At 36.0% G+C, this 72089-nt stretch overlaps 3 protein-coding genes and 2 long non-coding RNA genes across 17 annotated transcripts; 2 read left to right on the plus strand and 3 right to left on the minus strand.

Moving 5' to 3' along the window:
- Positions 1-1718: 1718 nt before the first annotated feature.
- LOC117333457 lies at positions 1719-6423 on the minus strand. 6 transcript variants are annotated; one of them, XR_004533900.1, is made up of 3 exons: positions 6165-6423; positions 5763-5887; positions 1719-5703 (listed from the first exon to the last, which is right to left on the minus strand). It is a non-coding gene; the product is annotated as an uncharacterized LOC117333457 (long non-coding RNA). The 6 variants fall into 6 exon arrangements; XR_004533902.1 differs by having other exon boundaries at positions 5763-5837; positions 6349-6419; XR_004533901.1 differs by having other exon boundaries at positions 6349-6419.
- A 6-nt stretch (positions 6424-6429) lies between these two features.
- On the minus strand, positions 6430-46047 carry LOC117332317 (rabankyrin-5-like). Its single transcript, XM_033891203.1, has 27 exons — positions 46038-46047; positions 43981-44170; positions 43754-43875; positions 43010-43145; positions 40022-40145; positions 38594-38743; positions 38047-38212; positions 37704-37908; positions 37145-37274; positions 36281-36386; positions 33613-33710; positions 33122-33341; positions 32136-32388; positions 30646-30666; positions 25477-25645; positions 24993-25111; positions 24566-24628; positions 24286-24379; positions 23916-24116; positions 23301-23477; positions 22632-22779; positions 19961-20051; positions 19508-19632; positions 12510-12656; positions 11103-11193; positions 7292-10432; positions 6430-7032 (listed from the first exon to the last, which is right to left on the minus strand). Exons 1-26 carry the CDS (start codon positions 46045-46047, stop codon positions 10300-10302), a joined length of 3489 nt encoding a protein of 1162 aa, XP_033747094.1. The 3' UTR covers positions 6430-7032; positions 7292-10299.
- A 3220-nt stretch (positions 46048-49267) lies between these two features.
- Positions 49268-51174, plus strand: LOC117333460 (probable ATP-dependent RNA helicase ddx42). Of its 5 annotated transcripts, none has more exons than XM_033892765.1 (3): positions 49268-49912; positions 49955-49982; positions 50022-51174. In XM_033892765.1, the coding sequence occupies exons 1-3, from the start codon at positions 49476-49478 to the stop codon at positions 50475-50477; spliced, it is 921 nt and encodes a 306-aa protein (XP_033748656.1). In that variant the 5' UTR covers positions 49268-49475; the 3' UTR covers positions 50478-51174. The 5 variants fall into 5 exon arrangements, with proteins under 5 accessions (XP_033748656.1, XP_033748658.1, XP_033748654.1 ...); XM_033892767.1 differs by having other exon boundaries at positions 49268-49831; positions 49934-49982; XM_033892763.1 differs by having other exon boundaries at positions 49268-49982.
- Positions 51175-51217: 43 nt separating this feature from the next.
- LOC117333462 lies at positions 51218-52535 on the plus strand. Its single transcript, XR_004533905.1, has 2 exons — positions 51218-52118; positions 52188-52535. It is a non-coding gene; the product is annotated as an uncharacterized LOC117333462 (long non-coding RNA).
- A 16-nt stretch (positions 52536-52551) lies between these two features.
- LOC117333459 lies at positions 52552-68918 on the minus strand. Of its 4 annotated transcripts, none has more exons than XM_033892760.1 (14): positions 68878-68909; positions 66556-66750; positions 64796-64986; positions 64204-64268; positions 63022-63100; positions 62743-62793; positions 62049-62481; positions 61329-61389; positions 60435-60628; positions 59840-59965; positions 56514-56676; positions 55944-56106; positions 54804-54877; positions 52552-53705 (listed from the first exon to the last, which is right to left on the minus strand). In XM_033892760.1, exons 7-14 carry the CDS (start codon positions 62189-62191, stop codon positions 53538-53540), a joined length of 1092 nt encoding a protein of 363 aa, XP_033748651.1. In that variant the 5' UTR covers positions 62192-62481; positions 62743-62793; positions 63022-63100; positions 64204-64268; positions 64796-64986; positions 66556-66750; positions 68878-68909; the 3' UTR covers positions 52552-53537. The 4 variants fall into 4 exon arrangements, with proteins under 4 accessions (XP_033748651.1, XP_033748653.1, XP_033748650.1 ...); XM_033892762.1 differs by having other exon boundaries at positions 53507-53705; positions 64204-64265; XM_033892759.1 differs by lacking the exons at positions 59840-59965; positions 60435-60628; positions 61329-61389 and adding exons at positions 56901-57026; positions 57416-57609; positions 58311-58371 and having other exon boundaries at positions 53507-53705.
- Between the last annotated feature and the right edge of the window lie 3171 nt (positions 68919-72089).

Consider the following 72089-nt stretch of genomic DNA (forward strand, 5'->3'; position numbering starts at 1 on the left):
TCTCCTGTGTGATGACAATGGACATGTAACAATATTGTTTGGGGCTGAACTGAGGGTGTCCAACCCTAACAATCCATTAACATAATATACTGTACATGTATATATATATATATCATATAATACATACACTTAATGAATAGTATTAAGTGTGTGTATATTTTAATATCTGTGCAAGGGAAAGAAAGCATTTTCGACTGCAAAAACGTTAATAATTTTTTACTCTAAGACTTATATCAGTTCTCAGTTGCTTATAGTTTTCTATAATACGTTAGGTAAGTTGAGTGCGGTAGACATGCATAGAAGTATCTGTAGAGAGAGGACACTGTTTGGTTACGAATGACGAGCCTTATTATCCTTATATACCCTCAACATTTCGCAAATGGATGATAAACAACAGACTTCAGTGGTTTAGAGACTGTGTAGTTATACTGATAAACAACAGACTTCAGTGGTTTAGAGCATGTGTAGTTAAACTAATAAACAACATACTTCAGTGGTTGAGAGCGTTTGTATTTATAATGATAAACAACCGACTTCAGTGGTTGAGAGCGTTTGTACAAATTGTATTTATAATGATAAACAACAGACTTCAGTGGTTGAGAGGGTTTGTATCTATAATAATAAACAACAGACTTCAGTGTTTTAGAGGGTTTGTATTTATAATGATAAACAACAGACTTCAGTGGTTGCGATGGTTTGTAGTTATACTAATAAACAACAGACTTCAGTGGTTTAGAGCGTGCATAGTTATAATAATAAACAACAGACTTCAGTGGTTTAGAGGGTTTGTATTTATAATGATAAACAACATACTTCAGTGTTTTAAAGGGTGTGTATTTATAATGATAAACAACAGACTTCAGTGGTTGAGACCGTTTGTACAAATTGTATTTATAATAATAAACAACAGACTTCAGTGTTTTAGAGCGTGTGTAGTTATACTGATAAACAACAGACTTCAGTGTTTTAAAGGGTGTGTATTTATAATAATAAACAACAGACTTCAGTGTTTTAGAGACTGTGTAGTTATACTGATAAACAACAGACTTCAGTGTTTTAGAGGGTTTGTATTTATACTAATAAACAACAGACTTCAGTGTTTTAGAGGGTTTGTATTTATACTAATAAACAACAGACTTCAGTGTTTTAGAGGGTTTGTATTTATAATGATAAACAACAGACTTCAGTGTTTTAGAGGGTTTGTATTTATAATAATAAACAACAGACTTCAGTGTTTTAGAGGGTTTGTATTTATAATAAACAACAAACTTCAGTGGTTGCGATGGTTTGTATTTATACTGATAAACAACAGACTTCAGTGGTTGCGATGGTTTGTATTTATAATGATAAACAACAGACTTCAGTGTTTTAGACGGTTTGTATTTATAATGATAAACAACAGACTTCAGTGTTTTAGAGGGTTTGTATTCATAATGATAAACAACAGACTTCAGTGTTTTAGAGCGTTTGTATTTATAATGATAAACAACAGACTTCAGTGTTTAGAGGGTTTGTATTTATAATGATAAACAACCGACTTCAGTGTTTTAGAGGGTTTGTATTTATAATGATAAACAACAGACTTCAGTGGTTGAGAGGGTTTGTATCTATAATAATAAACAACAGACTTCAGTGTTTTAGAGGGTTTGTATTTATAATGATAAACAACAGACTTCAGTGTTTTAGAGGGTTTGTATTTATAATGATAAACAACAGACTTCAGTGTTTTAGAGGGTTTGTATTTATAATACTTGGCATATATTACATCAGACATACATTCTTATACACTAAATACATTACAACATAGTAAATTCGGTCAATATAGTCTGTGAGAGTAATTCGATCTGAGTTTTGGGTTGAGACAAGTCATTGCAACTGATGATCAGACTTGGTTATATATATAAACCATTAAGATATCTTCACAAATCAATATATGTTCTGGTTTTGTTTGTACATCATATGATTTAATCTCACCAAAATATCATGTGACACAGGCACCGTCCACATATACATGAATGGCCCAATACCATGTGACACAGGCACCGTCCACATATACATGAATGGCCCAATATCATGTGACACAGGCACCGTCCACATATACATGAATGGCCCAATACCATGTGACACAGGCACCGTCCACATATACATGAATGGCCCAATACCATGTGACACAGGCACCGTCCACATATACATGAATGGCCCAATACCATGTGACTCAGGCACCGTCCACATATACATGAATGGCCCAATACCATGTGACACAGGCACCGTCCACATATACATGAATGGCCCAATACCATGTGACACAGGCACCGTCCACATATACATGAATGGCCCAATATCATGTGACACAGGCACCGTCCACATATACATGAATGGCCCAATATCATGTGACACAGGCACCGTCCACATGTACATGAATGGCCCAATACCATGTGACACAGGCACCGTCCACATGTACATGAATGGCCCAATATCATGTGACACAGGCACCGTCCACATGTACATGAATGGCCCAATATCATGTGACACAGGCACCGTCCACATGTACATGAATGGCCCAATACCATGTGACACAGGCACCGTCCACATGTACATGAATGGCCCAATACCATGTGACACAGGCACCGTCCACATATACATGAATGGCCCAATACCATGTGACACAGGCACCGTCCACATATACATGAATGGCCCAATACCATGTGACACAGGCACCGTCCACATATACATGAATGGCCCAATACCATGTGACACAGGCACCGTCCACATATACATGAATGGCCCAATACCAAACGGTCTTCTGTATGTAATCAATATAAAAACCTGATCGATGGTTTAATTCCTCATGAACATTAACATCAGCACAAAATGCAAATTGTCTAATTTTACTTCAATGTTAAATGTATAGCGAATTATAATATAAATATAGCGTCACAGACAAGGTTTTTGTTTAGAGCATATATACTTTAATATTACAGCTACTACATTGTAGGAGATCCACTACAACCATGTAAGGCAAGTCAACAAAATATAACAATCATATATACATAAAACATTGCTACATTGAATAAGAAAATAAAACAAAAACAAAATAATTGAGCATTAGTTACAATACTCAACTCCAACAGTGATAAGACAGTGTTAAAATGTCCAAGAGGTTATCTCCCCTTCGTTATGGTGTTTAGATGTGTGAAGGTACAAATTACCAATCATTTATTCTAAAACTCTGTCTTTTCATTGAATAAAAAAAGCTACACTAACTAATAAGCTAGTCATCTTTTTATCTTAAAAACATTTTACGATGACTTTTGACCTGCAAAAATCAAGGAAATTTAACTTACCAACCAACTTTCATCTACAATGCTAACTTAGAAGTTTCAACATTTGGCAAGCTATGAAACAAAAACTGATATCAATGGCTATATTACATCAAAATACAACCAAAGAATCTTTAACATTTAATAACTATAATAGAGTTATCACACTGTATATATTACACCTAGTCCTCCATGTGCTATATCACTCTAACAACTTTTGATCGTGCATTGACAGTTTAACAGAAAGTGTCCCTGTCCATCAGTTATAACTTCTGAGTGCGTTACATCATTTTTTTAAGTGTCCCCCTTCCTATTACTCATCAATTTTGATTATGTAATGGCAGTTTAACAGGAAGTGTCACTACTCATTATTTATAACTTTAAATTGTGTTACATAATATTTATATATGAAAGAGTCCCTCACTAGGAAAACTTTGATCAAATAGCTTGTTAACAAACATTGTAAGCTATTTGCAAAGTAAAAAATATTATGCTATATATACTGTCATGGTGCACGTGTTGAAGGTATATGTTGTACAATGGTAAGTCTTGTACTGTATAACTTCCCACAGTAAATTTTTCAGAATAGCCATGATATCATTGTACATTCCTCAGGTAGGTATAGGACAATTGTCTTAGAGGTCTATTGTTATCATCATGTAGTGGGTAAAACATGTCAACAATAAACTCTGAGGACCAGAACATTTATTTACTAACGTTTATATACCACTATATTTTAAGTTTTTTTTCAGAAACAAACATAAATTAATCTTATTTCAAAAATGAAATAGTACTTTTCTCGTTTTGGTACTCCCACCTAGTTTTGTAGAACAGGACAAGTGCCAGGGGCAGTAATACCAGCTGTGGAATAATTTGTAACAAACACACCGTATTCCTTACACAGAACATCTATTGTGTTACAAAACTCCCAGTGTTCAATAACAGAATTTGTAAAAATTTGTTTTTCTTATTTAAAATTTGATACATGTATTTGCAAATTTTTTAAACTACCACAGCATTTATGCTTCATTAATACATGAAAAGCTTTTATCAACTGAGATTTTGTAGAAACCCTTGATCAGCTAGCAACAGTCCATAAACAAAATCATGATTTACAGATAAAGACAAATGTATCAACAAGTCACTGGTAATGGCTCAATTATCAAAAATAATTGAAAATTAATAAAAAAAAAAAATGCAATCAACTAATTAATGCCACGTTTGAAAAGTCAATTAATCAGTGAGTTTTAGAAACGAAAGAACATTTTCTTATTTCAAACTAATCAAACAAATATAATCCATTATAATGTGATATTCAACTTATAAACAAGAAAACCTTCATTATTAACTGTTAAAGCTTCTAAATGCCTGAACTCAAAATTTATTTTTTATTAAAACACATAGCTTTAAATATTCAAATTTTATCTTTAATTTTTTTTAATGAATAATCCATACATCAATCAATTGATTACCTGATGATCGATTATCAGAATGGAATCAATTAAATGATTATCGATTATCAGAATGGAATCAATTAAATGATTATCGATTATCAGAATGGAAATGTTTCTACCTGCTATACTGTATGGTACCCTGTAAAAGTCTAACATAGTAAGCTTCCAGATCAAGGTTTGTTACATCGAAATTCAAATCTTCCTTAACTAAACTAATACAAAAACTTAATGGGAGTTATGGCACCTGATTTTAGAACAACACACAATTCAATGTTACAGACAAACAAGATGTAAAATAATGATCACCGCTAACTACTGATATTACCAGTATTGTAGTAAACTGCACTAAAACTAAACTGATAATTGCAGCATACAGAATGTATTTTCAATGAAGGGTACCTCCAGTTTTAAAATATTAATTGTACAAAAAGTATCAACTGAAAAGTACGGACTGACAAATCAGACAAATGGAAAAATAAAATTCCTTTGAGTTAACAAAATAATGTTATGTGATCAGATTAATACAACATTACAATGCCATTCAACATATTAATATTACTGTTACAAAATAATATTTTTGATGACATTATTCTGTATCCATAATGCATTGCTTAAAATCTAACAACATATATACAGGTAAATTTCTGGACTGACTTGGACATTACAATACAATACAGGAACCTGTTAATAACCGGTCTCTTCGAACTGTATACAAATATGACCACATATTATAACATTCAATTTGTTCTGTATACTGTACCAACGACTTTCAGCTTCCAATAAGTGCCACATTTCAATTTTGGTAATGGAAGCACAAATGTATCCATATGGGGCATAATCATACCCAGTACCACCTGGTATTAAATTCCAAAATCATACCCAGTATTATGTTCCTAAATCATACCCAGTACTATGTTCCTAAATCATACCTGGTATAATGTTCCTAAATCATACCTGGTATTATGTTCCTAAATCATACCAATCATACCCGGTACTATGTTCCTAAATCATACCCAGTATTATGTTCCAAAATCATACCTGGTATTATGTTCCTAAATCATACCTGGTATTATGTTCCTAAATCATACCCAGTACTATGTTCCTAAATCATACCTGGTATTATGTTCCTAAATCGTACCCAGTACTATGTTCCTAAATCATACCCGGTACTATGTTCCTAAATCATACCCAGTACTATATGTTCCTAAATCATACCCCGTACTATGTTCCTAAATCATACCCCGTACTATGTTCCTAAATCATACCCCGTACTATGTTCCTAAATCATACCCGGAATTATGTTCCAAAATCATACCTGGTATTATGTTCCTAAATCATACCCGGAATTATGTTCCTAAATCATACCCGGAATTATGTTCCAAAATCATACCCAGTATTATGTTCCTAAATCATACCCAGTACTATGTTCCTAAATCATACCCGGTATTATGTTCCTAAATCATACCCAGTACTATGTTCCTAAATCATACCCGGTACTCTGTTCCTAAATCATACCCGGTACTATGTTTCTAAATCATACCCGGTACTATGTTCCTAAATCATACCAATCATACCCGGTTCTATGTTCCTAAATCATACCCAGTACTATGTTCCTAAATCATACCCGGTACTATGTTCCTAAATCATACCAATCATACCCGGTTCTATGTTCCTAAATCATACCCGGTACTCTGTTCCTAAATCATACCCGGTACTCTGTTCCTAAATCATACCCGGTTCTATGTTCCTAAATCATACCCAGTACTATGTTCCTAAATCATACCCGGTATTATGTTCCTAAATCATACCTGGTACTATGTTCCTAAATCATACCCGGTTCTATGTTCCTAAATCATACCCAGTACTATGTTCCTAAATCATACCCAGTATTATGTTCCTAAATCATACCCAGTACTATGTTCCTAAATCATACCCAGTACTATGTTCCTAAATCATACCTGGTAGTATGTTACTAAATCATACCACATACTATGTTCCTAAATCATACCCGGTGCTATGTTCCTAAATCATACCCAGTACTATGTTCCTAAATCATACCTGGTATTATGTTCCTAAATCATACCCAGTACTATGTTCCTAAATCATACCCGGTACTATGTTCCTAAATCATACCCAGTACTATGTTCCTAAATCATACCCAGTACTATGTTCCTAAATCATACCCAGTACTATGTTCCTAAATCATACCTGGTAGTATGTTCCTAAATCATACCCGATACTATGTTCCTAAATCATACCTGTTATTATGTTCCTAAATCATACCCAGTACTATGTTCCTAAATCATACCCAGTACTATGTTCCTAAATCATACCCAGTACTATGTTCCTAAATCATACCCGGTACTATGTTCCTAAATCATACCCAGTACTATGTTCCTAAATCATACCCAGTACTATGTTCCTAAATCATACCCAGTACTATGTTCCTAAATCATACCTGGTAGTATGTTACTAAATCATACCCAGTACTATGTTCCTAAATCATACCAATCATACCCGGTACTATGTTCCTAAATCATACCCAGTACTATGTTCCTAAATCATACCCGGTACTATGTTCCTAAATCATACCCAGTACTATGTTCCTAAATCATACCCGGTACTATGTTCCTAAATCATACCCAGTACTATGTTCCTAAATCATACCCAGTACTATGTTCCTAAATCATACCCCGTTCTATGTTACTAAATCATACCCTGTACCATATGTTCCTGAAAACAATATAGGGGACAGGCAATTTACCCTATCGCATATATACATGTACTGTTACAAGTAAAAACTACATAATCTTTTTTGTTTCAGCAAAACTGTATGCTGATGACAAGACACATGTATGTTGATGACAAGATATGTGTATGCAGATGACAAGACACTTGTACTGACTCAAACTAAGACACATTCACATCCTAAAGTAGACACTAGTACCGGGGATACTTGTCCAGTTGTTTAGTTCAGACAGTACCTTTTTGACGTGCACTGTTACACCTGTATGGGTATGATACAAGCTGCTAATTTAATGAGACACAACTGATGCAATGTTGTCTGCTACAATAGTTTGAAGGGACTTGTTTGAAGCACACTGGTACATCTGTCGGATGAGATATTCACACTTCTGTGGCTGTTTGACGTGAAATGTTTGACGCACACTGGTACATCTGTCGGATGAGATATACACACTTCTGTGGCTGTTTGACGTGAAATGTTTGACGCACACTGGTACATCTGTCGGATGAGATATTCACACTTCTGTGGCTGTTTGACGTGAAATGTTTGACGCACACTGGTACATCTGTCGGATGAGATATTCACACTTCTGTGGCTGTTTGACGTGAAATGTTTGACACACACTGGTACATCTGTTGGATGAGATATTCACACTTCTGTGGCTGTTTGACGTGAAATGTTTGACGCACACTGGTACATCTGTTGGATGAGATATTCACACTTCTGTGGCTGTTTGACGTGAAATGTTTGACACACACTGGTACATCTGTCGGATGAGATATTCACACTTCTGTGGCTGTTTGACGTGAAATGTTTGACACACACTGGTACATCTGTTGGATGAGATATTCACACTTCTGTGGCTGTTTGACGTGAAATGTTTGACACACACTGGTACATCTGTCGGATGAGATATTCACACTTCTGTGGCTGTTTGACGTGAAATGTTTGACACACACTGGTACATCTGTTGGATGAGATATTCACACTTCTGTGGCTGTTTGACGTGAAATGTTTGACGCACACTGGTACATCTGTCGGATGAGATATACACACTTCTGTGGCTGTTTGACGTGAAATGTTTGACGCACACTGGTACATCTGTCGGATGAGATATTCACACTTCTGTGGCTGTTTGACGTGAAATGTTTGACACACACTGGTACATCTGTTGGATGAGATATTCACACTTCTGTGGCTGTTTGACGTGAAATGTTTGACGCACACTGGTACATCTGTCGGATGAGATATACACACTTCTGTGGCTGTTTGACGTGAAATGTTTGACGCACACTGGTACATCTGTCGGATGAGATATTCACACTTCTGTGGCTGTTTGACGTGAAATGTTTGACACACACTGGTACATCTGTCGGATGAGATATTCACACTTCTGTGGCTGTTTGACGTGAAATGTTTGACGCACACTGGTACATCTGTCGGATGAGATATACACACTTCTGTGGCTGTTTGACGTGAAATGTTTGACACACACTGGTACATCTGTTGGATGAGATATTCACACTTCTGTGGCTGTTTGACGTGAAATGTTTGACGCACACTGGTACATCTGTTGGATGAGATATTCACACTTCTGTGGCTGTTTGACGTGAAATGTTTGACACACACTGGTACATCTGTTGGATGAGATATTCACACTTCTGTGGCTGTTTGACGTGAAATGTTTGACGCACACTGGTACATCTGTCGGATGAGATATACACACTTCTGTGGCTGTTTGACGTGAAATGTTTGACGCACACTGGTACATCTGTCGGATGAGATATACACACTTCTGTGGCTGTTTGACGTGAAATGTTTGACGCACACTGGTACATCTGTCGGATGAGATATTCACACTTCTGTGGCTGTTTGACGTGAAATGTTTGACGCACACTGGTACATCTGTCGGATGAGATATACACACTTCTGTGGCTGTTTGACGTGAAATGTTTGACACACACTGGTACATCTGTTGGATGAGATATACACACTTCTGTGGCTGTTTGACGTGAAATGTTTGACGCACACTGGTACATCTGTCGGATGAGATATTCACACTTCTGTGGCTGTTTGACGTGAAATGTTTGACACACACTGGTACATCTGTTGGATGAGATATACACACTTCTGTGGCTGTTTGACGTGAAATGTTTGACGCACACTGGTACATCTGTTGGATGAGATATACACACTTCTGTGGCTGTTTGACGTGAAATGTTTGACACACACTGGTACATCTGTCGGATGAGATATACACACTTCTGTGGCTGTTTGACGTGAAATGTTTGACGCACACTGGTACATCTGTCGGATGAGATATACACACTTCTGTGGCTGTTTGACGTGAAATGTTTGACGCACACTGGTACATCTGTCGGATGAGATATACACACTTCTGTGGCTGTTTGACGTGAAATGTTTGACGCACACTGGTACATCTGTCGGATGAGATATTCACACTTCTGTGGCTGTTTGACGTGAAATGTTTGACGCACACTGGTACATCTGTCGGATGAGATATACACACTTCTGTGGCTGTTTGACGTGAAATGTTTGACGCACACTGGTACATCTGTCGGATGAGATATACACACTTCTGTGGCTGTTTGACGTGAAATGTTTGACGCACACTGGTACATCTGTCGGATGAGATATTCACACTTCTGTGGCTGTTTGACGTGAAATGTTTGACGCACACTGGTACATTTGTTGCCTCCTGTTCTTGCGGTGGTACTGAAGTTTAATTCTCTTATCCAAGATAACACATATTTCATTGTTAAAATGCTCCACCAAGACTTAAGACGTCAAAACACATGTCACACACACGTACAGGTTTAGATAGGTTGTACTTGACTATAGGCATGTCTTTGGCAGAACACTTGGCACAGACTAGGCGCCCACAATGGCGACTGGAAAAATAAAAGATCATCTTAATACATGTATTCATCAGCAAAATGATGGTTTAAAGTTTTTCCTACTAAAAAAAAACTAAATGTCCCTGAAAGTATTCCTTTGATCTAACCTTACAGTTTACAAAATTACAATTTCTATTCCTGAACAGCAGGTGATTGTAACTTAGGTTACTGAATGTGAAGAAGAAGGAAAATATGAAGATGTTTTCAGTTTAAGGAGATACACTTTTACCTGGACAGGTGTATCCACACTTTTGACAGTGTGATATTTCCTTATCTATTACACTGGACAGGTGTATCCACACTTTTGACAGTGTGATATTTCCTTATCTATTACACTCGACAGGTATATCCACACTTTTGACAGTGTGATATTTCCTTATCTATTACACTGGACAGGTGTATCCACACTTTTGACAGTGTGATATTTCCTTATCTATTACACTGGACAGGTATATCCACACTTTTGACAGTGTGATATTTCCTTATCTATTACACTGGACAGGTGTATCTACACTTTTGACAATGTGATATTTCCTTATCTATTGGTAAAGCACCTTAAGACCCTTCCATTTATGAAGAGTGTCTGATTCCACCATATCTGAGAGTAGAGGAGAAGTTTTGGTCACTCCCAAGGGGGTGACAGATTCTGTTGGTCTATACTCACCAATGATGTTTTCTTGTTTTAATGCTAAATTTGACAGTACATTCTAAACACACCTCTCCTTCAGACCATGGTGGCTCCTTAGATAGCATATCTGTTGATTAAACAAGGAAAAATATCTCTAAAGCAAGATAAATATCTCTCAAAACAGGATAATTACCTCTAAAAAACAGGATAAATATCTCAAAAGCGGGAGAAATATTTCTCAAAACAGGATAAATATCTCAAAACTGGATAAATATCTCTAAAACAGGATCTCCAACACAATGACAATATCCATATCTCTAAATACAAGGATAAATATCTCAAAAGCAGGATAAATATCTCTGGCAATGCCGAAGTATCTAATATTACACAAAATACTTAAGGGAACAGATTTGACCTTCAGGGACCGTGAGTGTAAAATATTTTGTTTAAATAAGGTCAAATCTTTTAACCTTAAACTAGGTAAATAAATATGATGTTACACAATGGCAAACAAATATTCACCTTTAAAGGTTTGCTATTTAATACATCCACAAGTGACTTTCCAGTTTGGAGCAGTCTATCATATTTGTTTACCTCCCACCAATACAGAGGGTAATCCCCGTCCACATGACTAGTGTAGGTATCTTGTATGTATATAGTCCTTATATCTAATACTTTTTTGTTTTATCCCTTCCGTACAGGGGTAATCCCCGTCCACATGACTAGTGTAGGTATCTTGTATGTATATAGTCCTTATATCTAATACTTTTTTGTTTTATCCCTTCCGTACAGGGGTAATCCCCGTCCACATGAATAGAATAGGTATCTTGTATGTACAGTGTATAGAGTTCTTATATTTAATGTACAGAAGTAATCCCTATCCACAAGACTAGTGTAGGTATCGTATATTTGTATATGGTCCATAAATTCAATTTTATTTTTATGTCCCTTCAGTACCGGGGGTAATCCACATATTAGTATATAATAAGTAGTCTACATATCTATTAAATTCTGAAGAGATGTCAGTCTCTTCCTCTTCATAACGAGACAATAATCATATAAGATGATACCCCTTAATGATGGGTCATGATTACATACAACATAAATGTTATACAGTATGTATAGAATGTTTGTTAAAATCCACTATGCCCAGTGACACTCAGAACCTTGTCAATCTCTATGTATCTTTTAATTGCTCCTACATGTATTTAAACATGGCACTTCTGACTGGTTTAAAAGTTAATTAAAGGTAAATTAAATGTATAATTATGTATTGTTAGTAGTAGCTTTTAAAGTTGATATGCTTTCTACCTATCAAATATAACATGTCAGGTTCCTATCTAACTTTAAGCTACAGTTTAAATGATCTATTAAAGGTAGTTAAAATTTATCAATTATGCTTTCTAAATATCAAATACAACACGTCAGGTTTGTTTGACTTACCTAATAATTTAAAGAGGAGTTGTTTGGTTGCTACAGGAGCGTTAAATATACTAAGTCCTTGTTTGTTCATGGTACCTAAGCGAGCCCCCGACCGCACAAGACTTCGGCATAAACTTCCGTTACCATTAACATAAGCCAGGAGTAGAGCTGTAACACAAATCATTGTATATATCACACATCACGACTAATTACCACATAACATCACGACTAATTACCACATAACATCACGACTAATTACCACATACATCACGACTAATTACCACATAACCAATCATTGTATATATCACACATCACGACTAATTACCACATAACATCACGACTAATTACCACATAACCAATCATTGTATATATCACACATCACGACTAATTACCACATAACATCACGACTAATTACCACATAACATCACGACTAATTACCACATAACCAATCATTGTATATATCACACATCACGACTAATTACCACATAACATCACGACTAATTACCACATAACATCACGACTAATTACCATAGACATCACGACTAATTACCACATAACATCACGACTAATTACCACATAAATCATGACTAATTACCACATAAATCACGACTAATTACCACATAAATCACGACTAATTACCACATCACATCACGACTAATTACCATAGACATCACGACTAATTACCACATAACATCACGACTAATTACCATAGACATCACGACTAATTACCACATAACATCACGACTAATTACCACATAACATCACGACTAATTACCACATAACATCACGACTAATTACCACATAACATCACGACTAATTACCACATAACATCACGACTAACTACCACACACATCACGACTAATTACCACATAACATCACGACTAATTACCACATAAATCACGACTAATTACCACATAACATCACGACTAATTACCATAGACATCACGACTAATTACCACATAACATCACGACTAACTACCACATAACATCACGACTAATTACCACATCACATCACGACTAATTACCACATCACATCACGACTAATTACCACATAACATCACGACTAACTACCACACACATCACGACTAATTACCACATAAATCACGACTAATTACCACATAACATCACGACTAATTACCACATAACCAGTCATTGTATATCACACATACATCACGACTAATTACCACATAACATCACAACTAATTACCACATAACATCACGACTAATTACCACATAACATCACGACTAATTACCACATACATCATGACTAATTACCACATAACATCACGACTAATTACCACATACATCATGACTAATTACCACATAACATCATGACTAATTACCACATAACATCATGACTAATTACCACATAACATCATGACTAATTACCACATAACATCACGACTAATTACCACATAACATCACGGCTAATTACCACATAACATCACGACTAATTACCACATAACATCACGACTAATTACCACATAACATCACGACTAATTACCACATAACATCATGACTAATTACCACATAACATCACAAATAATAACCACATAACATCACAACTAATTACCACATAACATCACGACTAATTACCATAGACATCACGACTAATTACCACATAACATCATGACTAATTACCACATAACATCACGACTAATTACCACATAACATCATGACTAATTACCACATAACATCACAAATAATAACCACATAACATCACAACTAATTACCACATAACATCACGACTAATTACCATAGACATCACGACTAATTACCACATAACATCATGACTAATTACCACATAACATCACGACTAATTACCACATAACATCACGACTAATTACCATAGACATCACGACTAATTACCACATAACATCACGACTAACTACCACATAACCAGTCATTGTATATCACACATACATCATGACTAATTACCACATAACATCACGACTAATTACCACATAACATCATGACTAATTACCACATAACATCACCACTAATTACCACATAACATCACGACTAATTACCACATAACATCATGACTAATTACCACATAACATCACAAATAATAACCACATAACATCACAACTAATTACCACATAACATCACGACTAATTACCATAGACATCACGACTAATTACCACATAACATCATGACTAATTACCACATAACATCACGACTAATTACCACATAACATCACGACTAATTACCATAGACATCACGACTAATTACCACATAACATCACGACTAACTACCACATAACATCACGACTAATTACCACATAACATCATGACTAATTACCACATAACATCACCACTAATTACCACATAACATCACCACTAATTACCACATAACATCACCACTAATTACCACATAACCAGTCATTGTAGATCACACATAAATCACGACTAATTACCACATAACATCACGACTAATTACCACATAACATCACGACTAATTACCACATAACATCATGACTAATTACCACATAACCAGTCATTGTATGTCACACATACATCACGACTAATTACCACATAACCAGTCATTGTATGTCACACATACATCACGACTAATTACCACAAAACCAGTCTTTGTATATCACACATACCTCACGACTAATTACCACATAACCAGTCATTGTATGTCACACAAACATCACGACTATTTACCACATAATAATTACCACATAACATCACGACTAATTACCACATAACATCACGACTAATTACCACATAACATCACGACTAATTACCACATAACATCACGACTAATTACCACATAACCAGTCATTGTATGTCACACATAAATCACGACTAATTACCACATAACCAGTCATTGTATATCACACAAACATCACGACTAATTACCACATAACCAGTCATTGTATGTCACACAAATATCACGACTAATTACCACATAACCAGTCTGTTTTACCATGTAAATAAATATCATACAACACATGTAATAACACTAGTGTGATGTCATAAATAATTCTGATGTTGCAATAAATATACGACATCACACAACTACCTCTGTTGAGAAATACATACTGATTCGTAATTTGTCTATTTTATATAGAAACAAGGACATAGTCGTCGAGATCCCCTGCCCATGCAAATATTGTATTACATGAAATTAAAGTGGGCAAGATGCATAAAAACATGAGACACATGACATAGCATTTAGAACCATTACATGTATTTGAGTTCAGTCATCAAGTTCCTGTGAAAGTAATCAACATAATTAGTAATAAGTCTACCTCGCAAGTTTCATCGAAATCCGATCATTCCTTCAAAAGATATTGTGCGGAAAGCTATCAGCCAGATATCAAGCGGAAAGCTATCAGCCAATCAGATCACAGCAGCCTCATTAAATATGCATGGCATATGCCAATAATCAAACTGAAGTGAGGAGTTTAGGTAACATGTCTACCAAACACGTTTCATCAAAATCCCAGCATTCCTTCAAAAGATATTGTGCAGAAAGCAATAAGCCAATCAGATCACAGCAGCCTCATTAACGGAAGGACGGACGGCGGAAAACCAATTTGTATATTCCCCGCCCACTTCATTGGGCGGGGATAATAAGTTTAATAGGAGATTTTACTAAAATATGCTCAAAAATAAATGTACAGTGGACCCGCGATAATCCGGACGCCGATAGTCCGGAAAACTCACAGTCCGGACGGAAATGCACGGGAACGGATTTCCGTAACGTTATTTATACTCACCAGTCCGGAAATTCGAATTCCGATTCCGGAAGCCCATTTTGGGAACGGAACGTACTTTTCATTAGTAAATTTCCCTCAATAATCCGGACGATTTTTTCACCACGAGGAGAAAAAAATGTCGGGGCAAGTCACCCGTGTCGACAGCTGTACAGACTATCGCTTGACACTGTGCGTAGTCATAGCGACCGCTGCCAGGTCATAGCCCCGGGTGTTTACCTGTGTTACAATGTGTAGCTTTTGTTTTTATAACGGTACATTGCTTTTTCTCTACGACCTAAATGTTACAGAATTTATGCACAAACATACAGTACGTGATACGATAATTAATCAATCTCAAATACATGTAATAAATTTATGATTGGTATTTAACATCATTAACACTTGTATTGGGTAAACACGGATATCGGCTTTGTAATACCGTTACGTGAAACGACGACTCATTGAAAGATGCATGTTATTAATTACATACACATTTACGTATTAAGCAGTGATCACAAGAACTGGGTTGATTACACACAAATTAGTCAATAGTCGTCTGATACTTAACTAAGCGTCACATTGTTAAGTGAATACGGGTTTAATAATTATCGGACATCTTGGGTAGTTCTCGCTGGTGTCGCGTACTTTTAAATAGATAGCTTGGGGTTTCTGGTACGTAAAAATCATAAAAAAACATGGACTGACGGTAAGTTGTAAAATCCGGGTATTTTATTTAAGGTATTTAACGTTTGTAATTTCTACTTGTTTGTGAACCTCCGGGACGTGACACGTGTGTTGTTTGTAGGTCACATATGCCCGCTATAAATAAAACAACTTTCACTTTACATGTTCTTTAAAAAACATAGTTTATTTTTTACTTTCTACAAAACAAAACAAGAATCATATCAGAAACATAAGTTTATTTATTGTTAAAAAGTCTGACAATTAGACGTGTTTATGAAACGTCCCGGATTGTATATAATCAAGGGAGATAACTCTTACACGACAATTTTTTTTGACCTGGTACACGAAATTCGGCAGTCCGGAAAACTCGTAATCCGGACGGTTTGGACTGGGAACGAAGGTGTTCGGATTATCGAGGGTCCACTGTACTAGCCTTTATTTCAAATAAATTCTGTGTAAAAAGAAAATCAAAGTAAATTAAGCCCTCGAGTGCAACAATGGTGTCCATCATATGATTAGATTACTGATACATATCCAGCTTTACACCAAAGCCAGACATCCCAGGTACCTATAGACCCTCTAACACGTGACAACTCAGACATCCCAGGTACCTATAGACCCTCTAACACGTGACAACTCAGACATCCCAGGTACCTATAGACCCTCTAACACATGACAACTCAGACATCCCAGGTACCTATAGACCCTCTAACACATGACAACTCAGACATCCCAGGTACCTATAGACCCTATAACATGTGACAACTCAGACATCCCAGGTACTTATAGACCCTATAACACATGACAACTCAGACATCCCAGGTACCTATAGACCCTCTAACACATGACAACTCAGACATCCCAGGTACCTATAGACCCTATAACATGTGACAACTCAGACATCCCAGGTACTTATAGACCCTATAACACATGACAACTCAGACATCCCAGGTACCTATAGACCCTCTAACACATGACAACTCAGACATCCCAGGTACCTATAGACCCTATAACATGTGACAACTCAGACATCCCAGGTACCTATAGACCCTCTAACACATGACAACTCAGACATCCCAGGTACCTATAGACCCTATAACACATGACAACTCAGACATCCCAGGTACCTATAGACCCTATAACACATGACAACTCAGACATCCCAGGTACCTATAGACCCTCTAACATGTGACAACTCAGACATCCCAGGTACCTATAGACCCTCTAACACATGACAACTCAGACATCCCAGGTACCTATAGACCCTCTAACACGTGACAACTCAGACATCCCAGGTACCTATAGACCCTATAAGACATGACAACTCAGACATCCCAGGTACCTATAGACCCTATAACACATGACAACTCAGACATCCCAGGTACCTATAGACCATCTAACACGTGACAACTCAGACATCCCAGGTACTTATAGACCCTATAACACATGACAACTCAGACATCCCAGGTACCTATAGACCCTCTAACACATGACAACTCAGACATCCCAGGTACCTATAGACCCTCTAACACATGACAACTCAGACATCCCAGGTACCTATAGACTCTATAACACACGACAACTCAGACATCCCAGGTACCTATAGACCCTATAACACATGACAACTCAGACATCCCAGGTACCTATAGACCCTATAACACATGACAACTCAGACATCCCAGGTACCTATAGACCCTATAACACATGACAACTCAGACATCCCAGGTACCTATAGACCCTCTAACACATGACAACTCAGACATCCCAGGTACTTATAGACCCTATAACACATGACAACTCAGACATCCCAGGTACCTATAGACCCTATAACACGTGACAACTCAGACATCCCAGGTACCTATATGACCCTCTAACACATGACAACTCAGACATCCCAGGTACCTATATGACTCTCTAACACATGACAACTCAGACATCCCAGGTACCTATAGACCCTCTAACACAGGACAACTCAGACATCCCAGGTACCTATAGACCCTATAACACATGACAACTCAGACATCCCAGGTACCTATAGACCCTATAACACATGACAACTCAGACATCCCAGGTACCTATAGACCCTCTATCACATGACAACTCAGACATCCCAGGTACCTATAGACCCTATAACACATGACAACTCAGACATCCCAGGTACCTATAGACCCTCTAACACGTGACAACTCAGACATCCCAGGTACCTATAGACCCTATAACACACGACAACTCAGACATCCCAGGTACCTATAGACCCTATAACACATGACAACTCAGACATCCCCGGTACCTATAGACTCTATAACACACGACAACTCAGACATCCCAGGTACCTATAGACCCTATAACACACGACAACTCAGACATCCCAGGTACCTATAGACTCTATAACACACGACAACTCAGACATCCCAGGTACCTATAGACCCTATAACACATGACAACTCAGACATCCAAGGTACCTATAGACCCTCTAACACGTGACAACTCAGACATCCCAGGTACCTATATGACACTCTAACACATGACAACTCAGACATCCAAGGTACCTATAGACCCTCTAACACGTGACAACTCAGACATCCCAGGTACCTATAGACCCTCTAACACGTGACATACATACCTGTGTTGCCCTCGGCATCTGGTCGGTCAATGGGATAGTCGGGCATGCTTTCCTTGAAGAGTTCAAACACAGCTGAAGCAGCATCACGTCCATACTGTGCCAGTACATGGATCGCCATCTGACCTCTTAAAAGGTTACACAATGTTAAACTGTGGGCTATTTTGAAAGATTTCAGATCAAGGGGAGCAAAATATATATGAAATGATATAAATATTCTAACAGGTTGTTTAAACATAATCCTTTATAATTATCTTCCATTTTCATTTAAAACTATTTTTAAGCGTAATTTGTAGTTATGAGCTAATCATATAAATGACAATCAAATACTATTTCAGCCTTGTAATATAATAGTACCAAGTGAACCTTTATTTCCCCTACATGACATTATCCTAACCTGAATTCCTGACAGATTCAGCATTATGCTATACTCAATACAGATCTATAGAACCTTACTTAGCATTGACTGCCTCTGCGTTGACACGTGACTCAGTCAGTAGGATCCTGACGGTGTTGAGATTTCCATGTTGAACAGCTACATGTAAGGCTACAAGGTAAATAATCACAGTTTACACTGAAGTTCAGTGGGTGATTCTGTCATGACCATATTTTCTATTTCCTGAAATATTTGATCTGATATAAATGTACAGAAATCTGTCACACTCCTGTGTCACCTAGACTCCTGTGTCACCTAGACTCCTGTGTCACCTAGACTCCTGTGTCACCTAGACTCCTGTGTCACCTAGACTCCTGTGTCATCCAGACTCCTGTGTCACCAAGACTCCTGTGTCACCCAGACTCCTGTGTCATCCCGACTCCTGTGTCACCTAGACTCCTGTGTCACCTAGACTCCTGTGTCACCTAGACTCCTGTGTCACCTAGACCCCTGTGTCACCTAGACTCCTGTGTCACCAAGACTCCTGTGTCAACTAGACTCCTGTGTCACCCAGACTACTGTGTCACCTAGATTCCTGTGTCACCAAGACTCCTGTGTCACCTAGACTCCTGTGTCACCTATACTACTTTGTCACCTACACTCCTGTGTCACCTAGACTCCTGTGTCACCTTGACTCCCGTGTCACCTAGACTCCTGTGTCACCTAGACTCCTGTGTCACCTAGACTCCTGTGTCACCTATACTACTTTGTCACCTAGACTCCTGTGTCACCTAGACTCCTGTGTCACCTTGACTCCCGTGTCACCTAGACTCCTGTGTCACCTAGACTCCTGTATCACCTAGACTCCTGTATCACCTAGACTCCTGTATCACCTAGACTCCTGTATCACCTAGACTCCTGTGTCACCTAGACTCCTGTGTCACCTAGACTCCTATGTCACCAAGACTCCTGTGTCACCTAGACTCCTGTGTCACCTATACTACTTTGTCACCTAGACTCCTGTGTCATCTAGACTCCTGTGTCACTAATCCTGTGTCACCTAAACTCCTGTGTCACTACTCCTTTGTCACCTAAACTCCTGTGTCACTACTCCTGTGTCACCTAGACTCCTGTGTCACCTAGACTCCTGTGTCACCTAGATTCCTGTATCACCTAGACTCCTGTGACACCTAGACTCCTGTGTCACCTAGACTCCTGTGTCACCTATACTACTTTGTCACCTAGACTCCTGTGTCACCTAGACTCCTGTGTCACCTAGACTCCTGTGTCACCTATACTACTTTGTCACCTAGACTCCTGTGTCACCTAGGCTCCTGTGTCACATAGACTCCTGTGACACCTAGACTCCTGTGTCACCTAGACTCCTGTGTCACCTAGATTCCTATGTCACCTAGACTCCTGTGTCACCTATACTACTTTGTAGACTCCTGTGTCACCTAGACTCCTGTGTCACCTAGACTCCTGTGTCACCTATACTACTTTGTCACCTAGACTCCTGTGTCACCTAGACTCCTGTGTCATCCCGACTCCTGTGTCACCTAGACTCCTGTGTCATCTAGACTACTTTGTCACCTAGACTCCTGTGTCACTACTCCTGTGTCACTAATCCTGTGTCACCAAGACTCCTGTGTCACCTAGACTCCCGTGTCATCTAGACTCCTGTGTCACCAAGACTCCTGTGTCACACAGACTCCTGTGTCACCAAGACTCCTGTGTCACACAGACTCCTGTGTCACATAGACTCCTGTGACACCTACACTCCTGTGTCACATAGACTCCTGTGACACCTAGACCCCTGTGTCATCTGACTCCTGTTTCACATAGACTCCTGTGTCACCTAGACTCAGTGTCACTACACTCCTGTGTCACTACTCCCGTGTCACCTAGACTCCCGTGTCACCTAGACTCCTGTGTCATCTGACTCCTGTGTCACTACTCCCGTGTCACCTAGACTCCTGTGTCACCTAGACCCATGTGTCACTACTCCTGTGTCACCTAGACTCCTGTGTCACCTAGATTCCTGTGTCACCTAGACTCCTGTGTCACCTAGACCCCTGTGTCATCTGACTCCTGTGTCACTACTCCCGTGTCACCTAGACTCCTGTGTCACTACTCCCGTGTCACCTAGACTCCTGTGTCACATAGACTCCTGTGACACCTAGACTCCTGTGTCACCTAGACCCCTGTGTCACCTAGACTCCTGTGTCACCTAGACTCCTGTGTCACCTAGACTCCTGTGTCACCTCGACTCCTGTGTCACTATTCCCGTGTCACCTAGACTCCTGTGTCACCTAGACTCCTGACATGTAGAATGATGTGATACTCCTGTCAGTCCTGTGTATATCATTAGTGCCCAGTGTTAACCAGATCCTGTATTAATGTGTTGCCTTACTTATGCCGGCTACATGTAAACTGTACACTGACAGAAATTTGCACTCTTTTTTTTTTTAAATATGTTGAGAGGCAAAAAAGCCATTTGGCTGAAACATATTACAGTAGAAAACCACATATCCTATGGCCACATAATGGTATCTAGACTTGTCTGAATTCCTACCCTGTCCCCCAACAAAAATGATCAATGCTGTTATAATAGCACATAACTGCACATTTACATAACCAGATACATTCTGTGTCTCTAAAGCAGTTCTGATTCGTGGAATTCTACTGTAGATAAATAAACATGATTAAGATAACATTTCATTCTGATTTATGTTGGACAGAAGGTCTTACCATTGTTGAGATTTTCGTCGACCACATCGAAATCGATGCCGTTCTCCAAGAGAATACTGGCAATGACCGAGTGATCCTTGAGAGCTGCTAGGTGTAAGGTTGTCTCGTTCTTTTTTGTCTTGGCATTGACATCCGCCCCAGCTAGTAACTGTACAGAACACAAAACATTATAGATATCTATGTTGCTAGATTCATTGACAATATTTTTATACTTTAGAATAATTATAAAATTACATATACTATATACAATTGGTTTTATAACCATTTACCGAGGTACTGTATGAATAATTATATGCACTAATCACTTTGATGACTAAAAATTGATATCAGTATTGATCAATCAGAAGTCGTCTTAGTTTCTATTTGCTTCATTAAAACCCTTTATTTTTCCTGTTCAGGTGCAAATGAAGAATTTGAGTATTTCAAATTCAAAAACATATCGTTAGTGGTTGTTTTAACTTGCTCAAATAATCTTTTACTATCAAAATAAACATTTAATAGTACCATAATATGGTAAACAAGTCTTACCAGAAAACAGTAAGTAAAACTGACTAAGGTCTTCAGCTGCCAAATTCAAAATGCTTAAAATGCTTAAAAGTAATTATTTGCAGAAAATACCACAGACAGTGTTCACTTTGAAACAAGTGACCCGATATTTAAATGTTTTACCAAATTCCGGACAATGATTTCGGAGCCTGCAGTGACGGCTAGGTGAAGAGGGGTGAGTTGCTGTGAGTCCTGGACCCGAGAGTTCACATTGGCATGGACGCTGATTAGGAAGAGTACACTCTCAATATCAGACTTCTGTATGGCTGTGTGAAGGAAGTTCCTACCACGGTTATCGACCTAATAAACAACAACATTTACACTAAACACTAAATATTTTGATAGGGGCCAGTGATCTAATCAAGTGATTTTTTTTAATGAGCTGACCCAAGAAATGGTTGAGTGACCCAAAAAAATTACATGGCTGAGCGACCTTGCTGTGTGACATGATGGAGTGACCTTGCTGTGTGACATGGTTGAATGATCTTCATATGTGTCATGGTTGAGTGACCTTGTTATATGACATGGTTGAATGACCTTACTATGAGACATGGTTGAATGATCTTCATGTGTTGTCATGGTTGAGTGACCTTGTTGTGTGACTTTACTGTGTGACATAGTTGAGTGACCTCATTGTATGACATGGTTGAGTGATCTTGCTGTGTAACATGGTTGAGTGAACTTGCTGTGTGACATGGTTGGGTGACATCATTGTATGACATGGTTCATTGACGTTACCTGCTCTGCAGCAGTTGGTTCTCTGTTTAATATAGCCTGAGCTGCTTTGTTGTTCTTGGTTGTCATAGCAGCAGCAAAGGGAGTGAATCCTTGTTTGTCCCTGACGGTGAGATCCAGACTTGGGTGAGAGAGTAAGAGTGATATGATGACAGGGTGTTGGTTCTCTATGGCTATGTGGATAGGGGTCTTCCCTTCTGTATCCTTGATAAAATGAAATCAGAATCTTAATAAGCACATATAATACACACATATAAATTTCAGGAGCACAATCAAATTTAATTAATTACTAAAATATTATTATAATATCAATCAAAGATGGCAATATCACTGTTTTCCAGGTGAAAAAGCTACGAGTTGAGGTATGATCTACCTGAGCATTGACGTCTGCTGAGTGTTCCATGAGACACTGGACGACAACTTCCAGTCCCCATGTACAGGCCATATGTAGTGGTGTCTGCTGGTCTCTGTAAAACAGAAACACCATAGCAACTTAATTTTTGTCAGGGTTCACACAAAAAATCACCATAGCAACTACCTAAATAAAAGTCCTGAAAAAAGTAGTTGTAAATATCTAGATAATAATTTTTTTTAACATCCTATAAGAAGAACATTTGTAAACATGTATGTAATAAACAATGCCAGTAACATACCTTGCCTCATCCTCGCCTTCACCATTTGGCCCTGGTCGTCGGGTGGCATTCTTGTTACAGCCGCTGTAATTGACCAATTACCATCATTTTTTGTTATAAAACTGACAGATGGTTTTCAGATTAAGCTTATTAGTTCCCCATTTATTAGCAAGTCCAGTTTTTTACAAATACGATTTACTCATAAGATTTTCATAAAACAAGGCATGACAAGTAACATGAATCCCCTTGCAGCAAGCATTAAATCTAAATCCATCAATAGGAACAATAACTTCATATTGAATAGTTTTTAAGCTGACAAAGCCCTGCTGTGAAAATTCTTTAAATTCTTAATGTTGAAATATTGTTTAAGCTTTCAATGTTTACTTTGTATAATTTCTAAATGTACATCTATGCGACCTTAACATTGACTCTATAACAATATCTATACCTTTTGATGAGAAAACAGGCGACTGATTCATTGTTCTCATCAATCGCTCGGTGAAGTAGTGTTTGCTCACAGCTACTTGGGCCCTCCGACCAAAGGTCAAGGTCACAACCATGTTTCACCTAAATTCAAACAATAACCTTTTATTAATACTAATTGTCTTACAGAATGACACTTTACACAACCTATACATCAATATAACAAAGACAGTATACATTGTGAGGTACTTAATACATAAAGTTTGTTGTAGATATGAAATTCATGGACAATAGGACATAGACATTAAGAGTATATCTTTCAAATTAATGTGTTGTGCGAACACAGCCAGGACAATAACAGGTACAATGTATATCATCATACACAATATAAATAATTACATTCAGTTTCTCTATGAGAAAAACATGGTATTACAATGATTTCTATTTCTAAACTGTTTTTTTTTCATATAGCACCAACTTTGTCATAACAGTTGCAGTAGAAAATGTACCAGAATCTGAGCAATATCTTCTTGGCCGGTGTCTAGAGCCTGCCAAAGTGGACATGATTTTTCATGATCAAGCAAGTTCATATTCACACCCCTTTTACATAGCATGTCAACTACGACTGGTAGATGGCGCTGTATGGCATGTTGTAATGGAGTCTCTAGTGAATTGGTCCTGGAAAGTAAAAACGACACACATAGCAATGCATGATTCAAACAGATATAGAAATAAACAAAATCAAAGCTCAAAAATTTTCCAGACAAATCTATAATTTGAGTACCAATCAAATTGAGTTCAGGATATCTCATGAAGGAAATGTGCATCAATATTTCACATCTAAAAATATCTCCATTACATATGTGTCTCAAATCTTAAACCATAGTTGTCTTCAATATTGTGCAGTGACCGTGCATTCTTTTATCAGGTTTCCATCAGTTGTATCTGTACAAATCTGCTGTACAGCCAAACTGAACTAGTCGCTTTTCTGAATCATACCACTTGGATCCTAGTTGGTGAATTTGTAATGCTTCATTTGTTATGCCTATTTTATTTTTGTTAAGAATGAGACAAGGAATCTTCATTTGCTGATTAAAAAGTATAAATTACATATTATATAAATATATGATGAAACTATTCACAATTGATTTTTCTAATCAGTATAAACAGTACAGACCCGATAAAAGAATGCACTACATATGCACAGAAGGCAACATTTGTACAGCAGATTTATAAAATTTAAAAACAACAAGGATTTTTCGCATTTAGTTCGTTAAATCCACTGATGAATCAAAATTGAACTTGTTTAATTTTAGTTCACTCTGACAAGGCTTGAAGACATCAGTATCAGTCAGAGTGAGGCTAAATTACATTAATATTCAGAGTGAGGCTAAATTACATTAATATCAGAGTGAGGCTGAATAACATTAGCATTCAGAGTGAGGCTGAATCACATTAACCTTAAAGACCACACTTAGGTTCCTGATGTCATCAATTTCCAGACCTGCTGGGGTCAGTTAAGATCATTTACAACTCCCTCACCACCCATACCCCAAACAACCAAAGCATCTTTTACAAGTAATGACAGTGTTAACAAATATAACATATTCGACAATCCATGACCACATTGCACATGCTCTCGGAGCCCATGTTTAGCAGTCACTGGTAATACCTATGGACATTTCAGATATTTTTAACGTCACAACCTTTCATGTAATAAAATTCCTCAATTATCCAGCCACAAAATTTGCATTTTACTTTGGTTAACTGTGGATCTCTAAAGATTAATGTAGTTTACTATAGTTTACTGTAGCTTACATTATTATACTGTAGATAACTATAGCTAATTGTAGATTACTTGGGATAACTGTAGTTTACTGTAGTTTACTGTTAAGTAGTTAACTGTAGTTTACTGTAGTTTACTGCGGTTTACTGTAGTTTACTGTAGTTTACTGTGGTTTGCTGTGGATAACTGTAGTTTACTGTGGTTTACTGTAGTTTACTGTGGTTTACTGTAGTTTACTGTAGTTTACTGTGGTTTACTGTGGTTTACTGTGGTTTTACTGTAGTTTACTGTAGTTTACTGTGGATAACTGTAGTTTACTGTAGATAATTGTAGTTTACTGTAGATAATTGTAGTTTACTGTAGTTTACTGTAGTTTACTGCGGTTTACTGTAGTTTACCGTAGTTTACTGTAGTTTACTGTAGTTTACTGTAGATAATTGTAGTTTACTGTAGTTTACTGTGGTTTACTGTAGTTTACCGTAGATAATTGTAGTTTACTGTAGTTTACTATAGTTTACTGTAGTTTACTGTGGTTTACTGTGGTTTACTGTAGTTTACTGTAGATAATTGTAGTTTACTGTAGTTTACCGTAGTTTACTGTAGTTTACTGTAGATAATTGTAGTTTACTGTAGTTTACCGTAGTTTACTGTGGTTTACTGTATTTTACTGTAGTTTACTGTAGTTTACTGCGGTTTACTGTTGTTTACTGTGGTTTACTGTGGTTTACTGTAGTTTACTGTGGTTTACTGTAGTTTACTGTAGTTTACTGTTACAGTAGTTTACTGTAGATAGTTGTAGTTTACTGTAGTTTACTGTTACAGTAGTTTACTGTAGATAACTGTGGTTTACTGTGGTTTACTGTAGTTTACTGTGGGTTACTGTGGTTTACTGTGGTTTACTGTGGTTTACTGTAGTTTACTGTAGTTTACTGTGGTTTACTGTGGTTTACTGTAGTTTACTGTAGTTTACTGTAGTTTACTGTGGTTTACTGTAGTTTGCTGTGGATAACTGTAGTTTACAGCAGATTACTGAAGTTTGCTGTGGTTAACTGTAGTTTGCTGTAGATAACTGTAGTTTACTATGATGTTCTGTGGTTGAGTAAGATTCACATGTTTTGGTGAGCTAGATTGAAATGGAAAGAATTTGTTCATTTTTTGTTGAGGCTCTAGACTTTAGCCAACCAAAACATATCTCTAGTTAATAGGCTAGCAATTGTTTACAAGTAAATAAAGGAAAATCTCAACAAAAGGTCCACATAGCCTGCATCACATTTTAGAGGCAATAATTATTTTTCTTTGTATACATGATGACGACAATTACCGCTGTACAAGCTCTGTAGAGCTTTTGTTGTGATGCTGGTTAAAGGGAATGCTTGTCATTAAATTACAGTTAGTGGAAGGATATTCTTATTAAATAGAATGGATCTAAAAAAAGATATGCTCTCCAAACCCGGTAGTAAGAGGAAATGGATACAAAAATGACGAGAAATTATTGAGTTTATTCACATTTTAAAAGATAAGTAATGCAGATTCTATAAAAGTCCAAAATATACGACTTGGTAAAATCCAATATCTACAACTAAACGTAACTACAATGAATTATCTAAGTATGCTTAATAGATACATGTATAGTTTGATTAATGCTGTAGGTACAAAATAAAAGGTAAGTAATTAACTGTATACATGCTATAAGATATAATCAAGTATGACACTGGAACATCGGTAATAAATACATGCACCATTTCCTATAAAACTGAAAAATCAGGATTATGAAGAGGAGGATAGTAAAACGGTAAAAGGGTATTTATGTCACTAGGCTAGGGTGGGGCTGGCAGCAAAATTTCCATGTCTTCAACAACATTAATTTTGCTTATACACATCCCTTAAAAATTGTGTCTGCTTATAATTACCTGCACATGCCCTTTTATTAACGTTTCAAGTTCTAAAGTCATATAAATAAGTACAAGCCCTCTAATTTCACATAGACATAACTACAGTAGAATTCACCTTAAGATGCAGCTGAGCGTACATGGTTTCTGGAAATTGTAGGTGTCAGAGCCGTTACTCTGCCATAAAGTCACTCAAACTTATACATTTTATCACTCAATGTTTAGAAGGAATTGTACTTCAAAAGTTGTAGGGAAAGAAAGACGGACACCTATATACCTACTTGTTTGTGGAGTAAAATGGGGGCAAGTAGGACTGGTATCAATCATGGATAACAAAAGAATTGTGAACTGGTAACAACAATACAGTTATACCAAATGACAGTATTGTAGATAATAGGCACAAAAATAACTAAAACAGATAATATGTTTAAAACAGATGAGTCAAATATTCCAATTCAAAATTATGATGGTAAAAACAAAACCACAGTAACACTGTGCAGGTAGAAGAAAGGGAGTGCCATACATCAGACCACTCAGAAGTCAGGCAAATAGCTACAGATAGTGCTTGTTTATGGTTTATTTTGTTTAACGTCCTATTAACAGCCAGGGTCATTTAAGGACGTGCCAGGTTTTGGAGGTGGAGGAAAGCCAGAGTACGCTGAGAAAAACCACTGGCATACGGTCAGTACCTGGCAACTGCCCCACATAGGTTTCGAACTCCCAACCCAGAGGTGGAGGGCTAGTGATAAAGTGTCGGGACACCTTAACTACTCGGCCACCGCTGCCCCCTGTTTATAGCCGGTACAAAGATCAGGAATTAATGAGGAACAATAGCAAAAATCCTAACAAGTATTACTGATCTAATACAGTAATTACTTTTAGATGGTACATGTTATCATGTCTTGATTCAAATACCATTGTAGAATTTACTCAGCACCAAACACAACATTGCTGGTGTAGGAGTCAATCATAAATCAATTTCTACAACATTAACACTGCCACATGTGAGATAACATTAACACTGCCACATGTGAGATAACATTAACACTGCCACATGTGATATCGCTGTTGTGTTTGACCAGAGTCACTACAACATTAACACTGCCACATGTGAGATCACTGTTGTGTTTGACCAGAGTCACTACAACATTAACACTGCCACATGTGAGATAACATTAACACTGCCACATGTGAGATAACATTAACACTGCCACATGTGAGATCGCTGTTGTGTTTGACCAGAGTCACTACAACATTAACACTGCCACATGTGAGATAACATTAACACTGCCACATGTGAGATAACATTAACACTGCCACATGTGAGATAACATTAACACTGCCACATGTGAGATCACTGTTGTGTTTGACCAGAGTCACTACAACATTAACACTGCCACATGTGAGATCGCTGTTGTGTTTGACCAGAGTCACTACAACATTAACACTGCCACATGTGAGATCACTGTTGTGTTTGACCAGAGTCACTACAACAAAGCATGGGGACATGTGCTGTTTTCTTCATTAAATTGTATGATTTTCAGCACAGTACATGCTCTTTACACACTATGTGTGAGACTGTAGGATACCTTACTCTCATTTACTGGTACATCACCAGCTATAGGAGTTTGGACCCTTAAATATTCAAGATTTGAAGGTGCAGCAGACATTTCCAAAGGGTATCCACACCTTGATGCAGGGCAAACGTGAAGTGGTTGATTGGGGTGAATTATTAATATATCAAGAAAAAAGTTTGAAGGATGATTAAATGTTTAATTCATTCTCAAAAAATCAATTTTCTTCCAAAATGAGTAAAAAAAAGTCTGGCTTGGGTCGAGCAAATATTAAAGTTTAAATAAAGCAATAATAGAAATCATCACAATAAAATATAACTCCAATACCAATGGTAATATTGTATGTTAGGAATGGTAGAAAAAAAGAGTAAAAGTTAGTGTGGTTAAAAAGCAGGTTGATATCTGGACCACATGCTGTTAGACAGTTACCCAAAGAAATCTTCAACATATCTGCAAAAAGACACAGCAGTCATTGAAAAACATTATTGTGTTAGCCGGAAACATTTAATCTAAGCTTAAGTCAAATTAAAAACTACCAAAAACATATGCCCCCATTCCTGCTTTCATGGCGATGGAGCTTAATGCAATTTAAGATAACTGAAGAGCTAGCAAACACAGGAAAACCAAATGCAGCGAAGCAGATAGGCCATGGTGTTCTAACTTTAACAGAATATATGAAGTTTGGTGATTAGTAACAATTTGCCAAAATATTGACTAATCAACATATGATATAGGAGTACACCGATGGACTTACTGAGGACACTAACACACATTATAAAGGATTGTAACAAGTGGACAGTGGTTTTAGGTAATTCTCTTAATATTACAATTACACAAAATAATGATACTGTAAGGATATGTTAATATTTTGTTGAACCCAAATTAAGCAAATTTTCTAAAGGATAAGCAAAAGGAACAGGCAAAGCCACAGGTACAGCAAATAATAAGCAGAAATTCTAATTAGTTCGATCATAAACTAGTACAATGGTTTTTTTGCAAAGCTTGAACAAAATGACAGTTGAACAAGTATGTTTTATACTTTTATAAAAGAAAGTAAGATAAATAGATTCTTTTTGTAATAAGGATTGAATGCTTTACAACAAATACACCAAACAACAGATTAAACATCCTTACATCAGCATTGTATCATAAGATCCTGATATAGTCCATCCATTAATTAACTTTATACTAATTAATGTCCCTCTAAAAACAATTAATTTGAGTCTCTTTATCATGTATTTTATATTCTACAACAAAACACACAGCAACCAAACAAATCATTCCCGTTAACACAATAATGAAACAACAGCAAGGCAAAATTCTAGTTTCACATTCAATGAAGCTATGCATGGAAAATAAAGAAATAAAGTTTAAATGTGAAATGAATGTTTCAAAGCACTTCATATTAGGTAAGGGGATGATATCTAGCTATCAAGTTTTCTTCCAGATTACCCAACACACCCCATCCCCCCTGACCGGTATCAAGTTTCCTTGATTATCTCCCTTGGCTATCATATTTCCTTACCCAATAATCATGTTCCGTTTCCTAACTATCTCCCCTGACTAACATGTTTCTTTTCCTAATTACCTCCCCTGACTACCAATGTTTTTTTTGTCTAATTACCTCCCCTGACTGCCATGTTTTTTTTGTCTAATTACCTCCCCTGACTACCAAGTTTTTTGTCTAATTACCTCCCCTGACTGTATTTACTTTCTTTGTGTAATTACCTCCCCTGACTAGCAAGTTTTCTTTGTATAATTACCTCCCCTGACTTACCTCCCTTGGCTGCCATGTTTGTAAGGTTGATCTCCCTTGACTCCCATGTTTCTACGATTACCTCCCCTGTCTATGTTCCCATATCCCCCACTGTTTACCACCTTTCCCCGCCTACTTACTCTCTACTGTACAATCTACTCACTTCATGTTGAGGTCAGCCTGGTGCTCTATAAGAAACATAGCACTGGTTGTATCCTGTTTCTCTATGGCCTGGTGAAGAAGTGTGAATCCATCAGAATTTTTCTCATTGATGTTAGCACCCGCTCCAAGAAGTCGGTCAGCCTCAGAGTGCAGTCCACTCCACAGGGCAAGTCCAAGGACTGTCTGGCCATCAGAGTCCTTCAGGTTAAAATTTGGAAGGATAAGGACATTGTCCTCGCTGTGGGCTGCCTCCACTGTAAACATAATTGTCACATCAATGGATGGAAAATAAAAATAGTCCGCAGGGACATTGGATTTCCTTTTCTAAGAAAATCTACCAAAGTGTTGACAAAACCATGATGTCAATGTTGACAAGATCTCATTGTAAATATTTCAGTGTACATTTTGACAAGATCTCAGAGTACAAGAGTTCAGTGTACATTTTGACAAGATCTCATTGTACAAGAGTTCAGTGTACATTTTGACAAGATCTCATTGTACAAGAGTTCAGTGTACATTTTGACAAGATCTCATTGTACAAGAGTTCAGTGTACATTTTGACAAGATCTCATTGTACAAGAGTTCAGTGTACATTTTGACAAGATCTCATTGTACAAGAGTTCAGTGTACATTTTGTCAAGATCTCAGAGTACAAGATTTCAGTGTACATTTTGACAAGATCTCATTGTACAAGAGTTCAGTGTACATTTTGACAACATCTCATTGTACAAGAGTTCAGTGTACATTTTGACAACATCTCATTGTACAAGAGTTCAGTGTACATTTTGACAACATCTCATTCCACACATTGAGAAATCTCATATGTTAATACTTTGTTGCAAATGGTACATATTTGAAAATAGATCTTCACATATGCATATACACAAGATCTTTTGAAGGTGATCATGCAGAAATTGAAATATTGTTTTGATTTTTGACAGTGTTTTACCGATGTAATGTTTTCATAATGAAGGTTCAGCCTATTACCTTTATGTTGTAAGAAGATCTCCACGATTTCGCTGTGTTTGTTGACGAGGGCCAGATGTAGCGGAGTTTGTAATGTTACGGGAGTCTCGTCCTGGCCTAGCATCAGATCACTCATTGTTGACTTCCTTGTCTGGCCGTTAGGGTTACCTCCCTTGCTCAGTAACACCTCTACAAGCTTTGACAGTCCTTTCTGACATGCTAAATGTAGGGGGTTCTCACCCTGAAATCACCATAAAAGTTTGCTAAGTTATACAGAACAGGAAAAACTAAAATTAGAACTGTCGTCCAGGAGCCAACTAATACCCCCAGAACTTTATTTATAATCTGGTTGTCATAATACTTCACACACCTCTAGTTTTAATTCATGTATCAATCATGTCAAGTTAGAAGTGTGCTTGTCCAACAATAAACATAATTATCATAATCACCAAATCAAAGGTCTCATGATTCATAAAGCTGTGTGATATATACTTCTTCTCTACTGAGCTTACCTTACTATTAGAGAGATTCACTTTGGCTCCATGAGTAGCCAGGAATATACCCGCCCTTTCATTGCCGGACCTGGTGGCAAGATGTAGCATGGTGTCACCTAGAATGTATAGGTGACAATACAGATCCCAACAATAGTACGTTACTGGTAACAATAGCTCTGAATGTTGTTACACAAGTTATCTGCAATACTGGTACTAGCTGAGACGTCCCAATAATAGTATGTTACTGGTAATGTTAGCTCTGAAAGTTGATACACAAGTTATCTACAATACTGGTACTAGATGTGATGTCCGAATAATAGTACGTTACTGGTAATGTTAGCTCTGAAAGTTGATACACAAGTTATCTACAATACTGGTACTAGATGTGACTTCCGAATAATAATATGTTACTGGTAACAATAGCTCTGAAAGTTGTTACACATTAAGTTACCTACAATACTGGTACTAACTGAGACGTCCCAATAATAGTATGTTACTGGTAATGTTAGCTCTAGAATTTGTTACGCAAGTTATCTACAATACTGGTACTAGCTGAGACGTCCCAATAATAGTACATTACTGGTAATGTTAGCTCTGAAAGTTGTTACACAAGACCAGTACTAGCTTAAACAATCATCTGTTTAATTCTACATGTTAAAAGATCATTTATAGTATATTTGTAATTAACAAAACTAAAATGTATGTCACAGGTCTTTCTTTTTTTAGGGGGGGGGGGGCATTCTTATTCATGTGCTCAACAGTGGGCCCATATCACTCACCTGCTTCAAATGTGAAGTTGATCTTGGTGGTTTATGCTAAGCTGTTTACTGGTACTACTTTATTAAAATAACAGATTAGCCTAGGTTTATTCACTTAATTAATCCCTTCATCCAAGCATGCTTAAGGCTCGATGTCAGTTTCTGGGCCTAATGGTTATTGAGAAGAAGTAGTTTTAAGATTTTTGCACATTTGACTCTGTAACCTTGCAATTACGTCAAGGTCATTCACTTGAACTAACTTGGTAGTCCATTATCTCAGCATGCTACAGTTCCAATATCATGACCCTGGTCCTCTTGGTCATTCAGATGTTTAAAAGGAAATGTTTACACTGGACAGATGGATGACAGACAAACAGAGAGAGGCAGCCTTACAGCATAAGCTCACTTACCGTTCGACCAGGTGAGCAAACAAGGGCCCAATGGGCCCAAATCGCTCACCTGCAATGCAGTGATCTTTTCATATATGGATCCTGCAGTTATTTGAAAGCATGCTACAGGACCAATATAATGTCTCTCTGCACTTTGGCTTTTCACTAAAAGTCATTTAAAGATTTAAGCATACTTGATCGACGTGACCTTGAATGTGAGTCAGGGTCATTCATTTGAACAAACGTGGTAGCCCTTCACCCCAGCATGCTACAGACCCAATATTAACTCCATGGGACTCTTGGTTGTTGAGAAGTCGTTTAAAGATTTTAGCCTTTTTGACTCCTGTGACCTTGAATGAAGGTCAAGGTCATTCATTTTAACAAACTTGGTAGCCCTTTACCCCAGCATTTTACGGACCCAATATCAACTCCCCGGGACTCTTGGTTATTGAGAAGAAGTCGTTTAAAGATTTTAGCCTTTTTGACTTCTGCGACCTTGAATGAAGGTCAAGGTCATTCATTTGAACAAACTTGAGAGCCCTTCACCCCAGCAGGCCACAGGCCAAATATTAGGTCTCTGGGACTGTTGGTTATTGAGAAGAAGTCATTTAAAATTTTTAGCCTTTTTGACTCCTGTGACCGTGAATGAAGGTCAAGGTCATTCATTTGAACAAACTTGGTAGCCCTTTACCCCAGCATGCTACAGGCCAAATATTAGGTCTCTGGGACTGTTGGTTATTAAGAAGAAGTCGTTTAAAGATTTTAGCCTTTTTGACTCCTGTGACCTTTAATGAAGGTCAAGGTGATTCATTTGAACAAACTTCGTAGCCCATTACCGCAGCATGCTACAGACCCAATATCAACTCCCTGGGACTCTTGGTTATTGAGAAGAAGTCGTTTAAAGATTTTAGCCTTTTTGGCCCCTGTGACCTTGAATGAATGTCAAGGTCATTCATTTGAACAAACTTAGGAGCCCTTCACCCCAGCATGCTACAGGCCAAATATTAGGTCTCTGGGACTCTTGGTTATTGAGAAGAAGTCGTTTAAAGATTTTAGCCTTTTTGACTCCTGTGACCTTGAATGAAGGTCAAGGTCATTCATTTGAACAAATTTGGTAGCCCTTTACCCCAGCATGCTACAGACCCAATATCAACTCCCTGTACTCTTGGTTATTGAGAAGAAGTCGTTTAAAGATTTAAGTCTTTTTGACTCCTGTGACCTTGAATTAAGGTCAAGGTCATTCATTTGAACAAACTTGGGAGCCCTTCACCCTAGCATGCTGCAGGCCAAATATTAAGTCTCTGGAACTGTTGGTTATTGAGAAGAAGTCGTTTAAAGATTTTAGCCTTTTTGACTCCTGTGACCTTGAATGAAAGTCAAGGTCATTCATTTGAACAAACTTGGTAGTCCTTCACCCCACTTCAAAAGCTTCGGGCAGGTGAGCTAATAAAACTACAACATTAATACAATAATAAAATATACAGGTGTTGAACAGTATCATATATTATATCATGACATTGACCTTTATCTCAGACCTACCTGTTTCTGGTTCGACAGCGTCAGGTGAGCTGCCCTTGGCAAGGAGCTGTGCAGCAAAACTCAGTGGACCATACACTGTCTGTACATCACCATCCCTATCTTCTCCCTACAAATTCAAAGTCATCAAACATCAAAGTCAAGGTCAACACACCAAACATCAAAGTCACTGTCCACACTCCAAACATCAAAGTCAAGGTCAACACTCCGAAGATCAAAGTCAAGGTCAACACACCAAACATCAAAGTCAAGGTCAACACTCCAAACATCAAAGTCACTGTCCACATTCCAAACATCAAAGTCAAGGTCAACACTCCGAACATCAAAGTCAAGGTCAACACACCAAACATCAAAGTCAAGGTCAACACTCCAAACATCAAAGTCATGGTCAACAAACATCAAAATCAAGGTCAACACACCAAACATCAAAGTCAAGGTCAAAAAACATCAAAGTCAAGGTCAACACATAACAAACATCAAAGTCAAGGTCAACAAACATCAAAGTCAAGGTCAACACATAACAAACATCAAAGTCAAGGTCAACATATATACCAAACATCAAATTCTACAAAATGAGGAACAAAATCTTCATGTAAGGCAATGTTTCATTTTATAATGCCTCAAATTGTATCACACCATGTACTTATATACTTTTTTTCCACACATCAAAAGCATTTCAAGGAAACGTTATATTTTATCTTATTTGTATAGAGTAAATTTTGAATATTTACATACCAGTACTGGTACATATTTTAGCCACAAATTTTAGTGCTGAAGGAATTGGGCTAAATTATGCAGGCACTAATTAACTTTCTATACTTTCTGGACTTTGTCCAACATTACTGACAATAACCTGGTCACACAGACCTGCTGTAGGGCGAGCCACAATGCAGTATGGCCATCAGAGTTCTTCAGCTCAAAATGGATTTTGTTACTGTCTAGAAGTGTTTGAAACACTTCCACATTCTTGCTGAACACAGCAGTATGGAGGGCAGTACTGAAAAATCAAAGTAATGAGAGTCCTGAACACAATAAAACCAAAATATTTAATTGTAATATTACTGAACAGCGCAGAAGCATGGAGCACAGCACATGTACTGAAGAATATCAAAGTGCTGAAAGTCCTCATTTATAACACACCAAACTCACCAGCACCTTAGGCACTAAGGAAAAGTCCCAATCAAAACACTGCAAGTTCTGAAACACATCAGTCCATGTCTTCTTACTAAAACACATCAGTCCATGTCTTCTTACTAAAACACATCAGCCCATGTCATCCTAAAACTATTCTGATCAATTAGGATTTAAACCACATGCTACCCTCTAGTCCGTGACTGACTGACCTCAAAGAAGTATCCTGAAGAATTATGATTTAAACTACATGAGACCCCCTGACCTATGACCCCCTGAACTGTGACCCACTGACCTCCCAGAGGTATCCTGATGGTTGGGGTCTGCTCCATGCTCCATTAATTTCTTAGCAATATGTGCCATCCCAGTAATGACATCAGGGCTGGTCACATCAGGGTTAAAGGACGCAACCATGTGGAGTGGAGATTCTCTGTCTAGATGGGTTGTCATAGTAACATCCGCTCTGTTACTGATCAGGAAATCGGCAGAAAACTCATCACCTGCAAACAATTTATTAAATTGATTAATATTCATTACAAATTTCATGTTATTCTTGGCAACATATTAAATTAACCTGCAGAAATTTCTGTTTACACCAGTAAAACCTGGCCATGATGCTTGAATCTTCCAATAATTACCTCGTTTGATGGCCTTATGTAGGAGACATTTTCCAGTGTTGTCCCGTCGGTTCACATCTACTTGGTGTTTCATTAACGTCTCGGCTATACTCGTCTGTCTAGACTGTAGGGCCAGATCTAAGGGCAGGTCTCCCTTGTCATCAACATCATTTAATTTGATAGACAACTGTAATTAGTTCATCAAATTGTTACTGACATCATTTCATTTTATAGACCACTGTAATTAGCTCATCAGATATTAGATTAAGTGTGATATTAGCTGTGATCTGACAATCACAATTTTTTGTATTTCATTAATCTGAGTTATTTACACTATCAACAAACATCATTTGGGCTTCATATGTATAAGTCTGTGTACCATTATCATACAGTTGTGAATACAATAGTTTATCTCACTTTTTGATTGCTACATTACGTGCTCAAATGAATTACCATTGTAGAATAAATCATTTTTAACCTTTAAATAACAGTTACCTAATAGCACATTTCAACTAAAGACTTGTTTACCCTACTTATGATTCAGAAGACCATGTATGTTTGTCTGTACCTGAGCGTCATACTCTATGAGGTATAAAAACAAGGCATCCTCCCGTTTGGCACGTATCGTGGCATGGAGGGGGTAGTCAGTTTTGGCTTTGAACATCTGGTACAATAGTGGGGCTGGCATATGGACAAAGTCTTCACTGGTGAAGTCATTCTACAACACAGACATACCGGTTTAAGATTTATAACATTTATATTAATTAGGTTTAACTTATTTCATCAAAAACATTCTATCATTACCAGAGACCCGTTGTCATTCTCAGTCTAAACTGATGCCTCACTGAACAAAGACCAGAACAATAACAGTGATCAAACCTGGACAATATAACGTACAACCAATACAACATACCACCATATCACAGTAATACAACGTACCACCATATCGCAGTAATACAATGTACCACCATATCACAGTAATACAACATACCACCATATCACAGTAATAAAACATACCACCATATCACAGTAATACAATGTACCACCATATCACAGTAACACAATGTACCACCATATCACAGTAATACAATGTACTACCATATCACAGTAATACAACGTACCACCATATCACAGTAATACAACGTACCACCATATCACAGTAATACAACGCACCACCATATCACAGTAATACAAGGTACCACCATATCACAGCAATACAATGTACCACCATATCACAGTAATACAACGTACCACCATATCACAGTAATACAACGTACCACCACATCACAGTAATACAACGTACCACCATATCACAGTAATACAACGTACCACCATATCACAGTAATACAATGTACCACCACATCACAGTAATACAATGTACCACCATATCACAGCAATACAACGTACCACCATATCACAGTAATACAACGTACCACCACATCACAGTAATACAACGTATCACCATATCACAGCAATACAACATACCACCATATCACAGCAATACAGTGTTCCACCACATCACAGTAATACAATGTACCACCATATCACAGTAATACAATGTACCACCATATCACAGTAATACAATGTACCACCATATCACAGCCATACAACAGTCTCAAAATGTTTCACATTTACTGCTGTACACACTGGTAAATGTTATAATCTAAGGACATTACAGGTTACTGGTAACTACATGTACACTATAATCTACATTATCTGGACATACATGTACACTAGTCCTTACCCAGTGTAACACACCATCACTAGTCCTTACCCAGTGTAATACACACCATCACTAGTCCTTACCCAGTGTAATACACACCATCACTAGTCCTTACCCAAAGTAATACACACCATCACTAGTCCTTACCCAGTGTAATACACACCATCACTAGTCCTTACCCAGTGTAACACACCATCACTAGTCCTTACCCAGTGTAATACACACCATCACTAGTCCTTACCCAGTGTAATACACACCAACACTAGTCCTTACCCAGTGGTTTGATATCAATGTAGAACAGTGTCCTTTCAACAGATCCGCTCCAATTTCCTCTGCTGTCTGATAGAATGTGATGCAGTTCTTCATGTTAACAAAGGACATAAGGCCGTTTTCACATCTGAAAATAGTCCCATACAACCATGAACATGTATCATATAATCATACAACCATGTAACATATAATTATACAACCATGTAACATATAATTATACAACAACCATGTAACATATAATTATACAACCATGTATCATATAATTATATAACAACCATGTAACATATAATTATACAACCATGTAACATATAATTATACAACAATGTAACATATAATTATACAACCATGTAACATATAATTATACAACCATGTAACATATAATTATACAACCATGTAACATATAATTATACAACCATGTAACATATAATTATACAACAACCATGTAACATATAATTATACAACCATGTAACATATAATTATACAACCATGTAACATATAATTATACAACCATGTAACATATAATTATACAACCATGTAACATATAATTATACAACCATGTAACATATAATTATACAACCATGTAACATATAATTATACAACAACCATGTAACATATAATTATACAACCATGTAACATATAATTATACAACCATGTAACATATAATTATACAACCATGTAACATATAATTATACAACAACCATGTAACATATAATTATACAACCATGTAACATATAATTATACAACCATGTAACATATAATTATACAACCATGTAACATATAATTATACAACAACCATGTAACATATAATTATACAACCATGTAACATATAATTATACAACCATGTAACATATAATTATACAACCATGTAACATATAATTATACAACCGATGTAACATATAATTATACAACAACCATGTAACATATAATTATACAACCATGTAACATATAATTATACAACCATGTAACATATAATCATACCACCATGTAACATATAATTATACCACCATGTAACATATAATTATACAACCATGTAACATATAATTATACAACCATGTAACATATAATTATACAACCATGTAACATATAATTATACCACCATGTAACATATAATTATACAACCATGTAACATATAATTATACAACCATGTAACATATAATTATACCACCATGTAACATATAATTATACAACCATGTAACATATAATTATACAACCATGTAACATATAATTATACAACCATGTAACATATAATTATACAACCATGTAACATATAATTATACAACCATGTAACATATAATTATACAACCATGTAACATATAATTATACAACCATGTAACATATAATTATACAACCATGTAAATATAATTATACAACCATGTAACATATAATTATACAACCATGTAACATATAATTATACAACCATGTAACATATAATTATACAACCATGTAACATATAATTATACCACCATGTAACATATAATTATACAACAACCATGTAACATATAATTATACAACCATGTAACATATAATCATACAACCATGTAACATATAATTATACAACCATGTAACATATAATTATACAACCATGTAACATATAATTATACAACCATGTAACATATAATTATACAACCATGTAACATATAATTATACAACCATGTAACATATAATTATACAACCATGTAACATATAATTATACAACCATGTAACATATAATTATACAACAACCATGTAACATATAATTATACAACCATGTAACATATAATTATACAACAACCATGTAACATATAATTATACAACCATGTAACATATAATTATACAACCATGTAACATATAATTATACAACCATGTAACATATAATTATACAACCATGTAACATATAATTATACAACAACCATGTAACATATAATTATACAACCATGTAACATATAATTATACAACCATGTAACATATAATTATACCACCATGTAACATATAATTATACAACCATGTAACATATAATTATACAACAACCATGTAACATATAATTATACAACCATGTAACATATAATCATACAACCATGTAACATATAATTATACAACCATGTAACATATAATTATACCACCATGTAACATATAATCATACAACCATGTAACATATAATTATACAACCATGTAACATATAATTATACAACCATGTAACATATAATTATACAACAACCATGTAACATATAATCATACAACCATGTAACATATAATCATACAACAACCATGTAACATATAATTATACAACAACCATGTAACATATAATTATACAACCATGTAACATATAATCATACAACCATGTAACATATAATTATACAACCATGTAACATATAATTATACCACCATGTAACATATAATCATACAACCATGTAACATATAATTATACAACCATGTAACATATAATTATACAACGATGTAACATATAATTATACAACCATGTAACATATAATTATACCACCATGTAACATATAATCATACAACCATGTAACATATAATTATACCACCATGTAACATATAATCATACAACCGTGTAACATATAATTATACAACCATGTAACATATAATTATACCACCATGTAACATATAATGATACAACCATGTAACATATAATTATACAACCATGTAACATATAATTATACAACCATGTAACATATAATTATACAACAATGTAACATATAGTTATACAACAACCATGTAACATATAATTATACAACCATGTAACATATAATTATACAACCATACACTCCTTTATTGTATCCTGACTCTGAATACACACCATCACCACTACCCTACACACACCCTGAATACACTAATAAAATCATTGCTACCAGGTATTTTGATCAGTCTCACATCAATGTCACATTCTTCAAGAATGACACTTTCTTCACTATATGCACATACAAATACGTAATATGCATGTACATAAGAAATAAAGAAATTGTCCTTCCTTTGTTAGAGAAATAAACTGCTTACCTCTCCTGTAGAGTCTTTAGTTTGAACTTTGTGGCTGCCCTGAGGAGTTCTAGTAGGAATTCACTGTCAGACCTGATATCGATATCGTCTGTGTATGCCCAGCGTAACAAGGCATGGGCCACCTCATACTTAATGTCTGAAATCAGAGGAAGTTTATCTTATGTTTGTATATCAAACTGTAGGAAGTAAACTGGATTCTACTTTTTGTAACAAATGGTCAATTTGAATTCAGATACTATCTATCTCTACCTAGAATGATATTACAAATCAGACAAATATATATAAAGCTAACAGATAAAAAACATCAGTTTTATTTCTATATATATGTTTATAAGAACAGAAACACATGTCAATGGTTTGAATCATTAAACATTCATTTAAATGAACTGTAGAAACATGTTTATTTTTCAAGGCAATACCTGTTACTGTGTGAGCTATCTAATACCTGAAGCGGCAAGGTATAGCTGGGAGTTTAAAATTTGTGATATAACAGGTAGCCCACAGGCGATGTACCAGAGTGGACTATTTGCAAGCTTCGATTAAAAAATTATTATTTTTGGCAATCTAAAGAAGCAGGAAATATGTAAGAAATTACATCATTTAAATATTTATTTCCTAACCTTATTGATTCTCTGATGCAAACAGTTCTACAAAAAATTGTACTTTTACATCATATCTTCTGTTATATTTCATCTATGTTCTTGTTTTCTTATGGTTATTCTGATTTGCAAAAGACATGCATACTTGAGAAATCCAGACAGGACACTTGACTAAGGTCTGGGACTCCCCAGTAGTCACTCCTGGCTGCAAGGACGAAACGATGACCAAACACGTGTTTGGAGCCATCTAACTGTATTTGTAAATCACTGAAACACATAAAGTTGTATCATTCATGTACTTTATTTCATATGAGCTAGTTTATCAAAATCCAATTTTTCAACGTTTATGTAAAACCATTCTAACATGTTTACCTATATAATTCTTTGTCAAATAAATCAGCCACAGTCTTCAGAAGTCTGGCGACAAAGTTGTCATTACCAACTTGCCCGGCACTTGCTGTGGCTATCTGGTACTTCTTTTCCACCTCAGCCAAGCGGTTCTGTAGCTTTACATACTCCTCACGCAGCAAACTCAGGTGGTTCTGTAGTTTTACCACCTCACCTGAAGAAAAAACAATTGTAACTGATTGTCAACAGTTATACCTGTATTAACTTTCATTATTATCAAGTATTTGACAGACTAATTCTTATCCTGGATGGCATCTGATGCAATATATATATATAAACATGTAAAGACTCAAGATGTTCAGAATTCTGCTTTTCAAAAATCGTATGTATATATATAATTAATGATCACTAGTACTATAAACAACAGTTCTGAATTTTAAAAATTTTATGAATTTATCTTCTAATTCATAATAAAAATCAACATTGATACATATGCATGGTAGGAAGACAGAAAACATATATATACACTAGATACATAGTTTATTCTGGACAAAAAATCGAATTTGACAACAACTGCCATTTGACAGTCATTTTCAAGTATGATCGGGAAATCAACTGTCACCCTATATATCCACCAGCAGGCAGCTGTATATATGCCAGCTGATCATGATGCATAACCATCCTATTGATTATACAGACATATATATATAATCTGGTTATTCCATTCAGGCAAAGCAGTTAAAAGCCAGGACTTATACATGTAACACTGGTAACAATAGCATGTACCTGTAACAACTGAGGTTTAGGGAAATTCTTTTGCTTTCAGCGAGACATCAAAAGTTCCATTAATATATGCTTCCTTAACTAGGTTAAGGAAATCAGAGCTTGTGCAATCTTTGTCTAATTAAAACGAGGATGAAGCTGCAAGCAGCTTATTTCTGGCTGGTTTTCATATATAATATTCATATACAGTGTATGAAATTATATATGAGAATTCCTTAGACAGTATGTCTACAGAAAATTCAAATCCCATAGCCCAAGTCATTTTTCGATAGACCAATTTTTTAAAACATTGTTGAAAGTAGGCTCATAACTGTCACTCAAATGCTTGCATCATCCAGTAATAACACACTGTTATGGGTAAAATAAACTCTATTGTAAGCTCTGATTTCATATGATCATTTGTCAGAAAATAATGGAATGTTGTTTTCATGAATTGTAATGTATGTCAGGGCTCAAACTTTTCATAGCCAATGGGGTCAACACTTTGAAATTTTACATAGACCGACCAGGTTTTCTATAGCCTCGGACCATCGGACCACCTTTACTTTCGAACACTGCATATAATACAAAGATGTAGTACAGATATAGAAATATACATCCAGTGACCTAGGAGTCAGTAAATACACCTGTACAATAAGCTGTATATACACTAATATTATAAGAGGGACCCCCACCCACCACCAGTTTCGTTCAGCTGCAGAGGAAGTCGTTCATCATGATGGACCATTGACCTATATATGCACTGTTACTAATAATCACATTAACTGTAAAATATAATGAATTGATATTTAATATATATCTTGTGTATTGTACAAAATCATTGTTTTATAGTGTATATAAACACAGGCAAGGCACGTACCTAATGCATGCATGGCATACTTTAATATTAAATTAATGAGCTTAACTGTACATGTTAATGCAGATTTGTTCACACGAATTTCCATGATATTACATAACAGCAATATTACGTTTGAATTAACTCTACGTATCCAATACATTAAAGTGTGTAAACTTGAAATGTTAAATATGAAAACAATCTGCAATATGAATGTGTATGACATACCGCTCGCATATGTCAAATGTGATTAACCCCACCCTCCCTTGGAGAGCTTGATCGTGCTTTCTTTCCAAATATTATCTGTTAATGTGATCATAAACTGATCAATTTAAGTAATGCATAGAAAATATTTTCATCAAGTATTTATCATATTTGAATATATTTAGCATTATATTGCTCGATAGTGGAGAACGCGAAAAATGAAAACATCAGTAGCTGGAAGCAAGATATTGTCAATTACCTTCCGCCATTTTGTCCTTATTGATCATGTGACTTTCTCCAGAAAGCTACTACATTAAGAAAGTTTCCATAGTTTCGTACTTTTTGTAAAGTTTTAAAAGGGCGGTAAAATTCGAAACCAAAGTTAATAGATAAAACATATCAAACCATTTTCTGTGTGGTCTAGAACGTTGATATACACTTGAATTTATCGTTATATTATTGGACACAATATAGATATATATTAAAACACAAAAATAGCTGAATATACACTGGAAAACATCATCGGAATAGAATTTTGCCATATGTACTGTGTGTGCCACAGACATCATAGACAAACGCTTTACAATAGCTCTAGACATCTATTATAGATAATTCTTTTGAAAAAAAACACCTTTTAATTTAAGAAAACTATAGGCACCTAGTCGTATGATAAGATACCGCATACATCTTTCATCTGTTTAAGAAACGTCATTTTTCTTTGAAAAGTCCCTTTTTATATAATTTACCATTATTTCAATAGATACCAAGTTCATATGTTCGTTAATCCATTTTCATAAGTCATTTAATTCTTGTGATTTTAACCAGAGACATATATATATATGTCTCTGCTTTAACCATGGTCAACATCATATTTCTTGTTCATCATTTAAAAGTTATACGCTGCGGTGATACTCCAATTAAATTAATTTTCCCGTAGAATGTTTTGTTTCAAATCCAAGAAATTAGTACAGTACATGTATTTGATAATTCTTTAGAGAAGTCAAAAAGTTATCCCCCCGTGTGTGATTTAGGACGATCTCCCATGTATCAGGAGTTATTCCCCTGTGTGATTTAGGACGATCTCCCATGTATCAGGAGTTATTCCCCCTGTATGTGATTTAGGACAATTTCCCATTTATCAGGAAATATTCCCCTGTGTGTGATTTAGGACGATCTCCCATGTATCAAGAGTTATTCCCCTGTGTGATTTAGGACGATCTTCCATGTATCGGGAGTTATTCCCCTGTGTGTGATTAAGGACGATCTCCGATGTATCGGGAGTTATTCCACCTGTGTGTGATTTAGGACGATCTCCCATGTATCGGGAGTTATTCCCCCTGTGTGTGATTTAGGACGATCTCCCATGTATCGGGAGTTATTCCCCCTGTATGTGATTTAGGATGATCTCCCATGTATCGGGAGTTATTCCCCTGTGTGTGATTTAGGACGATCTCCCATGTATCAAGAGTCATTCTCCTGTGTGTGACTTAGGACGATCGCCCATGTATCAGGAGTTATTCCCCTGTGTGTGATTTAGGACGATCTCCCATGTATCAGGAGTTATTCCCCCTGCGTGTGATTAAGAACGATCTCCCATGTATCGGGAGTTATTCCCCCTGTGTGTGATTTAGGATGATCTCTCATGTATCATGTGTGTGATTTAGGACGAGCTCCCATGCATCAAGAGTCATTCCCCTGTGTGCGATTTAGGACGATCTCCCATGTTTCAGGAGTTATTCCCCTGTGTGTGTGATTTAGGATGATCTCCCATGTATCATGTGTGTGATTTAGGACAATCTCCCATGGATCAAGAGTCATTCCCCTGTGTGTGATTTAGGACGATCTCTCATGTATCAGGAGTTATTCCCCTATGTGTGATTTAGGACGATCTCCCATATATCAAGAGTTATTCCCTTGTATGTGATTTAGGACGATCTCCCATGTATCAAGAGTTATTCCTCTGTGTGATTTAGGACGATCTTCCATGTATCAGGAGTTATTCCCCTGTGTGTGATTTAGGACGATCTCCCATGTATCAGGAGTTATTTCCCTGTATGTGATTTAGGACGATCTCCCATGTATCAGGAGATATACCCCTGTGTGTGATTTAGGACGATCTCCCATGTGTCGGGAGTTATTCCCCGTGTGTGATTTAGGACGATCTCCCATGTATCATATGTGTGATTTAGGACGATCTCCCATGTATCAAAAGTTATTCCCGTGGGATTTAGGACGATCTCCCATTTATCAGGAGTTATTCCCCTGTGTGTGATTTAGGATGATCTCCCATGTATCATGTGTGTGATTTAGGACGATCTCCGGTGTATCAAAAGTTATTCCCCTGTATGTGATTTAGGACAATCTCCCATGTATCAGGAGTTATTCCCCTGTGTGTGATTTAGGACGATCTCCCATGTGTCGGGAGTTATTCAAGCTGTGTGTGATTTAGGATGATCTCCAATGTATCATGCATGTGATTTAGGACGATCTCCGATGTATCAAAAGTTATTCCCCTGTATGTGATTTAGGACGCTATTCCATGTATCAAGAGTCATTCCCCTGTGTGTGATTAAGGACGATCTCCCATGTATCAGGAGTTATTCCCCTGTGTGTGATTTAGGACGATCTCCCATGTATCAGAAGTTATTCCCCTGTGTGTGATTAAGGACGATCTCCCATGTATCAAGAGTTATTCCCCTGTGTGTGATTTAGGACGATCTTCCATGTATCAGGAGTTATTCCCCTGTGTGTGATTAAGGACGATCTCCCATGTATCAAGAGTTATTCCCCTGTGTGTGATTTAGGACGATCTTCCATGTATCAGGAGTTATTCCCCTGTGTGTGATTTAGGACGATCTCCCATGTATCAGGAGTTATTCCCCCTGTGTGTGATTTAGGACGATCTTCCATGTATCAGGAGTTATTCCCCTGTGTGTGATTTAGGACGATCTCTCATGTATCAGGAGTTATTCCCCCTGTGTGTGATTTAGGACGATCTTCCATGTATCAAGAGTTATTCCCCCGTGTGATTTAGGACGATCTTCCATGTATCAGGAGTTATTCTCCTGTGTGATTTAGGATGATCTCCCATGTATCAGGAGTTATTCCCCTGTGTGTGATTAAGGACGATCTCCCATCTATCAAGAGTTATTCCCCTGTGTGTGATTTAGGACGATCTCCCATGTATATGGAGTTTTTCCTCTGTATGTGATTTACGATGATCTGTGCATGAGTTGTTTTACTCAAAAACATTCCGAAGTGTTCATAATAATCTCCTTAAATGTCTGTCTCTTTTTACTGAAGTTTTAGGATAGCCTACATATATCCCATGCATTATATATTACATCCCTCTTGTAATACTGTGAGTTTGAACTTGGGATAAGATAATAATATATGAATTGTGATGTGGTGGTCAAAGTGTTAGTGTTTTCCTCACAGTAGATACATGTAGTTTATAAGAACAGATAAAAATTAAATGACAACTGAGTGTTTTGTATTTATTATGGTTGAAACATTAACTAACAATATAAACATTACATGATAAATGTAGTTGTATATTAGTATCAAATAACGAATTTTATGTACATTTCGATGAAATAGGAAAAAGATTCTCTTTCATGAAAATACATATGTGACTACATGTTTATATCTATATTCAGCAGAAAAGAACACATCTTTTCCGGTTAAAAAAATCCAAATGGTACCTCGGCTCCCATATACAAATGACACAAACTATACCAGCCTACCCCCATATACCAGTAACAACACAAACTATACCAGCCTGCTCCGATATACCAGTAACACAAACTATACCAGCCTGCTCCGGTATACCAGTAACAACACAAACTATACCAGCCTACTCCCATATACCAGTAAAAACACAAACTATACCAGTAACTACACAAACTATACCAGTAACAACCCAAACTATACCAGCCTACTCCCATATACCAGTAACAACACAAACTATACCAGTAATAACACAAACTATACCAGTAACAACACAAACTATACCAGCCTGCTCCCATATACCAGTAACAACACAAACTATACCAGTAATAACACAAACTATACCAGTAATAACACAAACTATACCAGCCTGCTCCCATATACCAGTAACAACACAAACTATACCAGTAATAACACAAACTATACCAGTAACAACACAAACTATACCAGCCTGCTCCCATATACCAGTAACAACATAAACTATACCAGCCTACCCCCATATACCAGTAATAACACAAACTATACCAGTAACAACACAAACTATACCAGTAACAACACAAACTATACCAGCCTACTCCCATATACCAGTAACAACACAAACTATACCAGTAACAACACAAACTATACCAGCCTGCTCCCATATACCAGTAACAACACAAACTATACCAGTAACAACACAAACTATACCAGCCTACTTCCATATACCAGTAACAACACAAACTTTACCAGTAACAACACAAACTATACCAGCCTACTTCCATATACCAGTAACAACACAAACTATACCAGTAACTACACAAACTATACCAGCCTGCTCCCATATACCAGTAACAACACTAACTATACCAGCCTACTCCCATATACCAGTAACTACACAAACTATACCAGTAACAACACTAACTATACCAGTAACAGCACTAACTATACCAGTAACAGCACTAACTGGTATACAATCAAATACTCAAACTAGCCTCCTTACGTATACTGATATAGCTGGTCAGTCCATGGTATGTATAGTTATATAGCTGGTCAGTACATGGTATGTATAGTTATATAGCTGGTCAGTCCATGGTATGTATAGTTATATAGCTGGTCAGTCCATGGTATGTATAGTTATATAGCTGGTCAGCCCATGGTATGTATAGTTATATAGCTGGTCAGTCCATGGTATGTATAGTGATATAGCTTATCAGTCCATGGTATGTATACTTATATAGCTGGTCAGTCCAAAGTATGTATACTTATATAGCTGGTCAGTCCATGGTATGTATAGTGATATAGCTGGTCAGTCCATGGTATGTATAGTTATAAGGCTGGTCAGTCCATGGTATGTATAGTTATATAGCTGGTCAGTCCATGGTATGTATAGTTATATAGCTGGTCAGTCCGAGGTATGTATAGTTATATAGCTGGTCAGTCCATGGTATGTATAGTTATATAGCTGGTCAGTCCGAGGTACGTATAGTTATATAGCTGGTCAGTCCCAGGTATGTATAGTTATATAGCTGGTCAGTCCATGGTATGTATAGTTATATAGCTGGTCAGTCCATGGTATGTATAGTTATATAGCTGGTCAGTCCATGGTAGGTATAATTATAGTATGTACAAAGTATGTATAGTTATATAGCTGGTCAGTCCATGGTATATATAGTTATATAGCTGGTCAGTCCATGGTATGTATAGTTATATAGTTGGTCAGTCCATGGTATGTATAGTTATATAGTTGGTCAGTCCAAAGTATGTATAGTTATATAGTTGGTCAGTCCAAAGTATGTATAGTTATATAGTTGGTCAGTCCATGGTATGTATAGTGATATAGCTGGTCAGTCCATGGTATGTATAGTTATATAGTTGGTCAGTCCATATAGTATGTATAGTTATATAGCTGGTCATTCCATGGTATGTATAGTTATATAGCTGGTCAGTACAAAGTATGTATAGTTATACATATAGCTGGTCAGTTCAAGGTATGTTTAGTTATATAGATGGTCAGAGTGTAGTTCAACCAATGAGTTTGAGGGAAATCATGCAGATTTCTAAAAAAAAAAGCCACACATTCTTCTTACTATGTTCAGATGTCTTAATAGTATCTTATAGGAGCATTGATATTAAATGAAATATCTCCCAATATACCATATTTGTGTGATATAATTCACAATGCCATTTATATTTCAAGGTAAAAACAGAATCAATGTTTATGCTTGTAATACAGTCACATGTAGTAAAACAAATGCCTGTATTGCTAGACACATGTCAGCATAATGGCATGGTTAATTTGTGCAATATACTTAGGTATGTGATACACAACAGCTAATTATGCATTCTTTGCATGTTTTGCCAAAATATACAAACAGTTTTACAAATTAGGTGTCAATAGCAATGCCTTTGGTAGGCCAAGATACATACTAAAGTTGATTAAGTTACTTTTGTTAAATTGGACCAGAGTAGTGATTCATATGCTTGTAAAAAATACCACTGGATATGCTATTTAGAGGACTCTTACCCTACACCCAGATAGTGCTAGCACCAGTACATATCTATAGAGGTTAAAATGTTATACAATAAAAATAGAATAAATAAAGATGTGACCATAGTATTCCTCTATATACAGGTATTATTCACCTAAATATACAGGTATTCATTGCCTTAATATTCAGGCATTCAGAACCTCAATATACAGGTATTTATCATTGATACATATACAGGTATTATTCACCTAGATACACAGGTATGTTTCACCTAAATATACTGGTATTCATCACCTCAATATACAGGTATTCATCACCTCAATATACAGGTATTCATCATCTTAATATACAGGTATTCATCATCTCAATATACAGGTATTCATCATCTCAATATACAGGTATTCACTGCCTCAATATACAGGTATTCATCACCTCAATATACAGGTATCTTAATAATAATATACAGAATACTGATATTCTTCCTTAAACAAAACTACACATACACTCTACACAGAGGAAAAATACATTTGTGGTAATAAAATAATTAAACTTAAACAAAATAACAAAAAAACAAAGACATCTGTATGTCACCCTGTTATGCATACCGTGCCACTCTAAAACGTCATTTATGTGAGGAATTTTTTCTTTGTTAAATATGAATTCAAAAACATTTTCCCCATTTCTTTGAAACAGTCATTGGTCAAAAAGATTGTACTGGCAGATAAGGGGGTAAAAGCAACCTTTTAATTGATTTCCAATCAAATAGAGAGCGACAAGCTTAGAATGACGGGCACTTCATAGGTAAAATACAGTCATACACCAAAACTACAAAATAAACAGATAATAAATGATAATAGATTAACAGTTATATATACTAGAACAGATCTTCGTATAATACTTAACGAATAATTACAAATTGGCACAACCTCAACATAAATAATAAAAACAATATAATCCAATTATCTCTGATAGTTCAATACATTATTAAAGCATGAAAAGTGATGAAGTAAGATTGCAGTCAAAATAATAGGTATTTATACAGTACAGGAATGATTATAGAAGTCGAAATATATAAAGTTATGGCAAATAAATATCTTGTTATACTGTAAGTACACAAACTAATATTGCACCTAAGATGGCAGTACCTTCCAGTAAAAACAACTTATAATGCTGAGTTGAGAGGAATAACTTTAGTGGCAATATTGTGGCAGTATTGAAAAACGAGTATCATAAAAAATCGACAACTGAATCAGATGTTCTTCTTCTAAAACCATAAAATAAAAATTTGTTAAGGAACTTTAGGTGTGCTTTCACAACTTTTCTAATATCTTTTATCTTTCACAAATGCATACAGTTTAACACATTCACAACTAAATGTAGCACCTAAACTAAATATGTAAACATATTCAAAGTAAACCATCACCATCAATTTTGGTCTGTTAATACAAGTATAGAAATATAATTTATATATAAATATTATTATTATGATTTTATATATATAATAGATATTATTTTGATGGTATTCATCATAGCACCAACAAGGTTTGCGTCAGTACCATAAATCAACAGTATTCTCCTGATGTGTCTGGTACCATTTCATCAAAGTCTGCATCAACTTGCTCCAGAATCCATGGCGACTCCTCGATCACTACAGATATGAGACGATCTAGATAAACCTTCTGACGACTAGCTTCCTTCACTATTTCCTTCAGTGAGCTCATCAACTTTTCCTGGAAGGTCAAAGCAGAACATAGCATGTTAGCTTATCTAGATGGCCAATATGTAGCAACTGCATCACTTACAGACAAGGAAATATTTATGAGGATCAACAATATCTAGACTCAGGTTATTATGCTGATCCAGCAGTGTGCCAAATTACGCATCATTCTGAAAATTGAGGATCTTACACATTGTCAAGTGGCTATATGTGATACATGTATAGAATTTATCAAAGTTACCTAAACACTCATGGCATATCAAGTTATTTAACAAGTTTAATAAATTACATATTACACTGAAACAAGTGTAAAATTCTTTTTATCTTAACTTATTTTAACTTATGTAAGTATGTGAACGTAAGTAAAAACATTTATTTCTGTATAAGACAGATGGATTGTACGTTTTTATCTGCAGAAACATACTTGCAACATCACATCATGAAGTATTTGTGATGTCACAATAGTATTTTTACATGTGTCTTATGATATTTATGACATAGCCGTACAAACAAACACACAGATAGCATTATAACATCTCCCCGATCATGTTGTGGTGATGGGAATAAATGGCAATGCTTTGAAACTGATCAATAGGCATAAAATGTACCTAATAAATATCTAACACAATGTACTCCATCTACTAGTACTGTACATACTTTAACTGTATATAATCAGGAATTGATGAGATCTGAATTAATAGCAGACCAAATGATTCATTATTTCAAGGTCTGTAATTCCAGACAACATTTTAATCTCTCTTTGTGTAAACTAATAATTCTGGATGACTTTCTTCAAGAATGAAATCCTACAGACTTACCAGTACTCTCTATTGCCCTAACTGGGGAGGAAGCATCTTTATTTTTTACCCATAATTAGACATAATACATTCATCAGGGAACTTCTTAATTGTTTATATTTTTAGAAATCCAATATGTCTTCAAGAGAAAGCAGCTCAAGACATTTATTTAATCATGTTAAGAGTCAAATGGCAGTCAATACAATTAATGCACAAGAATATGCTTCAACATTTGAGCATGCACCTATTCCCTTGTGGGAATTCTAAGCAGTTGGCAGATATGAAATAAGAGTTACAGAATTATGTATACTGACCTTAGAGGCACCTTCAACCTTCAGACTGTCCATGGTCATTTGGTAATACTGCGATTCTCCTTGTATGGACACACCTGTGCAAAGGTTAATGTGAAGTCAGTCAAGGCCAGCAGTTAGATTTATAAATAAATGTTTAATTGAATGTATAATGGATCCCGTATTAATTAGTATTATACAACAGTCTTGAAATACCTCGTCTATATACAACGGCCTTGAAATACCTTGCCTATATACAACAGCCTTGAAATACCTCGTCTATACACAACGGCCTTGAAATATCTCCTCTATATACAACAGCCTTGAAATATCTCCTCTATATACAGCGGCCTTGAAATACTTTGTCTATATACAATGGCCTTGAAATACCTCGCCTATATACAATGGCCTTGAAATACCTCGCCTATATACAATGGCCTTGAAATACCTCGTCTATATACAACGGCCTTGAAATACCTCGTCTATATACAACGGCCTTGAAATATCTCCTCTATATACAGCGGCCTTGATATATCTCCTCTATATACAACAGCCTTGAAATACCTCGTCTATATACAACGGCCTTGAAATACCTCTCCTATATACAACAGCCTTGAAATACCTTGGCTATATACAACGGGCTTGAAATACCTCGTCTACACACAACAGTCTTTAAATAAATACATCATCTGTGTTTGGCAGGGGCCCTCAATATCTCAGTCAGTTAAATCACTGGTCACAAAATCTCAGGTGAGGATACCAAGTGTGTTGTTTGACCCTCCCTACCTGTATAGGTTTATGTTTCATGGGAAGCTGAGAAACGGAATGGTCTGTGGTTTCTACTCTAACTGATATGGATGGCGTGCCAAGGGCCTCCCATAAGTTGTTCACTGAGGTAGTCACTGACTACTACAAGGAGGTAGTCACTGACTACTACAAGGAGACCCGACTCAAAATTACTCTGGCTGTTCTAGGGGTGATTAACTCAGCAAACAAAAACAAACCTATACAGAATTCAAAAGAAAGGTGCTGTAATGTGTAGGGGTAATTTACTATATAAATACACCTTACCTGTACCGGTACAATTAGGGTAGACACTATAAACCCACATTACTTGTACTGGATTGTACAGGTGCCATAAGGGTTAAGGAACCATGAACATACCTTTCCTAGACTCTGAATGGAGGTCAGTAGCAGCCTTTAGTGCAGCATCCTTCTGACGTCGTACCTCCCACACACACTCCTCTTTGGCTGTGAGTTCTCGCTGTAGGCCCTCAATCACACCCTGCTGATCCTTTACCAAATCCTTCAGTTCCACCAATTCATCCTGAGGAAATATTAGACATCAGAATCACAGATTATTGTCTAGATATAACAGGAAATTTACATAAACATTTATTTCATTTATTGGCCAAGGTGGTAGTGTGTGAGGGGTCTTTATTGTGGAAGAAAAATATGTCTCTGTGAATGGCTAGAGCACAAGTGACAAAAACACTTCAATATATATGTCCTGTATCAAATTGTAGAAGTCCAGTCTAGAAACATATTGTCTAAGTTTAACACAGTGACAGACCTGTTATTAGGATTAAATATTTACTTGTGATGAACAGCTGTCTTTGAAGTTGTAATTGAGAGTATAAATTTGACCTGAAATAAACAGCAGTCTTTGAGATCGTGATTGGGGGTACAAAATTAACCTGTATTTGAGGTTGTTACTGTGGGTACATATTTTACCTGTAATGAACATCTGTCTTTGAGGTCTGTTATGTCCTTTTGTGGGACACCACGGATAATCTGATCAGGGTCCATATCCTGTCCTTGCATGTCTGTCAACACCTTCCTTAAGTTCCACCAGCGCTTGTCTGCCAGCTCTTCACTGCCTCGCAATGCCAGTCTCCTATAATGATACACCTTTAATCAACGTACACATTTCAGCAGTAATCTTATTCTAGCCATTCTCACACTTGGAGCATTTTGCTAAACTATCATTGTGCTAATAACAATTTATGTACATTATTTTCTATGATAAGCATTGTGGTAGCCCTAATTCAACATGGAGGTAATCTTTGTCAATTCAGGTATGTGCTAAAAAACTTTGTCTAACTGTGTAGCCATGCTCACCTGACTGTAGGGTCACACCAGATTACCAACTCCACCTCCTCACACTGACTGGTCACTCCTTCCACCAATCGCTGAACATCACTTGTTGTCATTGACAACAGTAGATGACCATTCATTTCCAGAACCCTGAAATTAGGACTCAACGTTAAATCAGCTATATCATATTTTCTAAGTTACAGTATACACCTCTGCAAACCTTCAAAAGTAAATTTTAGAAAGTCATTTAGCATATGGTAAGCTCAAATATGTCAAAAGTTTTTTTTTTTTTTTTTTTTTATTATGATTTTCTAATTAGATTCCAAATCAATGATGTTTGATACCAAAAGAACTTTCATGCGAGATATCAATTTTTGATACCAAAAGAACTTTCATGCAAGATATCAATTTGAACATTCTTTCACTGTTTATAAAAATAGCAAAATCAGCAAAACTTTTATACAGAATTTGAGGAAGGGCAGATATATTAAGGATAACACTGCATGAATCATGTATAGATAGACCAAGAAAAGCCTCACCTGTCTCCTGCCCTAACTCCAATTTCACTTTCTTCCAATGACCCCACAATCAAATGACCTTTGTTATCCACTTGGAAAGTCATCCCAAACTGACCATTGGTCTTGCGTAGGTGGATACAGCAGACATCCTGTGCAGCTTTCCCATCAAACAGGTTGTACAATGAACACCTACCGACAGGCTTGGTCTGTAACTTCTGTGAGTGAGAGATATGGGAGTGCACAAATTACATAGGTAAAGATCTTTGCAAGTTTTTTTTTTTTTACATAAAACGATTATTATTTATCAGTGTCCTGTTCACGTTGACAAATCCCAATGCTCCAATACACCAGACAGGCGAGACCATCCCTAAACACTGGCTTGGGTTTCGAGACCATCCTAAAACACTGGTTTAGGTTTCCTAGGTGACTGTATGATCATGTACAGGTTTTACCAGTACATACTAAGTTAACCAGCTTCAAAGTAAAATGTAGGAACAATTTTATATTTTGAGTCCCCAGGAAAAAGGTGTAATGCAAATCCTATGGTAATAGAAAAACAATGGCTTGTAGAGGCTTTTTAAGATGAAAATTGAAATATTGAAATCCCCTCTCTTCGAGAAGTAAGTATGTGTGGTATTTGCACTGATATCATGCTTATCTTTGAGTAATCTATTATTTCAACTAAATTTGTGTCTATTTTTATGGTCTTATCAACCAGAAAATGTTGAAAATTGAAAATGTAACACACTAGAGTTTGTGTTATACAGTGTGACTATATCAACTACATCTATGATCTATTGTAGATATCTCTATAAGATTGATTTGATGTTTAACATTATACATTAATTTATATTTGTTGTAACACTTGGTGCTGTATAATTAACCAACACATGTTATATACCCCCCACACTCTCACCTTCCTCACTGGTTTGTTCAGTGTGCCTCCACCACTAGCACCAGACTTCAATGATCCTGTGCTGAAAACCAAATAACACTTTCAACACAATGTTTCGTGAGGTTTGTCATAAAAAGTGGTTGTGATGAATCCAAAAGATACAATTTTCAAATCTCAAGACAGAAAATGAATTACCTTTTTTTTTCTAGAATATTTAACTAACACGTTGTCATCATTATTCCTTATTTGGCTGACATATATGTCAGCACCTGGACAGGGGGAACTACTTTTTTAGGGAACTGTAGGCCTAGTTAGCATACGGGGTAGGCTTTTCGTTGATAAAAAATGTAATAAACAGAATATCTAACAGTGTCTTCAGTAATACCAAATATATTTCACTCGTGAGGCTAATATTTTGATATTTTTCACTTGTGCTGCGCACTCGTGAAAAATATCAAAATATTAGCCCCACTCGTGAAATATATTTGGTATTACTGAAGACACTGTTAGATATCCTCTATATATTCAATGATACCTAATAGTATGTATTGGTAATAAATAGTTTTGTTTATAAATATTATTATTTTAATCATCATGTGATATTATAATGATTGTCATTTATTGAATTACTCCGTTAGATTAGAAAAATGCTTTTACCTGAGCGCGAGTATTATATCGGCGTATGCGTTTTCATAATGTACATGTATATGTGTGTGTGCGTAAATAGTGGTCACTGACACACTGGACATGTGACAGTTCTGACGGACTTTGACGAAGGTGTTTGATTGGTTGGATGTTGTTTTCATATGTTTTAGTAAATGTTTCTTTGTGTTTGGGCAGTTTTGAATTTGCCGTGGTAGACGGTGGTTTGTCTTGGTTTGTCTTGGTTTGCCCGCTATATTATGTTCATCATGGGTAAGTTAGTTTTATTTGAATTCATTTGGTTTTTCCCTGTGTGGTTGACAATCATGATTGATCGAATGATGAATTAGTGTTTTAATGATCCATTGAATAATGTGTTTTATTATATACGAGTATACGTGTATACTATGCTGACATGATTTTTATGTTGGAATAAAATCATATAATATTCTTATCAGTAAAGCAATCATCACGTATTTCATGTGATATATATATTTATATGTATGAGTTATCATGTATGATATTCTGTATGGTCTTTTATTGTAGTTTATATAGAAAAGGGATTCTAGACTGCAGTGTTCATTTTAGGCCGCACCATCACGCCATTGGCACTATTTTTTATCACTAGGCGCATAAAATTATGTTTCACCGGGTCCTCGGGCGCAACAAAAAAAATGAACCATTCCTAAGCGATAGTAAAAACTATCTGCCGTATAACCGATCTCCACTGTTGTTTTCTTGGTTTTCATGCCGAACGCACCTCGAGTCATACAACAATGTATTGATTGGTCGATAGAGACATGTACCCTCACGATGATTTTGATTGGTTCGGATTGTTTCATAAGTAAACATAACAAAATGTCTTCGGGAAAAAGAAAAACTCTGTCTAACTGTGTAGCCATGCTCACCTAACTGTAGGGTCACACCAGATTACCAACCCCACCTCCTCACACTGACTGGTCACTCCTTCCACCAATCGCTGAACATCACTTGTTGTCATTGACAACAGTAGATGACCATTCATTTCCAGAACCCTGAAATTAGGACTAAACGTTAAATCAGCTATATAATATTTTTTAGGTTACAGTATACACCTCTGCAAACCTTCAAAAGTAAATTTTAGAAAGTCATTTAGAATATGGTAAGCTCAAATATGTCAAAAGTTTTTTTTTTTAATTATGATTTTCTTATTAAGACTCCAAATCAATGATATTTGATACCAAAAGAACTTTCATGCAAAATATCAATTTGAACATTCTTTCACTGTTTATAAAAATAGCAAAATCAGCAAAATACAGAATTTGAGGAAGGGCAGATATATAAAGGATAACACTGCATGAATCCAACCAAGAATTAGTGGTGACATAAATCAGACATAGTTATCTTCCTATTTCCAGTTCGGGCATTATCTAGGTTGGCTCTAGGGATAAAACAGCTACTCTAAATAAGATTAGTGTATAATGTTCAGATTATCATGTATAGATAGGCCAAGAAAAGCCTCACCTGTCTCCTGCCCTAACTCCAATTTCACTTTCTTCCAATGACCCCACAATCAAATGACCTTTGTTATCCACTTGGAAAGTCATCCCAAACTGACCACTGGTCTTGCGTAGGTGGATACAGCAGACTTCCTGTGCAGCTTTCCCATCAAACAGGTTGTACAATGAACACCTACCGACAGGCTTGGTCTGTAACTTCTGTGAGTGAGAGATATGGGGGTATACAAATTACATAGGTAAAGATCTCTGCAAGGTTTTTTTTTTTACATAAAACGATTATCATTTATCAGTGTCCTGTTCGCGTTGACAAATCCCCATGCTCCAATACACCAGACAGTCGAGACCATCCCTAAACACTGGCTTGGGTTTCGAGACCATCCTAAAACACTGGTTTAGGTTTCCTAGGTGACTGTATGATCATGTACAGGTTTTACCAGTACATACTAAGTTAACCAGCTTCATAGTAAAATGTAGGAACAATTTTATATTTTGAGTCCCCAGGAAAAAGGTGTGATGCAAATCCTATGGTAATAGAAAAACAATGGCTTGTAGAGGCTTTTTAAGATGAAAATTGAAATATTGAAATCCCCTCTCTTCGAGAAGTAAGTATGTGTGGTATTTGCACTGATATCATGCTTATCTTTGAATAATCTATTATTTCAACTAAATTTGTGTCTATTTTTATGGTCTTATCAACCAGAAAATGTTGAAAATTGAAAATGTAACACACTAGAGTTTGTGTTATACAGTGTGACTATATCGACTACATCTATGATCTATTGTAGATATCTCTATAAGATTGATTTGATGTTTAACATTATACATTAATTTATATTTGTTGTAACACGTGGTGTTGTATAATTAACCAACACATGTTATATACCCCCCACACTCTCACCTTCCTCACTGGTTTGTTCAGTGTGCCTCCCCCACTAGCACCAGACTTCAATGATCCTGTGCTGAAAACCAAATAACACTTTCAACACAATGTTTCGTGAGGTTTGTCATAAAAAGTGGTTGTGATGAATCCAAAAGATACAATTTTCAAATCTCAAGACAGAAAATGAATTACCTTTTTTTTCTAGAATATTTAACTAACACGCTGTCATCATTATTCCTTATTTGGCTGACAGGCAGTAATGGGAATCTAGTTACAATGTAATATACTTCACCAACTATAACAAGCAATCAATAAAGCCACTCCAGCTACATTTCTGATGTAAGTGTAACCCAATTAATCTGAAGGAGAACTTATCAGATGTGAAAAAAATCTTTTTAATCTAAAATTTGCATCTGATCATTGCACAATTACTAAGCCAAGCCACTAAAGAATAGTAGATGTAGATCAAATACAGCAGCTACAGCTAGTGACCAGGTCAAGCTGCTCAAAGTCAATCAGAAAAGCATAACAATCAGTTACTGACACACAGCGACACTTAATGTGGACATCAGATTGGGACAACCAAACCCTCCAGGTTATATTACACTTGTGACATGAACAAATATTACATGGGATAAATTTACTGGATAACAAGTTGTGATAAATAATAGTCAGATGTAGGTACCATTTAAATATCTTATATTTTCTTCCCTCTGCTATAAAATATCTCACACTCACCTTGAATAAGAATCCCCACTAGGAGAATTCTGGCGTACAAGTTTGTCCCCACGCGGAGACCTGGCCCCAGTATACCCCTCTCCACTGAGAACTTTCTGTCTACGCAGTGTGACAACTCCGTCCCTCAAATCTACCTCCCTCATATCCGACTCAGACTTTTTACGAAGTTTGGGTGTAGGTGACGATGATGACGGTGATGACGGCAGAACGGGAGACTGACCAGAGGTCAGGACCACTGGTACACTCTGTGACCGATGGAATGCACTGGATTTGTCTTTGGCTAGAGTGATGGCTGCTTGGTATTTCTGGTGCTCGACTAGAGTCTGGAGACGATGTGTGTCGTCCTCGTCAGTATTCTGTTCCAGCCTCAGTAACTCATACACCTCAGCCAGAAGCAGTTCCCTGTCTTCAATACTGATGTGGTCATAACCCTCTATAATAACAAATATATGGCATATTTTATCTTGTTTTAGCGATTTCAGTGTTTAAATCATGTATGAATATACACATGTACTTATACATTTATTTTTCATCCTGCCATCAATATCCAAATTCAGTAAGATGACAAACTTGCGTTTGATGGTCCTCTTCAATGTTAGTATACCAGTATTTTTAGTTTAGTGTTTTATGCAAATAGTTTGTAAAATTTGAGAAAAATGAGAGTAAAATGTTCAGTATCTGCATTAGGACTTACCTAGGAATGGCAGCTGTAGATCTACTAGGTCAATCCCTGCCACGTGGTGTCCTAGCAACACATAAAATAGGTATTAAGTCTGTCATTTGAATTGAAACAAGTTAAAACTTAATCATGACAAGTAACAGGGGTCTGAATTTTCCGAGTTTCCAATTAACTGATTATAAACAGGTATAGATTTACATTGAATGTATGTGCCCAATATAGCTGGTCATGCTGTATTGTGAAGGTTTGGGACCAATACCTAGACCATGTACAACACTTTGGATTATGACTTACTTTGGAAAAGGAGGATAAACTTGTGGAGTTTCCTGTGTTCTAGCCACCGGATAACATCAGATGTGCTCCACTGCTTCAGCTTGTAATCAAATGAAATGATATATAAATGTCCCTGTGTGTCAGGACTACATCATAGTATAAGATATCTGGAAGGTGAATCACCAATATTAACATCAGGTATAGCTTTCTTATGTAGGGAAATATCAGTCATGTTTGTTACTGTACTGGAGAGAGGAAAAGTAGGACTTTTGAACATAAAACAGATAGTGGGCTGAGAATTTGTAACTTAGACATGAAACATCATGATCATCTTTTAATAGATAGCTATATAGGTATGGATAAGATTTATATGAAATTAAAACTCCACTTCATCACATATGGTCACATGTTTATTTTTCTGGTAGATAATTAGCACTTTAGCCAGTCTTACAGTATATGAGAATAACTTTTGACAGTTTTTGCTGATTTTCTCATAAAAATGAGTTATAGACAAGAGGCCCCTGGGCTTTAATGATCACATGACTTCTAATATATTTCAGTCAATTTGACCAATTTTGATCCTGTCCAACAAGTGCTAGAGGTCAGTCAGGCCAATATGCATATACACCATCAAGCAGTTAATCCCATAATGATAATTCTAACCACAAGGTTTAAGTACATAGTAACAAACTGCTATCCCATACTGATAATTCTGACCAAGTTTTTATCTTTTCCAGAGGCAATTCAACAAATGGTGTTCAAAAATGTGATTTCCCTATGTAAACTATAGTAAATTATACACCCTCCCAGTCCCCACTACACATTAGTATTTGATTCTATCATATCTGGGTCTTAAAAGAATATTTTTGAATTTCAGTTAATCTGAACTTGAAATTTCCCCATGCCTAAGGAAGCTAGAGGGCAGGGGGGCATATAATTCACAATTTTAGTTCACCAAGAGGCCACATGGAAAATTACTGCAAAATTTCAGTGAAAAGACCAAAATGTACTGAAAAGAAGACGAAATGTAAACTGCTTACAGACAACAATGGACAAAAGGTGATTGCAATACCAGGTCACTTTAGACTTCAGGTGGCCTAAAATGTGATAAATAGAATATAGCATCTTTAAACTAATGGTTTGTGACACATCAAAGTGCTGAACTTACTTATTGACATTCAAATAAACTTAACATCAACTAACCTGTCGTGTGAATGACTGTTCTCGCTGGACTGTACTTTGAGACCCAGAGGATCTTTTTTGATCTTCTGAAACAAACAACAACAGTTAAACAAATGCCATCCTCATTTACTGATCATATTGGAAGATGAAAAAATATTATATTAGCCGGTGATTACAGGTAATTACAAGTTGACATACAATGTGTAATTGTTATAAAGTAAACAAAGATTGAATTAAGTGCTGATAGTGTATTCTCTTTATATGATAAAGATATAGATCTAGAGGGCCATCAGAAGTCTGGTTCATATTTTCTGTACATGTCAGCATCATGTTTGTGTTTTCAAATAACTTTTATACTGTAATACATAGTTAGGATGCCATTGTGATGGCGAAACAAGTAATGTAAATTTGTAATTATAAAATGATATTATAGATGTTGGGAAATGAAATAATTATCATCTTAAGCTCAGCCTTTAGATATTGATCAAGTTTTGAGTCTGTTAATTACAATCATCCAGTCAATAGATTAGATAAATCACACATACAAAATGTATCAACATCAGTGAAAGTTAATAAGTTTATTAATATGATTAATACAAGATGTTCAATCAACCTTGACTGGTAGTAGTATTTGACCAATCAGAATGCAGTAATTCCTCTGTGCGTTTCTGCTGTTGCTGCAGTTCAGACAAGCGTGGTATCAATCCTCTGTTCCTGTTCCATGTTGACTAGCTGTAATTGCGCCAGGTTACTTGTCAGCCTCTGTGACGACCGTTCCAAATCCTGACGTCTTATGGACATTTGCTATATCAACAAAGTTGTGAATGTAAAGTGAACATAATCTTGTGTATAACGCTTTTAAAGATAAGGTTCATGGCTCTGCAAAATCTGTCTGAAAACACTTGAATAAGTTATTTTCAAGAAAAATTTACAAGAGTTAACGTTGTCAGAAGACAAAACGATACCTTGCCGAGTGGGTTGAAATTCAGAATTAGTTTTTTTTAATTTTCAAAAGTATGTTAACGGTCAAGGTCATGTTCATTAGGTCTGCAAATGTAATAGCAATGGAAAGGTCTTAGGACAAAGTACACATATGTCAAATATGAAAACTCTATCTTATATGTTAATTTAAATCAAAAGCCCTGTCTCATATGGTTTACACATTGTGGCTAAGGTTAAAGTTTTTTTAAATTAGGTCAAAGGTCATGGTCAAGGTCAACAGGCCCCCAAACGCAGTACCAATGGAAAGGTGTACGTGAAATATCTAGGCTGTATCTTCATGAATTAGTATTGACACGACACTGTTTAAACTAGCTGTCTACGGAAGACGTTGATGCTGAAGCTATTGGGGTTATATATAGCAATAGCTCCCCTAGAGGTAAAAATATGATTAATGATAAAATCGTGATTTCTATTGAAATGAAAGGATGGACGAATTACAGATAAATAACTGATGTAAATAAATAAAGCTTTCAGATAGAAATCAATATCCATGGTTGCAGAATTAAGTAGCTGACATGGAAAGCTGGAACATTCAAGTCAGTACATTAATGTAGGTTTGTTTTGCATGCATATGCTAGTTAATTAGGAAAGATGGAACTTTATCAGTTAATTATGTGTGTAAGGACTAATGTCATTACACTGATATTAAGAATCATCCTGTTTATGGTATCTATTAATTTAAACAGCTAATTTCTGCAGCTATGATATATAACTAGTGAATATTAATTATCTGCTTCTGGAAATGGTAGATCTGGTGGGCAATATATATGTATGGCTCATTTCACACCTGTAGGGATATTGATTGGAAAAAAACATGAATAAACATGAATTTGGAAAATCACCATGAATAAACATGAATTATCAAATATCTATCAAGTAATCAGTTGATCAATTATCTTTTGTGATGCTGCAAGTAGTGGACGAAGATAGCATCTCCCTTGATATGCCTGTAAATTCTACCATTATTAACTGATACAGTTTTTCTGGTCCCATCAACATGTGATAGACATTCACGATAGTCGGCTGTATTTTCATATGTTTGCATTAAATTATGGATTACTTGTTATATTAGGCCTATCAACTGAAGTTGAAATAATTATCAACAGGAATCACAGTACAATCATGCACTATATACCTATCAAAACAATCACACCAACAAACATGCCACAATCAGACTGGTGGTACGCGTACGTGCAGTCACAACATATGTATGATAATACTGTGATTTAGTGCAGAAAATGTCACATAAAGGGGAGAACACTATACAGTTGCTCAGCTTCAAGAAAAAAACATTTCTTTTTTTATATTTTGAAGACGAAGGACATAATTATTGAACATCATTTCAATTTTCTTCATTAGATATATACTTACTTTGAGAACTTTTCGGGGCTGTCCATGAAACCCTTGCATCTCCATGGTAACTATTTATTGTATCTTTTAACGAATCACAAAAGATGTCACAGATACATGCTGGGTAACAGTACAGATTGGACACATGCTTTGTGTTATAACAGGCTCCATGCTGTGGTGTTAAAACAGTCACACTGGCCGCAGCCTTTCACTAGTCTACAGAGATAATGTCATAGGATTAGTGAAATCAATACCGTATCCAACATAATAATTACACCTTCTTATGTGAATGAATTAAAGATATCAATCTGTTGAACTGTAAAAGAAATGAAGGAATCAGAGTCCAGTGAATAAAGTTTTTTTTTTTTTTTGCTTGTTGTTATGCTGATAACAGGCTGTGAATGTATAAACAGTGATGATTTGAATTAATTGGTCGTGAATGTATAAACAGTGATGATTTGAATTAATTGGTCGTGAATGTATAAACAGTGATGATTTGAATTAATTGGTTGTGAATGTATAAACAGTGATGATTTGAATTAATTGGTTGTGAATGTATAATCAGTGATGATTTGAATTAATTGGTTGTGAATGTATAAACAGTGATGATTTGAATTACTTGGTTATACAGTTTGAAATATTGGATATCCATGACAAGATCAGTTATGTTACGTGGGTTTCTAAATGTTTTTATATTCATCTGATAGATTATTCCACATCTTTCTATACATACCATTTGATTTAAAATACACATGTACATATATATATACGGTATGTGGTTATAACTCTAAGTGAGTACTCTGGAAATCACCATATATACAACCAAAGTAGCTTTAATTTAATTTGGTGTGGAGTAATTGATAGAGAATTACAATCAGCGAGTTCATAAATGATGACCAAATCAATGAACAAGAATTCATTTTTAAGATAAGAAATCAACTAATCATCCAAATAACACTGCCCATATATAGTTTCACAAAGAATTAACCAATCAAGGACAATCTATTTTTAAGTTACAAACATATACAGTATGTACATGTGATTTTGTTGAATAAAGGTATATTTTTATCATTATAGCTGTAACAGTACTACATGTAGTAGTATATATCACCATAAAGATTATGTCAGTCAGTGATAGATAACCATTAAAAGAGAGTAAAGAGACCAGCAGATGTAGTTTAATAATTATACTGAATACGGTACTGAAAATGAGCAGATATTTTAGAGACAGAAATATGACATATTTACAAAAGTAAACAGATGTAGCTACACACATAGATGATGAGAGAGGCACTCCAGCACACACAGAGTAAGCAGGCTACGTATCTGACGGACTAGACATTATAGATGTGGCCTACATTCAGTTTAATCTTAAAAAAGTCTTTGATATCACTATAGTTAAACACAAAATCTATATCCAATAATTTAAATATAATTTGGGCCTATCCAATAATTAAAAAATAATTAGGACCTATTGTTTTAAGTTAATGACCTCAATTATAAATGTCATTCAATGTATTTTTATTTAATAGATGATGTTTTGGCACAGGAGTTTAAAATTTGATCAATAAGAATACATGTATATATATATATGGTATTTTTGTCTGGATTATTATTAACCATATATTTATAACTCCTGCAGTTTAAATTTGGACTTAACATATATGGTATCTAAAAATGATACATTAATTGTATTTATTGTCCTAAAGTTGAACTTGATAACACTGTTGAACCGTTGTAAGATAAGCTTATACATGTATATAAAATTTACAAGACAGTATATTTTAAAGTGTTTTTAAAAAAAATCCTATTTCTAAAATTCTTATGCATGGTCAGTACAGTTGATGTTTCGTCCCAAACTAGCTACACTAGGCATACACTGTTCTGACAAATGGTCGTGGGAGAGAAGTGTATGCAAGCTTAAGGTATGAATATTCGTCGTAGTCCTAAACGAAATGAAACAAGACCGATAGTGCGATACAAATCTAAGAACATACAGTGTAACCCGTGTGTAAACAAACACCATATTCCGTGTGTAAACATACAATATAATTTTGTGAAGTTGAGTGGTTTTTCTTTACTGAAATCCATTGCCTAGGCCTAAAAGAATTTTGGGCATCTCACGTCCCTTGTTCACGGGTTTGACATTTCAACACCTGTTGATTTCGGCCATTTCGGCAACAGATGGTTAGGATCAAACATCGTTTAGGCATAAGATACATACATTCTCTCAAATAAACTGTCTGCAACACCAACATTGATATGACTGCTTCAATATGCTTATCAGAACATCACAAACTTCACGCCAATTCACAAAAACGTAAAAAGAAAACTCATGTTTACCTAATCCATCTTGTACATTTGGTGCTTTCCCCTCCATAGGCCTAAATGACTTCCGGTTATACGGCTTTGGGGGTTCACGACAGGGTTAACATTTCCAGGTTCGACGCTCAGCAGAGACAGATTTTTTTTTTAACTTTATTTTTTTCAAAATACTGTGTGTGTGAAATGATATAAATGGCTTGCGCTAATAAAATATTTGATATTTTTTCTAAATTTGTAAAAAAAATTAAAAAAAAAAAAGATTTTTATTTTTTTATACCTTATGTACTATCATGTTGAAATGACTCTAATAATGGATAGTTCTTTATTCAAATTATGGTGAACTTTTACCTCAAGCGGTCTTCCAATTAACTGAAATATCAACCCTTTATTTCAAATGAATCTTGATATCTGATAATTGAATGGGATGCTTTCGCAAGCAGCGATGAGTATCATTCCCGAGTCCCTACATGGGCGCCAATGTAACAGAGCGCATGATTAATTAAATTTAAATAACTGCCTCCGCTAGGGATCGAACCCGGGACCTCTGGCTTACTAGTCTTACGCTCAACCGATCGAGCTAAAGAGAAGATCTCTCTAGCCGAGCGGTATATTGCGGCTAGTATTTACCAGGGTTACAGACATTTACATAATACATGTAACTGTAACATAAATTATAGAGATCTATATTTATACTGCAATATTTGTTTTACATTTCTTAGAGATTTTTCCAACATTGTTTAATTGATAAGCTTCTTAAAAAGGACCAGAACATAAATCTGTCAAGATTTCACAATAATGTACATTTTAAGCATTGGATTACTATAGCAGAATGAGGTGTTGTACTTCTAATGAAACAATATCAATCACAAAGTACACTGGCAAGTAAATATCAGGTTTTCGTATTTTCAAAATGTAATCCTGGTACATATATATACTAGCCACAATATACCTTTCGGTTAGAGAGATTTTCTCTTTAACTAGATCAGTTGAGCATAAGACTGGTAAGCCAGAGGTCCTGGGTTATATCCCTAGTGGAGGCTGTGATTTGAGTTTAATAAATGTGCTCTGTTACATTGGCGCACATGCATACGTAGGGACCTGGAAAAATACTCAGCCTTGTTCCACTAGTATCATCGTTACCCCTGGAAAAAAACTTGAGGATGAGTTTTTTCCAGGTGGGGGGAGTATGTAACCCTGGTCAGTGATCATCAGAAAACAAAAGCAGTGATTAAAAAAAACCTTACCTCTATTTCCTCTCTTGGGCCTGCCCCTCTGACCCAAGAAAGGCCAGAGTCATCATTTATGCAAAGTTGTTCCCTTCCCTCAAGGAAACTTCTGACTAAAATCCATTTAACCGTTCATGACAAGTAGAAATTTTAGAACTCTCATACTTCTCTTTCCGCTATTCGACTCACCCCTCCAGAATCACCACTTATGCAAAATTTGTTTCCCTTTCCTCCCCCTAGAATGCATTTGATCAAATCTAGTCAAAATTGATTCATGCAATCATTCATGACTAGTAGCTATTTACATATAAAACCTATATTTATGTTGTTAGGTCCTATCAGCCCCAGGAGGCCAAAAAATATTTTCTACCTATTACCATTGATGCTTCTGACCAATTGAATTAGGTAAAAATCCATACCCAGTAGTCCTTTTACTTGTTGTGTAATAGTCATTTAAACAATTTAATTATCCTATTTCACCCATGTGACCTTGATGATCTGTGTTTTTCTTGAGATTTACCCCACCACTGTGGGATTCTAGTTTGAGAGCCAATATGAATTAAGATCTTGCATGCGAGTCCTCAACTCTATATTATGAGCCAAAACTTCAGTGCTTCAGCAGCTGAGAGACAGAGACTGTATTAAACACTATGTACAAGGAACACTGACCTGTTCCTTCATGAACACATGTTACTGTCAAAGTAAATAATCTCATTGACCTTCAGCTATTCAACAATCTGATTAAAATAGTAAAATACAGTTCTTCATAATGTAGTGTATAATATAATTAGAAGAATTGATTTCAACTTTAACCGCTATGTGACATGGACTTTGGCAAAAACTGGTATTCAACACATTGCTTTACTCACTTAATTACCTTCAGCATGTCAGAAGTTATGGAATCAACAACCATCTTATTCTAAACTTGTATGGTCCCTCAAAATGAATGATTTCAATCATATCAACTTCTGGGCTTCATTTCAAAATGTTGGTTATGGTTCTGTGAACAACATATGGTCTGTTTCTTTGCTAGGTTCATCAACCAATGGCCAGACAGGGTCATTAAGAGGTAGCTGGGTTTCTTTGTAGTAGTTGATAGCTACCTCACTGAACAGTATATGAGAGGTTGTTATTTAGAGCTATTGTATTGGGGTCAAGAATCCTGCCCAAGGCAACATCCAGGACAGCACAGAAAAGTAAGTGATTTGAGTTTCCTGAGAAATACAAACAGCCCTAGCAGGGATTCAATCACACACCTCATATCTTCTTTAGAGATTGCATTGTCTGATTCTCAATCCAACTGGACTGAACTTTAACAGAGCCTGTCAATGATATATCTCCTAACCCCAATTTATCACATTCCTTACATTGTACATCAGAATCTCTTTGAACTCAGTTTTACCATAAAATCAAAGTACTGGAAGTACTGTAAACGAACATTATTGTTTAATGCAAAATCAGTAATCTTCTTAGTTTTAAGTTGATAAATTTACTGATATCGGTTTAGGAATTAATTGCAAATAATTTGAAATGTTTGCAGCTGTTCTGATTTGATTGTACACATGCATGTTTCTGTAAGGTCCTAATTGAAATTGGAAGTTTGTTGATCTATCTTGGATCGATGAAAATAAAATATGTCTTCTTTCTTTCGGGAAGGCATCATCAGTTAAAATACAGCCAGGACTCTGTGACCTTATTGATGCCAACTTCTAATATGAACTAAATTTAGGCTAGTTCCATCGTTAGTTTGGCATACATAGTTGTATTTCAACTTAATATGATGAAACACACATAAAGAATTACTGAAAACCAAAACCAGAGCTGCTAATCAAGGCCCGAATTAGGAATGTATCCTATTGAAACTGTACTCAAGCATTTATGGTACTTCAAAACAAAAAACTCGACTCCTTTTGTTCAGGAATCATTTGATGTTAATAAATCTGTATATGAGAAGATAAACTTCTGGTATAATTACAGGATGGTAAACAATGTGATAAAGAATAA

The sequence above is a fragment of the Pecten maximus genome, chromosome 8, assembly GCF_902652985.1.
Source record: "Pecten maximus chromosome 8, xPecMax1.1, whole genome shotgun sequence".
NCBI classification, from domain to species: Eukaryota; Metazoa; Mollusca; class Bivalvia; order Pectinida; family Pectinidae; genus Pecten; species Pecten maximus.

What these genes read in the sequence shown, in the direction of transcription:
- LOC117333459 (XM_033892760.1), bottom strand. Translation starts at nt 62,191, where the DNA reads ATGAGGGAGGTAGATTTGAGGGACGGAGTTGTCACACTGCGTAGACAG. An exon ending in AGTGGGGATTCTTATTCAAG is followed by an intron (nt 61,390 to 62,048) that starts GTGAGTGTGAGA and finishes TTTGGTTTTCAG; the next exon opens with CACAGGATCATTGAAGTCTG. An exon ending in TGAACAAACCAGTGAGGAAG is followed by an intron (nt 60,629 to 61,328) that starts GTGAGAGTGTGG and finishes TCTCACTCACAG; the next exon opens with AAGTTACAGACCAAGCCTGT.
- LOC117332317 (XM_033891203.1), bottom strand. An exon ending in GTCCTGTCTGGATTTCTCAA is followed by an intron (nt 43,146 to 43,753) that starts GTATGCATGTCT and finishes CTCTGATTTCAG; the next exon opens with ACATTAAGTATGAGGTGGCC. An exon ending in GAAGGCGAGGATGAGGCAAG is followed by an intron (nt 24,380 to 24,565) that starts GTATGTTACTGG and finishes TCTGTTTTACAG; the next exon opens with AGACCAGCAGACACCACTAC.
- LOC117333460 (XM_033892763.1), top strand. Translation starts at nt 49,476, where the DNA reads ATGGTACCTCGGCTCCCATATACAAATGACACAAACTATACCAGCCTA. An exon ending in TCCCATATACCAGTAACAAC is followed by an intron (nt 49,983 to 50,021) that starts ATAAACTATACC and finishes ACCAGTAATAAC; the next exon opens with ACAAACTATACCAGTAACAA.